Below are 72,089 nucleotides of genomic sequence, written 5' to 3'. Positions count from 1 at the left end.
AAAGTAGGATCAAATAATCTTCAGCAAGGGGTTTAAAAACCACAAACACTGTAAAACAATCAGGAACATGTCAACACAAATCAATATCCACAATGGCTATTACTGTTGTGCTCTCTGGCTGTGCTCTCTGTTATTAACTTATTTGTATGTGCAAGTGAAATGACCCAATTTCTTGAATGTAGAAAACAGAGAGAATAAGGGATAGACAGAAGTATCACATGAGGAGGGTTTGGTGTCATTGGAACACCCTGAACAGACGGACAGGAGGTTCGAGGTTATAGGGAAGGCCTGCGTTCACTCAGCTTCTTCTGCCTGTTACACTCAACATGTGCAATGTTTCTGTTGTTTCTGTGTTTGATGCTTCTTGTTCCAATGAGGAGGAAGAATAATGCAGAATGAGAGAACCACAAAAAAGAGAGAGACACTATAGGAGATTGACGTCCTGAAAAGAGAGAGAAGGGGATACTGCTGCGTGATCAACAATAAGTGTTAGGAATTTAGTCCAAAAAAAGGAAAACCCTGAATGACACAGAATGATGCTAAATTAAAAGAGGTATGATCTGGTGGGAGATATATAATACCTCCACAATCATTTTCTACTCTTCTTTAAGTATCCTTCCTCGCTACCCTAGAGGGGGACGTAACACTCGCCTAATGTCTTGTTCTTGTTCTAACCTCTCCTCTCTTGCCATGCAGTGTTTTAGTACAGAGGCTTCAGAGCAGTGGATGTGGCCCCTGGGGGCTCCTGGTAAATCACAACTCTAAACAGGCAGTGCTGTATGGTATTCAGACAACACAATTCTAAACTTCTCGCCACCGTGGCAACTGTCAAGCAGCTGTAGGCTTTTGAGAAGGTTTAATGGGAGAAAAAAACAAAGAGACAGTAACATAGAAAAAATGGACACAGCAATTAGAGAAGTAACAGAAGGAGATAGATATCAAAACCATGCAGAAAGAGGTCTAGAAGAGTCTGCGTTGAGATGGAGAACGGAGAGGCTTGTTTTTATTAAAGGGACCGAGAGATGAGAAAGACACTCGCTAACACATGAGCCCCCTCTAGTTCTGTTCAATGAAGTTTCTCCCCCTTTAAAGCATATTGAAGTATGTTGTGAAGCCAGAGGCTGCAGGGAGCGGTGGAGAAATTGAGTGAAGGATGCTTTAGGAAGGGAGGAATAAGTGGAACGTCTGTACAGAAAAAAGTCCAGGTGTAAAGAATCAGAGGAGATGGCACATCAGGCTCGGTGCTCCGCATCTTTCCTGTGGCAGGAAATGCTCTACATAGCATCCTGTGAGCTGACCAGAGGGAAACTTAAGAGAGGAAGCAACGAGGAGACCAAACCAAGTGGGAGGAGAAGAACAGAAGAGGGTACATGTAGAAAATGTTAAGCAACATCCTGCAGAGAAGAGGGAGATTAGAGACAGACACAAAGATAAGGACATGGGAAGTAATAGGAGAATGGGAGGACCAAAGGAAGAACGAGGGAGAGAGAGCAGAGCAGGGAAGAAATCAGAGAGGACCCATCGTCAACCCCCCTTGAGATAAGATGGCCCTTAAAGGCTGGAAAATAGGAGGATAGGAGAGGTGAATTATAAATTGTGCGTTAGTGTTTACACAGGGGAGTAATACAAAGCGGGAAGGAAGTCAAACTAAGCGTGAAGAAGAAGAAAATGAATTAAGGGCAGAAAAAACACTTAAGAGTGTAGAGTAGGGCTGCACGATCTGGTGAAAAAGTCATATTGCGATTATTGTGGACAATATTGCGATTTGCGATTTAATCAACAAAAGGTAATATGTACTTGCTTGGTCAGGGAAAGGAAAGAGCACAGACAAATTATCATTTTGAAATCTGTACTTCTCAAAGAATCATAAATAAATACAATAACAAAAATATCTTAAGTAGTAGGCTACTGTTTTGATAATAACTTATAATTTGACAACTTTAAAGTAAATACCAAGTAATATCTTCTTTACTATACAGTAAATATAAGAAAACATACACATTTTCATGAAATAAGACATCTGAATGCCCAAACAAGTGAGGATGTAGCAGAAAAAAAGCAAGTTACAAAATAGGGCATATTTTGTGTAACCTCTACAATTGGAACAACATACTGTATATGTTGAATAAAAGTGATTCCCAAAGTATCGCCATATTACAGATGTAGCATTTGTTTTGGCCACCAATGAACCTGAAAAGTATATTGCATTGTTTTTGTTACTTTCATTGCTATTTTGAAGGTGACTTTGCGCTATTAACAGGAAGCTACTGTTCCCAAAGGATTAGGGTTAGGGTTGATGGAGATGAACGGGCATAAAGTAAATACATTAAAGAAGACATTTAAATATGTCGATATCAAAAGAAAAACATTACATTAAAGTATTAGCACCCCCCCAAAGAGGCACAAGGTTAGTGTTAACTGTAATATAAAAATGTGTCCTGATTTGTTTATTCTGTTTTATAACCTTGCTAACTATTTGCAGTTCACTTGTTTAATGGTATGCTAAAGTGATTCTAATATGGATGAAGCTTTAATGTGTTTGTTGTTTTGTGTCTTTGTGTAGCTCTTACATAGATTTTTTGAGTTTTAAAATAAATTCAAAATCATCAGTCAAGTGTACGACCATCTTTCGGAGGGATATGCTACACTTGGTGTTCCGGTTTCCTGTTGTTAGCATTCCAGCTTCACAGTAGCATGCAGCTAGTACATTATTGAGTGTGTAGTTAAATGGAAAATAAAGTGTGGAGTTCCATATTTTACACACCGCCTCCGACTCCCATTCATCGGCTCTACACCACGCAAATGTTTTAATTAAATTAAATTGCAGCCTATTGCGGTTATCTAATCACACAAGCTGATATCGCGATTGCGATTCGATTAATCAAGCAGCCCTAGTGTAGAGTATAATATTTGTGACATGAATCCGTGACCATAGGTTTGGGAGCATGAACCCCCCACCACAGCCCTCATCACATGCTCAGATATGTTGACCTGGTCAAAAGATCCAGTCTTGTTAGTCTCCGATTTAACGACACATCCTCCCTTTTCATTCATCCATTCCCCTACCTACCCTATCTTTACCAACATCCATTCATCCTTCTCTCCTGCAGTAATTTGTCCCCGATCCTTCCCTCCCTTCATCCCTTTGACCCTCATCCTTCCCTTCCTTCAACCATCCATTCAACCCCCCTTGGACCCTTCATCACTGATTCATTGCATCCCTCCTTCCCCTCTCCCCTTATTTATAATTATTTAATCTGGTGCATACTTTCTGCCTCATTCTAGGTACTATGGACAGGTTAAATGATGGATAGATAAACAGGTTTAATACAAAAACCACAGGCAGCTGAGCACAGTGGCGTTGTGTGTGGTTAAAAACATGTGTGGGATCTACTTAATGTGCGTTTGCAGAGCGTATGTGAGAGCGTGTGTGTGCGTCTCTGTAATCTGACATGTCAGGTTGTGATGTGAGCCTCTCTTCTCCCCAAACATGTGTCTGTCAGCTGGGTCTCTCAGCCTTCAAACATGGCTTCTGCTTCTTACAAAAAAAATGTAAGCTTTAAAATGCTAATAACATCAGTCCATTACCAGGCAGCACGTAATGTGAGGCCTTAAAAAAACTCCTTTCAAAGCCTTTCGAATGCTTTTTCAGTTGTTAGAACAAGGGATTGAAAAATATCAAGGCGGACAGTGATGCTTTAAACACTCGTATTTCAGCCTAAATATGGAGCAAAGCATATTCGCTATTTTGCATGTGTGTGATGATAAAGTGACAGGGGTGGGTGCTGTTTGGAGGGCTGTGTGTGGGGGGTAAGTTATGGAGAGATGAAAGGGGACCACCACAGTAGAGTGTACATGTTGGCTTCGTATCTCCCTCTGTGGTTCTCTCTAACCTGTAATGCATGCACGCATACACACACCACACACACTATCATCCATGCAAAACTTCACACTGAAGGTAGTGTGAAGGAGTGTGGTACTCAAACTACATAAACCCTTACATAGCTATACCTAGATACCAGTGGCGAACCATGTCTATCTGTCACAACTGGACCTTCTGTATACACGCACACACACCCCCCCCTTCCGTTATAATGTCCGTCTTTTCACTGAATTGTCGTCTTGAAAAGGGTACTGACAACAATTCCGCAACAACATCATCTTCACCTGTTGCCATTTCAACGTTAAAAACAATAAAACGGCAAATTAATTGCTACGTGGCATTTAACTGGATCCTCTTTCTCGAGCCAGTGAACTAAAGGGACTTCTAGAGCAGTGGTTCTCAACTGGTCAGGCCTCGGGACCCACTTTTTCCTTTGTCAATAAATCGCGACCCGAAATTTGAACCACTCAAATCTATTCAACAAAAAATCGTGCTGTAATATATATACGCTTTTCAGCATACAATATTAATTAAAGTGAAGTACATTGCATAAATCCCTTATATCCCTTCACAGAACTAAAGTATGCTCTAATGAGATGATGGNACTTGGTGTGGAGGTTTCCATGTATGGTGGGGTTTAACAGCAAATTCTCTGTAAAGCAATCGCTGTGGTGGCTGTACGCGGCTTCCAGACCCAGTGCTGACTTCTGCCTTGACCTGGCTGCTTTCGTTGTTTCTCCCCCGCCTGTCTGTGTTGGTGTTCGCTGTGTGCGTGGTGGCCTTGTCAACTCCTGGCTCGCGCGCTTCAACCATGCCCACTCACCTGCTGCAATCAAAGCTGTGCACCCCCCCGACTACACACCTGCCTTTCCATCAAGCCATTTACAACGGCCATATCAACGGAGTTTCCACACCCTTTCTCCGGCCAGCATCGTCAAGTTCAGCCGTTATCTCGCGTCTATCCTCCGGTTACACTAGCCAGCGAGCTCCGTGAGTGTGGAGTTTGCATATAAGGTTAGAGCGCGAGATCACGGCGGAATACTTTGCGCGACTCAAGATATAAGATCGTGTTAATCGGCGGATTCAGTATCAACGTCCTGCCTCAGTAACGTTACGTTCTAGTATATCAACTGGGGTTAGGTTCAGTGTATTTAAGCCACATAGCCTCACTGACCAGGCCGTGGGCTAATGCTCAGGTTATATCACAGCAAGGGGGCCGTGTTCGGGCCCCCGACAGCCGCCAAACAATAAGAGCTGGCCAATATTATACGAAAAAATAACTACACTCATAATTTAAATAGATATATTATTAGGCTTAACGCAATAAATGACTCGTCAAAATGAAATAGTCCCTTCGTGGCCTTCTAGCACGAAAAACAATTACGTGCAAGTGGTTGCGTACGTGGCAATACCAACACTAATCAGCATATGGGCCGAACGATATGTATGACAGAGAGCAGAATTGATCGATATCATTTGGGCGTGAAGTTTGAGTATTTGTTAGCGATTTTATATAGGTGTGTAGAAAATATACATGTGATGATATATTATTGAGCATCCACGAAAATACAGATGCACCAAAAGCTCAGCTAGCCAACTGAGCGTTTACAGTGGATACAACACGATTAATAATGATTGAGGTTAGGTTCCCGAGGCTGGTTGCTTGGCTTTATTTCTGTGCGCGAGAATCATGCTCCACTTTCTCGGGTCCGCTCGCAGATGGGCGTATCCCGCTAGCCCGCTACGGAGAGAGCTTGCGACGTGGAGTCCAACTAAAACGCGTCGATAATTTCTCTGCTTTGCTTCAAGAACCGACCCGCCGATCAGAAGCTAGGTTGAATTGGCTGGCTACTTTCTCCAGTTGGTTTACCTGCTCGTCACGCTAGCTGCTGCCATTGTCGTAGTTTAGGTGCTTTCGTTTTTTCTCTGGGGATAGGCACTGGCTCAATCCACTCCATCCACGTACATAGGTAGACCCCCCCCCGGTGACCGCGTCGAAGGTTTGTGAATCTTAATGTTCGCATTTTATGCTTCTGTAAGTTTGTTTCGTGAACGGAAGAACATTTTAAGCAACCAAATGAGTTATATTATATAAACTGACAGAGTCAAGCAAGCAATCTGACAGGTGCCGTCGATAGCGTTTTTTGCGGACCTCTTTGATTACAGATTTGAAAACATCGTGCCTGCTTAAAAAGTAGCCCACCATGTCATTATGTTAAACCCTTCGAAAGGTATCTGAGATTGATCCCTTGCCCCTAATGCAATAGGAACTGCACACTGAATATGTTTTAGCCGTTTGACATGTCCTATGCAGACCGCATGCGTAAAAAGGAGGGCTTCTGACCCGCTTACTTTTCGCCTGATGCTTATTCTTTGCTCCAGTATGAAAGGCATCAGGTACACCCAACGCGACATTAAGTAACGGGAGCGTAATACTGTTTTTCTCAGAGGCCGGGGAAGGGATACTGACCTTGTTGTGAAAAGTAACTTACAATTCTACCCGTCGGCTATGACGCTCGGAGTAAGTTATTCACGGCATTAAAGCAAGCCCAATTCAGATGCCCTTGATTTGGAAACTTGTCGGTTTAAAAAGCCACTGCGTTAATGATGTGAGTAGCCTAACTTCACTAATGGGTTGTGAATTGTGTGACGGTATAGCTTAACGATTCTGTAGCCGAACGCCCCGGTCACTCACCAAGCATAGCGCCTGACACCAGGTTATCCACTGGTTCTTCCTCACAACCACAGCTCAATTTAGCCTGGACCAATGGGTGCTCTGTATTATATTAACTTCTAAGAATCCTGGGCTGCCTCCTGCGTCTCTGGGACGCCTAGCAGGCTCATAGATTATAAGATTGTCTATGTCAACAGTCAGTATGGCATGTCGAATATTCTGTTCAACTCACTCTCTGGGCTGTCTCTGCTGGTCAAAACTAGCATTGGGATCCAGTGTTTATTAATACGTTACACCGCCGGCGTTTTCACCTTGTTTTAAGCCCCCCCATGTTACTGTCCACGTGGGACGGTCAATGGCGTGCCGAGGCTTTTTTTTGCGGAAGTGAACATCGTTTCTTACAAAACGCTGCCAGCATGTCACTGTAGCTGCTATATTTCTGTATATTTTTTGAAAATCTAGTGTTATTTCATCATTTTATTACACATTTATTCACAGGGTATCTTTAACTGGAAGTTGCCTCTTTAAGTTAATGTGTGTCGAGTCTGAATGGACGCGATTTTGGCATTCACAACGCTGTTAATGAAAAGTTTCTCTGGCGTATAAAATGGTTGCTGAGGGTTAGCATAGCAACCGCCAAAGCTAAACTGGGGACTACTGCCTATTGCTATTCCTATTGTGGCAAAACCGTTTTCCATTACAGGCCATTTTACCGCGTGATTATTTTTAATTATGATCTACTTCTCTACTAAAGTAGAACAGAAATCACACAAAGGCCTGGCGTTAGTGTTGCCTGACTTTTATAAAGTGTTTTTATAAGCACTACTGCTTGTAGCAGGCCCATGACGAGACTCTTCAGTCGACCGCATGTTCAGGGAGCGGGTGGTTAGTTTCCTGCACGCCTCGACGCTCGTAAAAGAGAGGGGAGTGGATGGTAAAAGGCTACGCACGCTCTAGCTCGAAGCTTCTTGCTCTAGTGACCGACACATTTTTTGGAGCTGGAATGAACTGGCATCCGTAGCTAGAGGCGCGCCGCCTCTGCGGGCCGTGTGAACTGTGAACAGGAAAAAAACGGTACTTTTCAGGGTCCAGCTCCGAGCCTGGGAGCTGAAAACGCGGTTGGTGTGAAAAGGGGGCATCATTGATTGTCTACTGCCAAGTCCAGCCACTTTTATCCTACTTCCTGTACGCGGTTTCCTGGTTCTTAACCTTCAGTAGCCTTACCAATTTTTTGTACAAATATATAAATGTGCCAAATATTGGAACATACAGGGTTAATATCACCTTGCTTATTGGTAGCTGAACTGGTCAATACCCAACCATATTCTTAGATATAATCCTAATTTTGAATATTTTAGACACAAGAATAACACTTTATAGTTTAGATAAATCACCATGGTTCTTGTTAAATAAGTGTTATTATTTTTTTTTTTGTTTTTATGGTAGGAATTACTATTCCCTGTTGGTATTACTGGCCTTTATTAGGCCCATATTGAGCAGAGCATATTAAGGCCAAAACTCATGTTACAACAACTTCCTTACTTGCAATTAATAAAGCACTAATTAGAGGGGTTAAATGAGAAAAACTCTTCAACTAATGCATGGCTTATTACTTGTAGAATATGGTCATGCAGAATAAGGCATTAATTAAGTGTTTTATAATGACTAATAAAAGAGACAATATACTGCTAATATGCATGTTAATTAACAACTATTTGATGGTTAATTTGTGTACCTTAATATAAAGCGTTACCGAAAGCAATAAAGCGAATTAAAAGATGTTACCACCAGTCATATTCCGCAAAAACAAGGACGAATGGGGACAGCAAGACTTATATTCATTTAGCCTGTGTTTGACTGTCGTAAAAAATTCAAATCAAGACTCAGAAAGAAATTATTAGCAGACTATTCAAACTAACCAAAAAATGGGTAAACGTAGCTGCTGTTTTTGTTTTGTTAATTTATGCCCTGAAACCTCTGTTGAAAACAACATAATGCCTGTTATCATCTAAATCTTAAATTCCAAGCAGGCCTTTTCCTTGAACTAATCTTCTATTTCAAAACAACACAGTCTAAATATAAGATTGTTAATTTCACAAGGAAGACCTTTAACTTATCAAATTGAGAAGATGCATCTGAAAGTTTTGTTGACTTTGCTGTAGGAAATGTCAGGGTTGAGTGAAGCAGGAAGGACCCAAATGCAGAATAAACAGAAAATACCTTTATTTCAAGGTTTTAAATAGGAACAAACAGAACACTACCCCGTGAACACAGTCATAGACAAACAAGGAACTAACAGTGACAGACAGAAATACCAGAACTCAAATACACACAAGACTAATCAAAGAAACAAGAGACAGGTGAGGAGAAAACACAGGGGCACAAGGTGAACACAATCGGGTAATCAGACAGGAGGGAACACAGACAGAAAGCAACAGGCAAGCCAGGGGGTGAACACTTTTCAAAATAAAACAGGAAACCAAAGACAGAAAAAGACAAGACAAAACAAAACACAGACAGATCGTGAAAGGAAAGACCGATTTCGTCTTCTTCTTCTGAGTCAAGTAGCTACCCCATCAAAAGAGGATTTCTGTTTTGTATCATTTTTATTGAATTATTAAGTTTTATAATTCATGAAGAAAACCACTTAAAATCAATAATTGTAATTAATGAAAATGTCACTGATAGATTTACTCACATGAATGTTGAATGACAGAGGCTCACATCGTAAATTTGATGACTTCAGACTTGAGAAAAACAAAAAAGTTGTGATTTTTATTGCGCTACATTATTTCAGGTTTCTGGAGTCTAGAAAGAAATGCATTACCATGATCATAGCTTGAATTAACAGCTTTGTATAACATTCACTTACTGTCATAGGAAAACAGATCTGTGGTACTTGCTTTGATTTCTTAGTCTTTCTTACATGTTTTATGTAATCCTAATCAGTGACCTAGTGGCTAGTGGCACATCCAGCTGCAGCCCTGCAGTATGTGCATCATATGATTGCAATTACTGAGTTCTTCTAAGAAAAGAGAGAATAAATTGCGGTGTTTACTGTCAATGTTGTTATTAAGTTTACATCTTGACCTTAAAGAGAGTTGACTCGGGGCCACTCGATAAGACATGTTGACTGGAGAAAAATAACAAATAAAACAAATACAATGTACTTTAATAATTCCTACCACTTTATTCACATGTGAGATGCAGTAAATTAACAAATAAAGACACAAAGGTAAAAAGATTATTTCTGACAAAACAAGTAACAGAACATGATTCTGCTGAATGATCCAGATAAACATCACTCATCATGAGCATAAGACTCCATGTTCCAGCACATTTTCCTCTCCTTTCCTTTCTCCCTTTTTCCTCACAAATGCCTCTTTGTACCCTGCCAGGCACCTGCACCAAGTCATGCAGTGGCTTCAATCAAAAATGCCAGAACTGTTTAAATGGGAAACAGCTCAAGTGGATTATAGATTTTTTTTTTTAAATCGCTCTGACTCCCATTCCTGTGAAAATATGCACTTATATGTGGGTGAGTAAGCATACATTACTGTTTCCGTGAGTAGTAACACTTACCCAAAGTCATCCTCTCTCTTTTTCCCTAACACACACACACTCGCACACACACAGGCTAAGTGCTTACTCAATAAGGGAGATTTCTGTTGTTTTTGTCCGTTGTTGCTGATTTACCCAATGAATCAGAACTATGTCTCATTTGGGATTACAGCTCGAAAATCTGTCCTAACTAGGAATGTTGATTCACCTTCTCTGTGCTTATTTCCCTACGTCTTCATGGAAATTGGCATTATTATTTGTGTTGTAAGGGGTTTAAGACTCCGAGGACTTGAGCTTTGTACTCATGGATTTTGGTATCTTGTGATTTTTGGTGGCTGAGGAATTTAAACATTATAATATTTCTCTCATGATAATATGGGCCTCTATTGTTTACCATGAACTGCGATAAATGCACATTACTCTGTAACCACCAACTGCATTATTATATGCACTTAACAATTTACCACATTATTTTCCTTGTTGTGATTTTCCCATAATCAGTTTTTGTCTTCAAAGGCAGTTAGAGAGAATACATATTACACAAGCAGGTTTAGCAGATATGATTCACAATAACGGCACAATGACTTCTCAGGTATTTTCTCTACCTGTTAAGGTGGGAGTATTCACTACAATAGCAACTCCAGTGCCAGATGGATTAAAGGGAAATACGATTTCAGTTAATGTCAGTTAATAAAAACATCTTCAATAAAATGAAATATGAATTGAGAGAGTATAAAGAACATGCTACAACATATTTGTGGGTATGTGTTGCAACATACATTGCCTCCCTGTTCAGACACACAGACAGACCCCTTTATATTTCTGTACATTACTCTCATTACATGCAGTATTATATAATTTCAAGACATTGCGTCATAACTGAACTGTAAATCCCCACACTCTGAAGGAATTCATAAGGTAGTGAAAAATATCAGGATAAACATGAGTAGCTTAACAGAAAAAATAACATCCCCTGATCTCCAAAAGTTTACCAGACTTTAACTTAGACCTTTTTCTGTGAACTGTTTATATTTTGAGCTAAAAGGAGGCTCATGTGGACAGAAAGGGACAAAGCCACTCCTTGAAACACACACACATGAAGGTAATTAAACTTTATTTGACACTTACTTTTATTAGCAGGCAGACACAGGGAAATAAATGGTCCGGGGCAAAACTAACAAGCCAATGTGTGTTTCACTGGAAAAGGAGCCCAATAAACCTGAAACCATGCCCAAGGTTTACATGCATATTTCATTATTTCAGTTTCAGGCTGGTCAAGTTGCCCTCAACCAACCTTTTGTACAATGTTCTCTGGGGAACCCCTTTTTTTAGCAAGTGCAGAGTGATGTTTGGTCAGTCTGTTTGTTGATTGTGCACTCTTACCCCACAATGCTTTGCTAAAGGCCAGAGGTCTCCCAGGTTGGGCTGCTGAGAGTGACCGCTGGCCGGGACCCTAGGCCCCAAAATACAGCGGTACAACGGCTGCCTTGTTACTGCGGTGGTACACTGAAAGTAGACCCAGCAGGCTGGAGCATGACGCGCCGCAGCACAGCCTGGTAGTCTTCACCCCCAGACCAGAGCAAATAAACACGACCAGCTACACAAACACTTTGGCTGGGGCTGGGAAAGCCCACGCACAGCCTGCTACCAAAGGAGGGCGTCTAAGTATAGAGGGCTTGTTGGAGCTGATGTTGCAACAATGTTTTCAGAGAAAGTTGTATCCAGGTCCTTTTAGAGATGAGTAAGAAGTTATGTTTTGCCAAGAAAAACGGTCTTATCATGAAAACCATTTCAAACCTGCTGTAATTCAGCAGTTTCTGCAGAGTTGTATAATGTTTCCCTAAATTAAATTATAATATTTCGAAATTGTACCTGCTTTTTTTCTCCCCTTATGAAATGCAGCAGAAAATAAAAATCTATTTAAATATTTTATTACTGTGTGTCAACCCACATCTATATTGAGCTGTTTTCCATCTCCTCCATCTTATCTGAGGCTTGCATGGAATTGTTTTCGTCAGAGAGACCTTGTGAGTCGGCAACCGGACATTACGTAACTCTATGATTCAATGATTAGTCTTTGTGTCAGGGGAATAATACGGCAAAGCTATTTTGTAGTGCCATTTCTCAAACAGTCATGTGTTTCTTTGAGGGGAAGAAACGGCAATATATAAAAGAAAAACATGAATATGAAGGTGACCTGTTAGATTAAGAGATGAGGTAAAGATAATTGTTCTTAAATGAACCGAAATGTTTTCATTTTCTCCTTTACTTTCTTTTACTGCCATTGTCCACAACTGAAGTACTGTAACGTGACATTGAGGGTAAGTGTGGATTGTGTTGTGCTAATTTAATCTGGATTAAAGCACAATGAACAAGCAGTTCATTTTTGATAGAAAATGGGGGAAATGCAACAAAATACTCCAAATGAACTTTAATCAATGACTTTAATATGACATAATCTCAAACCCACAAGGCCAGGCTGTTCCACAGAGAAACTTTCCTAAACTAATAAAGATCTGCACCGAAAGCTAATCACTTGTTTTGTGTTCTAAATTGTCATTGTATTTCAGTAGAAATCAGGCCAGAAAACCTTCTTTAACACTTTCAAAAAGGAAATAAAAAAAAGAAACTTAGGTTGGTCGAACCATGGGCCAACACAACATTGTGACCTATTTATTTTTCTTTGTGACAATCTGTCCTGCTGTCGAGCACAAGCCTTTGATGGCTTTTATTGAGGCAGTTACCTCAAGTCATCATTCATTGCTAATGAGTCACCGTCAGGAATAAAGTCACTGATACAGTGTGTGGTAATTCAGGTATGATCTAAAAGTGCCAATGTATTTTAAATGTATTTATTTATTATTATTATTATTATTATTATTATTATTATTAGTATATTATGATTTAAATACATTTCCATAAAAAAAGACTATCGATTTTACTCATGGTAGGGAGTCCACATAATTGAAAGACACCTTACATGCTAAAGTCCCATATGAGTCATCACAGTCATAAAGTAGAGTACATGAATACCAGATCCATTAGCTTGTAGATGACACATGAAACAATTGAATGAAGGTTTAGTATTCATACTGCTTGAGTCTTTGAAGCAAGTCCAATCAAAGCTGCGGTGATATACTCTAGAAAAAAACTAGATCACATATGTTTCTCAAGAACACATTCATTTCTTAGTATAATATTTCATTTATGTCTATACGGAACAAGAAAATGCAGTCCACATTATTAGTTAATGCTGACAATATCAAACAAAATGCAGGAGTGTATTAATCTTAATGATTGCATGTGTTGTGCTTGATACTTTACCCTTGGGGGTCACCATAGTCATGGGCCATATGCTAGAGGCATTTCCTGTTTCCTGGATGTGACTGGATATGAAAAAGAAACCAGCAAAATTCTATGTTGTTCTGGAAATTCTGTCTATATTACTAGCTGCTTTGTCAGAGGGCAAGTCTGTGCTAAACCAGGGTTTTTGGTTATGATATTACTATTATAATCAAAGGTGTGAGGCTGAGTTATTTCGGGGGCTTACAATGATTTGCTAGGGTTATTGCTAGTTTTGTCAGGCTCTCACACAAGAGAAGTCTGCTTTGACCTGGCCGATAATAATTCATTTATATTCGTCTAGGGTAATATTTGATGCTGACTTTTAATTTAATGATCAAGTAAAAGATGTTCAGTTATGGTTGATCTACCAAAAGTTGTACATGCTTTTATTTTTCACTACTCACTTTAATCGCCGTGAATGGCCTTGCTACTAAGTAGATCTTCGATTTATTGACCTGCTATGTGGCCTCTTCACCATTAAGATTGGATTGAGAACGGCTGGTTCCTCCAAGGTCCAATTTCGAGACAAAAGCTGATTGGGCTTCTGCTGAGAGCTCAAACTCTATGGAACTCTTTTGTGTACGAGATTCAGAAACATATATATATGTATATATATTTATTTTGTTTTATTTGTTTACCTAGGAGAAGAAGATATTAGTATTTTATCATTTCAATTATTACATTCCTCAAGAGTATAGTCATCACTGTCATATTTGTTCAGCAACATTATGCCAAGTAAGCTATAAGAGAGTCTGAATAGGATACGCAGTTTCCTGGAGATAAGTGAATACTTCAAAAACAAGAACGATTCCTGTTATAACTCATATAACAACATTTTAAATTGCATATATAATTGTGAGGTTATCCAAATATATAATCTCCAAATTATAAGACATAGCCTTTAAACTCATATTCTGGTTTTAAAAACAACTTTATTTAGAACAATTCAGTGTACTGATTTCCTAGGATTATTAGTTTGTATTCCAAAAATATAAACAGATAAAAAGAACAACATAAAAAGTATTACACTGCAATATTAATATGAACTGATATTTATAAATAAAAATGATTTATTTTTGTTTAAATTGCCATATTCACTATTGTGGCATATTTTGATAATTTATTTGAACAACCTGGTTTGTGATATTTAACTTAATTAGAAGATATTTCTTTAATTAGTTTATAAACCGGTTAAGTGAGAGATTCTTCCTTTTCTATCTAGCCTTCATGAATAATGTGCTATTCTTAACCAATAATTATCACGTTATTGACGATACCATTTACTTATTCGGAGAAGAGAAACATCTTAATAGTTTTTTTTCCTAATACCTATCAAATTCTTCACATTTTGCCAAATTTATAACAAGATTTGATATAAATAAAAAAAAACATCTGTTCTCTTTTTTGCTTCTACCGGTGGGTGGGACGTGAACCGGAAGTGACGAATGTGACGAATAGTTTTTAAGCCACGTAAAACTACTTTTTATTTTTAAAAATTGTTCTCAGTCTCACAATTTCACAACATGTATATACGATAACAGTTTGAGCCGTCGTTGATTTGTAAATACATGTTTTTAAGAAAATTGAAAACTAGTTTGACCTCAATACCCAGAATGCATTGCGCTCTTGCCATCTTGTCGAGTGGTTGGGTTAGAAGAGCGGCAGGCAGCAGTTAGCTACCAATTAGCTTAGTTCTCCACTGGCTGTGGTAAAGTGGTTATCTGTCAGCTAGCTGCCACTAGCAGCTGCCAAAAGTGAGCTGTCCACACAGAGAGAGGCGACACTTCAGCGACTTTGAGACGTTTTCTCTGTCTCCTGCTGGAGTTTATGTTCTTTTTGGACAGACAATGGATTTGTTTACATCATGATGTCGCACATGCTGGTACCGGAGTAGGGGAAACTAGCTAACGTCAGCTAACTCTGCTAGTCTACACTTATAGCTGAGAGAGAACACCGGGCCCGCCTCAGACTAAAGTACCGGTGGCAGCTGCTGAACAAGAACTTCAACAAAGGCCTGCTTTCAACTTCGCTGCCGGGACACAGGGGAGGCCGACGAGGTGTCAGAGAGGCCGGGGTAGGAGCAGCAGTCGCCGCGGAAGATTTGGGGAGTTTCGCAGGGTCTGTCCCCGGTTGTGACACTTTTCTCCGACAAGGGAGAGGAAGAGAAACGTTATGGAAATGTCCTGTGACGGTACGTGTCTGTGTCACATCCCTCAACTGTGAGTTACTTCGCAAGACATTAGTCCAGCACTTTATTTAACCGGGAGCTGACAGACCCGAGACAAATAGTCAACATGTCGAAAATGCCGGCGAAGAAGAAAAGTTGTTTTCAGATCACGAGTGTAACGCAGGCTCAGGTGGCGGCCAGCAGCATCACGGACGATACTGAGAGCCTGGACGACGAGTCCCGCACAGAGGACGTGTCGTCGGAAATATTTGACGTTTGTCGGGCAGACCTTGGGGTGTGTGAGAGGAGCTCTTCAGAGGAAACCTTAAACAGCGTTACGTTAGGGGAGCCTCCGGACGGCCAGACGCCCACCACGGGTCCTGTCAACGGGGGACTCTGTTATAAAAGTATAGGCACTAGTCGTGTCACCCCACATAATGTAGCAGGAAGTGTGCCTGTGGCAGCTACAACTCAGCCTTTTGTTCCGAGCCCAGCCACCCATCCGCCAGTCACCAGTACAGTCCCTGCTGCCAGTGTGGCTCACACAGCTCCTGGGAACACAACCAGCTGCAGTTCCCGTTTCAGGGTCATTAAACTTGACCATGGCACTGGTGAGCCCTTCAGACGGGGCAGGTGGACATGCACTGAGTTCTATGAGAGAGATTCAGATTCAAATCGGACTGTGGATAGCATAAAGCCAGCTGTGACCCTTGATCACAGTACGGACAGGGACAGTGGGCTAGGGGCCACCTGTAACTCTGTGGTTATTAGCTGTACTTTTTCTGCACAGGCTTTGGAGAACACCTCTGACAGTGGCTACTCTGTTGCCCATCCCGCTCACTCCAACCATTCAGAGCCTCTGCAGCAAGGCTACAGCTTGTCTCCTCAGATAGGGAACGGAGCAAGTGCCTTTCACCCCACAGGGTATCCACCTCCAGCATCCCAACAGGCCCAGACCTTCCTCTCTAACAGCCTCAATGGTGTGCACCATGGTGGTCCTATTATGCCTCCTGCCATGCAGGCCCAACAGTTTGCCTATTCTACTCCTCCTCCTGGCCACTCATCTGGCCAGCAGGACTATCGTCAGCAGCACTTTGTCTCAAGCACTCAAAACCTTCCCATATCTGCCCTCTCTATGGGGCCTCTAACCAGCCAGGTATCATCGCCTCTAATCCCCCCTGCTGGTGCTGGGGCCCAAGTGCCAGGCGGAGAGGCAGCCTCAGCCCAGGGGCTTCTGATGCAAGCAGGCAATACAGGAAGTGGCCAACAACAGTATGTCAGCCAGACTCAGCCTTCAGGAGGGTTAGGCATTGCCCCTGCACCTTCTGTCCTCACCTCCTCCTACAACAGTGTCCAGAACGCACCTTCCACAGTGCCCAATGCAAACCACAACAACAACCCTCCGGGAGCTCCAAGTCAGGGGCCCAGCACAGGAGGGCTTGTAAAGCCCCAAGGAGTCCACAGAGGAGCAACAACAGGCCTTCCCTCCATCTTCAGCAACCATGTAGAAGATAGCAGGCAGAAGTCTGATGGACTCCCTCAGCGCAGCGCCATTGTGATGCCAGGGAAAGATGGTGTAATACCTTTCCTCACCGATGGCTTCAACCTTCCCAATCCTGCTGTCAACAGTCTGTTTGGCATCCACATAACCATGGATGTGGATGAGGACAGGTAAGAAGGCTTAACATTTAAAAATAGGCTTTGTGAAATAAGTCCACTTCCTTTAACCTTTTTGTTCGGCTGTGAACAATGCAATATTATAGCGTTGACATCGGTTTTTCTACGAGTCTCTTAACCTGGAATAGCACTGATAAATTGTTTGAGGTACTAAATGTTTCTAGAAGTTTTCCCTCATATTGAAAATTATTTTTGCATTCTAATGCAGTATGGTTGTGCTCCACACTGTGGAGGAAGCTTCTCCCTTCATAGGCACACTATAACAGTTTGGTTGTATTTAAGGAACAAAAAAGTTCTTATAAGTTTATGTTGCTAAGTCTAAAGTTGTAAAGAGAGAATGTGGGGTTAGACAGGTAGTGAGTGAGCAAATTAAAACTGGCAGAGACAAGAGGAATATAAGACACAAAACATTGGATAGTAACTTGCCTCTTTACACACCCATAGCCCCCTCCCTCTAGCCTCTATTCAATCATATAGGCTCTTTGGGTTTAGGGGGGCGTTACAAGCATCTGGATAAGTTACAACACAGGCAGTAGCTGTGTTTTGTAGCTGAGAAGGGAATAACTCTCCAAACGTAGGCGGTTGTTTTTATTCTCCTGTCTGTCTAGGAGAGACAGTTGGCACACTTACCCTGGGCTATTATCCCAGCCTCACAACTTAATACTTTGTAAATAAAAAGTCTTACTTTGCTTTCATTGCTCTCCTAATGTACACACTGCAGCTATTTTTGGGGTCTGTCCGATGGTCTTCACACAGCTTGAGCTGAAGTGTTGCCACTCTTGGCCATTGCAGCAAGAGTAGGATAAGCATTGTTTGAGCCAAGAATGACCTAAATGGGATTGACACACACACACACACACACACACACACACACACACACACACACACACACAGTATTTATATTATTCATATCTCCCTCAGACTTTATCAATTTGGCTCTCTTCTTATTTCAGTGCTTATTATGAATATTTAAAGCCTCAGAAAGAGGTGTTTGTGTGCATTTGGAGGTTGAGGCCAGATTTATTTGATCACTTATTTCAGATTTTCCAGAAGCGAATCATTGTTTACTGAGAGAGAGTCAGTATCAAACATGTGATGACGCTGTGCAGAGGGCAGAAACATTGTGTATCGTCCCTGATTTAATGAGGAACAGCCAGTGCCCGTTTCCTAGTAATCTCGGTGTGTGTGTGTGTGTGTGTGTGTGTGTGTGTGTGTGTGTGTGTGTGTGTGTGTGTGTGTGTGTGTGTGTGTGTGTGTGTGGCTGATGACACCAGTGGCTGTCTGCGTAGCTATGGTGACGCTGGCAGCAGGACAGGACAGGACGTGTCAGGAGGTGGAGAGGACAGACGCACACCTGTTGCAATGATAGTAGGCATGTAAGCCACCTGACAGAGCCAGGCTGAATCAGCAGGACGCTGTGTGCGTGCTGCTCTGAGTCCTTAGGCGCTTTCACACCGGAGTACTTTTCCCGTTTGGTTCCGTTAGTGCCTGGAATTTTGCATTCACACAAAAAAGAGAACTTAGTTCAGAGAACTTTTACCCCAATTTTTAGTGCCTGCTAGAGAGATGGGACTATCCTGGGGAGAAAAAAAGTACCCATTTCTATTGGCTGGGCGAATTGCAAATCACGGCCCGTAAAGCTCTGAAACGTTTTTTTGAAGCCGCCATTGTATTTGCTGGCATTAGAATGTTTAGCATTAGCCCCGCGCACCAACGGAGAGAGAATAACTTATGGCAACACAAAAAAAACCATTGGAATGATAAGGAGGTGTCGGCGTTCTGGCGATTTAATCGGAAGGCTTCAGTAGAAGCTGCTGGCAGTCCCAGCAGTCCCCAGCTCTGGGGACTTCCGGCCGGGGACTTCGGGTGGCAGTATATGCCGTGAAGTTGTTTGCGGCCTGCCAGTAAACCCAAAGAAGAAGAAGTGACTTCAGCGGCTTCATTTGCGTAATCTTCCCTCGGGAACTTGTTCCGGTGTAAACGCGATCGGCTCTTATACCTTATTCACACTTAACGCAACTCCGGTTCAAGCTCCATGCTAGAGCTTTTCAGGTTCAGAACCGGTTCTTCGGTTTAGCTCCGGCTCTTTTCACACTGCCCAGAGTCCGACTGGTGCTGCGTCATTGCGTCATCGTTTGCGTCATGACTTAACCGTTTGCGTGCCTGCTTCATAAAGCCGAACCGCGTGGAAACCCCTCACAGCTGACACCGACAACAACAACAATGGCCGATTGTGCTCCAGCTTCCTCTATGCCTCTTCAGAAGACCAGATTCCCAGTAGGTAGCTGGTCTCTTCAGTGGACCACTGCTGCTTGTTAAGTTTCTCCATCGTTGTGTACAAACTGGATAAAACGCCGGCTTTTTGTTGTTGTTCAGGAGTTGATCCCGCCCCTGCCCCCCCCCGCCTCGACGTAAGCGTGACGTATGTGGTGCTTTTGCTCTGGCCGGAACAATTTTTTGGTGCTCGAAATGAACCGGATTCCGGAGCTAAGAGGCTGCTCCGCTGCGGTGTGAAGAGGAAAACCCGGTGCTTTTCAAGCTCCAGCTCCGAACCGGCCCTGAAACACCGTTGGTGTGAATGAGGTATTAGTTCCATAGGGGTACTAAGTGCTGGCACTAAGTACGGCAAAGTACTTGGTGTGAAAGTGGCTCTTGTTAGGCCGTCCATGTCCATGTTGACACATCAGCCTAATGAAGTGTTGACTCGTTGCTGACCAGTTAAGCATTTAAGCTACGCCTTTTTCTTCAATGCACACTTCTTCATTTTCCTGTCAGATTGGAAGTCATAGATACTTAAAACTGCAGACTGGTCTTACAATACTTTGTTAAATAGGGTCCAAAACTAGAGCAGCTATAATTAAAGTGTTTATTTTACGCCTTTTTTAAATCTAATTGAACATCCTTGGTCTAGTCAGTAAGTCAGCATAAATGTTCCAGAGCTTATTTTAATTTACTAAAAATGGTTTTCCTCAAAGTGTAGTACAATTTGCAACACACTTCCTTGTTGATCACAGTGCACCAAACGTTTGTACAATGCATCAGCAGGCTTGGTCCTATATTAGCTTGTTGGACATTAACATTATGGACACTATGAAAAAAGGTTTATATTAAGACTGGATAAGCCCACACTTTTTAACACGTTTAAATGTATCCTAATTTGAATTTATCAGTTTTAATTACATGCCTTTCTTGTAAATCTCATCGAGCACGAAAATAAAACACCTTGACATATTTCATGGAACACACACAAATATAAAGGGACACAGATTTTGTAACTCTTCTCGTCAGAGGTGCATTGTTATGTATACGAGTAAAATAATCTGTTTCATTGTTTGGTTCTGTTCTGAGTTAGAGTCCATCACAAAAGTGGAACAAAGCATTGTGGGTGTGGAGTGGTGAGATTACAATGATTTCCCCTCAGCTTGTAATGGTTAGCATCTCTGCTCCGCTGCGTCTCTGCCAATAAAGTGATGAAACTGCCTCTGGGAAAAATGAGTTTCCCTCAATGGGAGCATTCGGCCGTTAACTCAATTATTCCTCACAGGACAGACAAACTTCCCCTTCCCTTGTGTTATCTTAATTAAGAGTAATTATTAATTCATCATGTTTACTTTTCTTGGGCTAAAGAACACTTGTATTTAAATTGTACAGTGGGGAGGAATGCAGTCTGAAGTGAATTCCGGCATAAAAATGTGCTTTTTATCATAAAATTGTATTCAAAGGAGCAAAACAAGCTGTAATCCAAATGGATTTTTCAAAGTGAAAATATGAAATACATCATTGATTAATGTTAATTTTCGAGGATTGATTTGTACGGTGATAAGAACCTCCCTTCAGCCACCATGCCTCCACATTTTAAAATACTGTCTTGCTTTTATGAGACTTTTACTCTTCTATCTGAAAGGGCTAGACGCAGGCACACCATCCCTTCCTCTCCCTCTCCCACACAAACAGCCTGACACTGTTGGTTGCTGTTTTTCTTGAGGCACGATAGTATTGTTGTAGCAAGGGCATGTCTTGGATGATGAGAAGGTGGTTTGAATGATTATAGTACGTTTGCACCTCAAGGCTTTTTGAAAATGACCCTGCCTCATCTCTGTGCTCACATTCATACTTGAAACCCAGTTTAGCCACAGTCCTCTGTGAGCTTCTGACGAGTATGAAATACAAGCCTGGGTGAAGGTTATTGTTCCTTGTCATCATAGGGATTCAAACCTTTTAACCATCTAGTCCCAAGTGGGGTTTTATAAACTTGAGTTTGTTTCCGCCGGAATTAAAGACTGCCGTTTATATCAGCAAACAAAACCATGAACTTGGGCCAACAAAAGGAAAGTAAACTAGCTGCTATGTTTACAAACCTGCTCAACTAGCCTGATAGCCGACATATGATGTCACACTGCAATTGTGGAAACTCAAACACCTACAAGATTAATTTCTCCTCACACACATTGAATGTCACACAACATTGCAATATGATTTGAAGCTTTCTGAAAGGTCAGCTGTGAGTCTATATTGGTCGAATTGTGAGCCATCCATCTCCAACTATGGTGACTGCAGAGGCGCCTGCACTTTGGATTAACAATGGTTCAATTGGTTGAGTCATCTTGGGAAGAAACACTTGAAGTTTCTCTTTTGCGAAGCTGGACAAGCATAAGTGTTGAATGTTGGTGAGATGAGCAGAGTTGTAATACTCACTTCAGCAGATGACTTTAAAAACTCTGAAATCACTTGTTTTGCCTGCTTGAAATCACATTTTCAAGTGTTTTTATTGACTAACGTTAAAACACAAGTTATTATATTAAAAAAAAGCTAAATGTTGCCAGCTCTTTCCCAATGGATTTAGCTAGTAGCACTAGCTCCAAAAGTCACTAAATCTATTATCTAATTTAATTTATTAATCTATCTAATTCTCTTAAGTTTGCAACGCTGACGTTCTGTCCCTTCAGTCCTCTTTTCAAAACCACTCCCCCAAAATGATCATTATGAACGTTAACAACGGAGATGGCTATTGTTAGTCAGTGTTCATTTAAATGAACTCCCATGACATACATTGTAAACCAAATAATAATCACAAAGGGCTTTCATTTCAATGTAACATTTTTAAACAAAAAACACTTGTATTGCTTGTCTACAACATTTGCTTAAACTACATCCCCAGAATCGTAAGAAAATTAGATTTCTTCTTTCATATGTCAATTTAATTGAGTTGTCTTCATTGTTTGTCTAAATATGCATTAATACTTGTACTGTAGCGACTCTGAACATTTCCCCTCTTGGCAGTTTGACAGTTTAACACAAAGGGGGAGGGAGTGAGGACAGGGTGGGATGGAGAGTCAGGTGTGTGTGCGTGAATGTGTGTGTTGTAGTTTGTTTGCTGCAGTGCCTGGAAACAAGGGAGCAGCTTATTTTCCACAGATAGCTGACCTGCCTGAACTTCCAGGGGACACATTCCAGGATCCCTGAATGGCTGTGATTGTGGGATGCCCTGGGCTGAGCAGACGGCGGGGCAGTTTACACACACGCGGCTGCTACATGCAGCAACACACGGCGGGGATGGCGGAGAGAAGCGCTCCAAGGTGTGGTTAAATGTTACCCGTCTTGAGGTGGACAATGCTCGTTGCCAATAGTATTTAGCATGTAAGGGCGGTAACACGAGCAATTTGTCTAAAATTTAGCAAAAGTGCACCACATTCAGACGGAGGAATGCACCGGGTTTGACATGTCTTTCTAGTAGCTATTTATCCCCATCCACGCATAACTTTTCCACGTCAGCAACACACGCAGTTAACACAATTATACAAACATGGGTTAATGATTAGAGGTAACTGAGTTATTTATTTTGTTAAAGTTTCAGTTATTCTGTTATCACATTATTTAATACGATTTGTTAAAATATTGTTGTTTCTTTTGATGTGAACAAAAAAAGCAATGTTAATTTTGTTCAAAATGTGTTTAGTTGATTTAATAATATATGTATTTTTGAATCAAGTATTCATCTCTTTGTCTTATGTCTTATCGTCTTCATTGTTAGTTTCCACATGCCTAAACAACCTCAAGCTAAATCTAAAAGTTGATGGCTAAATCAGAGCTTTTGAGAAATTGTGCAAGGCATAATAGTCCGAATAGTCGATTAATCGCTTCATTAATCGATAGATTAATCGATTATCAAATTAGTCGTTTCTTGCAGCCCTAGATAATAGCAGCTTGAATATTGAGTATATCGGCAATCGCCACTTGGGCTGACACTGGCTGTACTAAAACATTCGGCCAAACCATAAAACACAAATATACAAAGTCACTATCTTCAGAGTAAGCATAGTCAATCATTTGTGGCTTGCTCATAATGTTGTAGAGTGAGTGTAAAGAAAGGAATTAGTTTTAAGAGGCTGCAGTTACCTGTTGAACATCTACAGCAGTGTACTGTGTTCGTCGATTTTGTGTGTGCAAAATAAAATACCCTGATCCACAGCATCTCAGTGCACCATCTCTGAGGGGTTTGAGATTCATCAGTCCACCATGTGTTTTAAATAAATGGCCTTTCTTTACCCAAATTCAACACCAGATAGTCCTTGTTAATATAATCAAGAACTATTGCTTGGATTCTCAGCCCAAACCAGATAAGGCCTGACTTTTGGCCAGGCTGCAATTTCTCAAAATTCCCACAGGCTTGAATGTGGCGGTTTTGCATCGATTTCTCTATGTTTTTGGTTTCTCTCGGCAATGGCATATAGGAGTTGTGCAGTGCTGAACATTCGGTAGGAGAACATGATGCAGGTTGGAGATTGTTTCCAAGTATTTGTTTCCACACTGAAAAGACTTTTTCCTAGAAGCTTCATTGATTCGTTTGATATTCAGAAGCACATACGTTTAAACGGCTATCTGAAATGTTACTATTAGTTTGATCTAGACATCGTCAAAGTCTATCTTTGTGAAACTGGCTAGCTTCGTATATAAATAGTTACGTTGGAAAATTTGGAGACATCATCCTTATTTGAAAGAAAATTGTATAAGGGCCATTTTGAAATAACAGCATGCAACCCTTGAGCTAAACACCTGTAGCCTCTGGCTGTTTCTGGTGACATTGACATATGTGTGTGCTGCTTCTGCTGCAGATCTAAAACAACAGCATGGGACACACCGTCAAGGGTGATATCTTTAAGTACTCTAACACTTGTTTGAACTTTCCAAATAGGTCATTTAAGTAACAAGCCTTGCTTATTTCCGATTTTGTCTCTTACCCGGGTTGGTTTACGGTAAAGTCAGATATTTTGATACAAAGTTGAGGAAGTGAAAGAGAGAAAAACTACCACTGGGCAGAACTGGCCCCATGTCCGCTTGTCTTGCTAATTGTAAGCAATAATATATCTCAATGTGAGACATAGTATATGTTTAGGAGCAAATAAAGCACAAACGGGAATGGGAAGAAAAAAAAAAAATGCAAATGAGTTGGGTTAAATAGAAGTGGTAAGGTGCTTCAGCAGTTCTGGGACAATCCCTTTTTTGGAGGCTTTTAAAGAGCTGACCACAGATCTGAGCCAGAGATGTCTTCAGCTCTAAATAGGCTAACCAGTTGCTGGAGAAAATGTTTCACTGTGTGTCTCAGCCATTCATTTAAGTGGGAAGAAAGGGTTTAACAACAGGGTTTCAGTGCATGCACATACACCCCCCCGAGCCCCGAGATGACTGAATACTGAGTAATGAGGATGTGTGGAAAGCATGGCAGGCAGCTGCATTTGAGTCATCCATCCTCTCTGGGCTCTAGCTCTCTTTCAATGGGTGTCGTCTACTGATCTGGTTCACTGGTGCTAGTGACTGTTCATTTGTTCTGTGTGTGTGTTTGTGTGTGTGTGTGTTTGTTTGTTTGTGTGTGTCCTGGTATGACAGTGTGGGATTGGCAGAGAGAGTAGAAGAGAGGCTCCAAGTTTGAAGAAAGAGTGAATAAGAGATTTTAGGGGGTGTTCATGTTTGGCTTCTTCTCGGCGTCTCCAGGGTCTGGGAGTTTTTTTTCTTCAGTGTTTTTAATTTACCCTTCACTGCCTGCTTTGTTTTTTTTCAGTCCATCTCAACCTTCTTCAGAAGGGGTTTTCTAAGGGTAGTAAAGTAGGGATAGAACATGGTCCTTGAATCCACGTGTGACTGGTTTGAATGTTTCGATACCACACTTCTCCATTTCTTTCCACAGAAGTGATGGGGAGTATCTTGTGAAACTAAGGCCAGACGTGAGCTAGATTTGAGTCAAAGTTCTTTGTCAATATCTGAGGGATTTAAATCAAAGGAGTAACATTTTTTTTCTTCTCAAGGATCCCTTGAGTTGGATATCGAAAAGTATTACCAAGAAGGAAAAGCAAATGGTCGATTTATTAAGAAGTGAGATTGCATAAATTAAAGCTGCAATGATTTATCTTGCCATTATTAGTTTAATTATTCGATTGTTTGTTTTCTAGATTTCTACCTCAAGCCCCTCAAAATCCAGAAGTGATTTATTGGCCTCGTCTATCATACAGGCTTCCTGCCCTGAAGGCCAACTAAGGTCATATCTGTTCTACAAGTTCAATCAAACAGTGATGCAGGAAATGCAAATCTGTCAGGGTGCTTTTTTTCTTTCTTCAGCTGAGTAAAGCGCATGTTTTGCAAGAACCTCCGTTTCCTGCTTCGCTTTGATGTCCGTTTTCGTATTCTGTCAAGCACTTCCTCTGTTGTCTTCTTCCTCTTCTTTTTCTCAACTCAACTGGGTTGTCTCGAGCACGTTCTTGCAAGGAAATGGATGTGAGTCATTGTTGCTGGTTAGAGTGACAGTTTATTTGCTCATTTTATTCGGTGGTGCCAAACAGAATTAGCTGTGATTCAGGTTTGATTTGTTATAAGTGCCTGAACTCGTCCTCCTTTTCACCCGGTGAAGCCACCCATATATTTTATCGCTAATCTTTCAACAAATGACTTCCTTTTAATTATGTGGTTTTAAGTGTGTGTGTCAAACTATTGCCACTTCGGATATGACAATTATTTTCATAACTCTTTGTTGAACCTATTGTGTCATGCTGTCGTGAATCAGATTCTGCTCACTTGATTTCTTTGGCCAAACATGCTGAAGTTGTCATTGTGATCATCAGAAGCCTTTTTTGAATTGGTTACTCAAACACTGCAAGTCTTTTTAAGCCGTATGAAAACCTCCATTAGGCATGTTGACCTCCTAGTTAGCATCAGGGTGAGGTGTGAAGACTTGTCTTTCTGAACTTTCACACTGTCATGCCTCTGTATTCCTCATCTGAGTCAGACTCTAAGTTTAACCTGTTAAAACATTTCGACCACATTCTTATCTTCCTTACAACTGTGTAACAGGAACACAAGTGAAAGTAACATCACATGTTAGCACTGCACTTAAAACCCTGTGAGGTTATTTTTGTTTTAAAAAAAACAACCACATTTTTATTGATGTTTATACCATAAATGTTAATCAAACACCGCTTTGCTCTCTTCTCACCCTGCCTCCGTGCACGGCTCTGGCTTAAATTAGGGCATCCAAAAAGACGTGTTCCTTTTGATTTCAGGGAAAGCACTACAACTGAAAGGTCAGTGCATTTTATCATTGAAGTAGGTGGAAACATGTTTGTCAGTGTGAAAGTCCCTGGGATGTCCATTTCATGGGTATGAGAGGCCTTCAAAGACACTAGGCCTGCTGGAAAATGTAATATTTGATAGGATACCTCTCTTCAGTCAGCAGAAATTACTTTTATCCACTGTTGTGTGGATGCTGAAAGACCACATACAACTACTAAGTAGAGTCAGCTAGTAAACGCATTGCTCTGCAGAACCATTGATAGCCAAAAACTCCTCAGTATGACTGTAGTGTGGTTAAGTTAAAGCAGGAAAACACAGGACAGAAAAGGTGCGATACAAGAATGAAAGGATTTGTTGGGCTCAAAGACAGAATTTCTGTCAAAAATGACAGGTTTTTTTAAAGCATTACCCATTTTTAACAAACAAAAACCTCCAAATAACCTTGGCACTGTACACTTCCTGTACTAGAGTCCGCTTTAGATCTAGGAAAGTTTACCTTAGGGCAGTCACTGTAATGCCAACAAGACACACCCAGGGTACGGTATATGTAAGAGAAGTTGTTTGTAAACTTTAACAAGAATCTGCTGAGACATCAATACCCAGGCAACCATCAGTACAACAGCTGAAAGGAACTTTGATCAAAGCCAAAGTATTGTATTGAACAGTTGCAATAACCCTAACATGGCTATAAATATGGCTTCTGGGACCATGTATAACAGACTAAAGGAGGCTATGGTAATGTTTTTTTGAATCAATAACTCCATACAGATGGATGGAACATTTCAGCCCTAATAGTGTTGTCATTACAGTGATCACATGTAACACATCTTCCAACCTAATTAAATACATTTGATGCTGTGTTCAAGACTTAATGTTGTCTAATTGCTTATAGCCCAAACTTGATAATAAAGTTAGATTTTTACATTTACCCGGAATCAGCAGTATGTCTAATCAATCACTGGCCTTCCCGCTCGACCCCATGCAAAGTCACTGAATAGTGACAGTCCAGTTTCATTACACAGCAGCTGACAAGCTGAGGCAGAAACAGACCTCAGGGCCAGTATGGCAGAGTTCACTTGGCCAGCGGCACACTTCAGAAACCAATTCTACACTTTGTTTAACCGGCGGAGTCAATGAACTTGAGCCTGGCTCAGTGAAATTGAGCATATAGGGTGGCTTTGTTGCTCCAGGCTGATGCTATCAGCGGCCTACCATCTGAATGAGAACCCCTCGACCCTGAATTATACTGACTCATCTTTACTCATAGTAACAATTATGTGTAACCAGAGCAGAAATGAACACCCTCTGCTTACGAGAATGCTCATACCAGTGTGACATAGTTTCTCTCGTCTTTCCCTGACTTTACATGTTTGCTTGTCTTTGCTGAGGTGTTGGAGCCTGCTCTAACATTGCTAATGCTTGAGCTGCGATCTTATATACTGAGATTTTTGAAGATGACTCATAAATAACCCAACAGCCCTTTCTGCTCTGTCCTTCGGGCTGTAGCCTCTCACACGAGAGTGGACAGGGATGTGTTGTCAGAGGTTGTTAGCTGCACAGCTGGAGTCTGCCTGACTCGCTATGGCTGCAGGCCCCATGCAGGGGGTCAGGTCCTTTCTGCCATTGAGCCTCTTCCTCTCTCTCCCACGGCATCTCCTAATCACAACATTATGAACTTCAACTGCTGGTCACATTTCAATCCTCCCCCTGCATCGCTCCAGACAAAACATATACTTATGTGATGTGACCAAGGAAAGTTTGGTCTGCATGACATGAACATGCAAATATATATGACACATGTAGTAGTATTTTCACGATATGTAAATTATTCTTGCTAATACATGACTATAATATCTTAATACTATTACTGAGACTTCGGCAAAAACCTTTAGGAAAAGTAATTGAATAATACATGACAGAAAACTTGACTTTTTTCATTCACAAAATAGAAAAATATATTTTTAGACAATGTCAATGCTGGGCAGTCTGGGATGTAAAAAGAAGCGTTGGCATGGGTTAACGCATTTCAATACAACACTGTCTTTCATACACTACCAATACTCATAAAAATGTAGTATTGTACAGTTTTAACAGCAGGGTATCGTGATACCTTTTTAAGTGTGTTTACAGTGTGACACTAGTCACATGTGTGAAGGGATAAAGTCTGCTCAACTCATGCACATTCTACATCTTCAAAGAGGTGGTTGCAGTAAAAACACTTATTTTAAAGGGAGGGGAAGAAAGAAAATTTAATTTGTGTGCTTTCCACTGAAAGCAGAGGCTTTCTTCAAGTGAAGCGAGGGAGTGTGTGCTCACTCAGGTCCATGCAGCAGTTTAAAGATTGAACGGGGTTTACTGGCAAAATCCTGCTTGCGATTCACTCTATTCTTCATCCTGTGAATGTTGAGCCTTGATTGTTAACCTGTCAGAGCACAGGGATTTTTATGGATACACTTGTTGTTATAAGTTCCTGTTACACAGCAGGGAACATCATCAAACCAATATGGTTACATCACTGTTGTTATATCACCTTTTTAATAGAATAATGTTCTTATTGTCTTTTCTGTTTTGCCAACATTTGTCATCACTATTCCAATTAATGTGATATTCTTAACCTTGGATACTATTGCAAATAGTTCTGCATGTTTGACTTGACAGGTGCTTTATGTGTGATAAAGTGTTGCGACACGAACACAGTTTCTCTATTGACAAAAGTTCTGGCTGCTAAATCCCTTGTCAAGCAAACATCACGAGACCAGGGAACGGCCCCTCAGATCTGACAGTTCTGTGTGACTTTCCTTCAGTCGACTGGCCCAACATGAGATCCAGCTTTTCTGTGGCATGTATTTGCAGGGTATTGCTCAATGTGTGAGGTAGTCTGGCACAAAGTAGTATTTTGGTTTTTAAAAATCCAAACTAGGTCACTGTACAATGGCTACATTTAAGGATCTGCTCACCCGTGCCATGCAGTGTTTTAGCTCTGCTGTAGGAAAGCGAAACGCCTTCAGGTGCAAAACATCTATCCACAAAAATGTATTTAAAATAGAATAACAAAAAATAAAACTACACATTAAAAGTGCACTAAACTCTGTAAACGGTGCTTTTGTAATACTGAATAAATTAAAACAGGTTATCAACTATGATATTAAAAAGGAAGCCTAAACTTTTAATAACTAATGTAATAATATTATAAATTTTTATGATTTTCAATTTAAATGGAACCTGTGATTGTTTCAGTCAAATATGACACTTAAAGTGTTTATTTATTTTGGACCCATGAACTTGCTTGGCATACATTTTACTGACCTTTTTATGTGTTTTAATATGATTAATAGGCAGGTATAAAGAAGTATCATATTTTTTTATTACAAACTTTATTATACAGCATTGTTCTGACATCCAAGCAAACTTAATCAACAGCATGATAACATTTGGCTGTGACGCACATTTTAAGGGGAACAGTTTCCACATATCTAGGCAGGTCAATTGACCAAGATAGTATATTAACTTAAAGAGCAACTTCCAGGTTAAAGACACCTGTGAATATATGTGTAGGAAAATGATGTATACACTAGATTTTCAAAAACATATACATAAATATACACTACAGTGACATCTGGCGTCGTTTTTGTAAGACATTTTTACTTCCGCATCAAAAAACCTTCCCCGCGTGACCTCCCGCATGTGATGTAACAAAGGGGAAACAAGGGGGAGAGCGGCGTATTAATAAACATGGATCCCAATGCTAGTTTCGACACAGAAGACACAGAAGAAGTTGAACATGAATATTCGAATGCATATGACGGACCACAACCTTATAATTATTAGCCTGCTAGGCGTCCAAGAGACCAGGAGCAGCCAAGGATTAGAAGAAATAACAGCCATCGGAGAGAAATTGAGCTGTGGTGTGAGGAGAACCAGTGGAGAACTGGGCAGCTCTCTTGGTGAGTGATCGGCGTTAGCTAAAGTCACATCACAACATTGTAAAGTTAGCTATCATATATCAGGCTATAACTAAACTAGCATTGATAATATAGTAACGTTACTGGCAGGACTGTTGATACTGATCCATAACAGAAACGAATGCGCAAGTATCAGCCGTATCTCGCGTTACCTAATGCAAATCCACACTACGGTGCTGTACCGGAGGGGAGAGAGAGAGCAGCGAAGGGGGGGAGAGAGATGTAATACGGTTTCCTGATAAACGTTACCTAATGCAACTCCACACTACCTTCGGAGCTGTACCGGAGGGGAGAGAGAGAGCAAGGAAGGGGCAGCTATCTTGGTGAGTGATCGGCGTTAGCTACAGAATGTTAGCTAACGTCACATCACAACATTGTAAAGTTAGCTATCATATATCAGGCTATAACTAAAGTAGCATTGATAATATAGTAACGTTACTGGCAGGACTGTTGATGAGCTACACATATCAGAGCAGGGAAGGAGGGGGTCTCTTTGTCTGCACAAAACGAACCCAGGACCGAAAGCTAACTAGCTTTCTTTTCCTGTTAGGGAAATAGTGGACTCGATGTCCTGACAGGCTGGTATTTGTGCAACCTGCACAAACACAATACTGCACCATGATTACAAATGGTGAAATACAATGTAAAACTACCGAAAAATACCAGCTCACTAAAACACAACCGCTCAACACAACTGCTCAACGCAACTACTAACTATTCCCGCGGTCAGAGAGCGGTGATGTGTCCCCTTTGTGATGTAATATGACGCGTTTGACGTATGACCTTAAAAAAAAGCCGTTTTTAAGAGCAGAGCTCAAAATTGCTCCTTTCCCTCTGAATTCCTGCCCTTATGTCTCGTAAAACATATCAAATCCTGCATTCACTTTTTTAATTGTAATTTTCAAGCAAGTTTAAGTGCAAATGTAGAAAAAAAACAAAAACCTGCAAGTTGCTCTTTAAGCTTTCGTGGGTTATATCAGAAGTGACCTGAAACGCCCACCTCACATATTTGAGATTTGGTTGGAGTCACGCAAATTGTTAACAAGCTGTGGCCTGAGATAGAGGCTCCTCTGGTCTTCTTTCAACAACAGGAACACCAAGTCAATTCTGACTCTGGTGCGCAGAGACTCACCTTAAGGTCAAGTACCGTCATGAACACATCAGTCCCATTGGTAACGGATAAGTGCCCTCTCAAATGCCTGAGCGGTACACATGAGTTCCCATCACGTATTCTGCTCAATCTTCCTTGGGGCTGTGGGTCAGTGAGAAGGTTTATACATTTGCATTTCACTTTTAACACACTAAGAAGTTAATTTGACTGTCAAATATTTGTTTTCAGCAAAAATGCAAGTTCCAACAGCTCAACTCGGCCGAATCTGTAAAGAATGCAACTTTACACAGAGAATCAGCTGTTCTGCGTAAATACTGCTTTAATATTCAAGAGTCTGGATTATGAGTGACGAGGGCTGCAAATAACAGTTATTATTTATTTTTCATCTGCAGATTATTTTCACAATAATTGTTGTTCCAGGAAATGAAGAAAACAATTTCCAAAATGATATTGCCAAAGCCGTTGGTGACAAAATTATTGTGTAGTCCAACCATTATCCAAGATATTTCGATCACTATTATATTCGACAAAGAGAAGCACTTAATCCTCACATTTGGAAAGCTGGAAACAAATTGAAAAAACGACAACTTTCCAAATGTTTCCTTCTCTGTTTATACTTGCACTGTTTGCTGTTACTTATTTTATTATCAGTGCTTCTACACGTTTCTTTCCTTTGCTCATTACATATGACTGCAGTACAAAGCATCTATTAACACTTTTTTTATATAATCTAAAAGTTTTAATAACATAATTGTTTGTCGAGCTGTAGGCTCTGTTAAATGATTTTTAATGCACGGTACGTACTCCTGGAAGTGTTTACAGAGGAAAGTCTGCAGCTGCTATTGTTGTGATGCTGCAGTGTTGTTGTGCTTTGGCTGTGTTGCCGTTATAGACAACATGTTTGTTTTGTAACCTCTTAAAATGAAGTGATACCGAATGCCTACAATGATTTGGTCTTACAACCTGCTGTAAAACAAATCATACCTAGCTGTGTATTCAATACTGGGCTGTGTGCAGTACTTATTATATGACATAGGCCAAACAAATACATTTGATGGGCCGAAGTACCCTTCTCTACGTCAATCTGACAATCCCCGCCCCTCCTGTTAATGTGCGGTGACCAGTGTTGGTTACTGTAACGCAACTACTTTTTGCGGTAACTAATAGCGTTACTAGTTACCTATTCCCATTAAGTAACGCCGTTATAGTTACTGTGATTTAAATGGGTGCGTTACTGCGTTACATCCGGTGATGGAACTGAACCGAATCTCCCTGCGGATGTAACTTACAGGCGAATACAGCGATGTCCTCTCACAGCACCATGGAAAAGTGAAAGTAACCAGAGAGGAGTGATGATTTGTTAACGCGGGGTAACATTTCAGGGTAAGCCAATCAGAGACAGAGTTTGGCGGGTCTTGCCTTATGAGGAAAATACACACACACGAACACTTGCAAATGCTAACACACACATACATGGCAACGCCCACCACCAGCACACACACACACACACACACACACACACACACACACACACACACACACACACACACACACACACACACACACACAATATGGCAGATGCAAGTATCAGCGAGAGCAGCAGCGCATTTGCAACTTGGAAATATAACCACTATTTTCAATTTGTGGGGATAAAGGACGCAAAAAATCTTACGGTAAAATGTAAACTGTGTGCAGGACAGAAAGCATTGTCCACATCGAAAAACAGCAATGCCAATCTCCTGAAGCACCCAACTAATGTAACATGGGGCTATAAAACTAGTCGCCAAAGACCCCACCGTCTCAACTACCGGCAGTGACCCAGATGGAGCAACACCATCTAAACAGCCAAAAAACGATTTTTTTAAATCGCCACATGTCACCCAGAGTCAACTAAACAGATTGATTGCCAGGTATGTTGTTGAGGACATGCTGCCCATCGCAACGGTCGAGTCTGTTGCACCTTCAGAAAACTAGTCAGCAAAAAACAACAAAAAAATTTGTATTTTTATTGTTATTATTTTTAAAGTAAAGTAACTTGTTACTTTTATAATTTAGCAACTAATAAAGTAACTAGTTACTTTTTTGAGAGCAGTAACTATAACTATTACTAGTTACTTTTTAAAAGTAACTTGCCCAACACTGGATCCAAATATGGTCATTTCCTTTGCATCAGCAACCAATCGTGAAAGTACAAAGGGGCGGTGACACACCAAGCCTTTTGCTTGTCTCCATTTCCATTATTTTAAATTGCTGCTTTTCTCTCAACCTCTCTTCAGATATTTAGTTTGTCTCCTCTCTGCCTGATGAACTCATCATGCATAGAATATTCTTCTCCTGTCCCAATAACACCAGGTATTTTGGCTCGCTCGAGAGCTGACAGCTGCTGTGTTGAAGATAAAGTTGTTGTGAGCTCTTTAAACTTACAGCAGTTTCTAAATACCTCACCAGTGCACGAGCAAACGGACAGCTCCGAGCTGCTGAGGTGGGGAGTGGCGCTGATAAATCTTTCAAAGGCTCCGATATGGAATCTGCGCTGTAAATCACTCGCGACAGTCACCAATACAGTAGTGGATGGTTAAACCTGCTTTTCTAGTCTTGTAAATTCCTTTAGCCCGCTTTTGTTTATCAGTCCTGCAGGGCCTCTTATAAAGTGTAACTGTCCACTTAACTGTTTTGTAGACCACCCCTGCTCTTATAGTAGGACAAGCCTTTCATACACAGTTTAACAGTTAGGGTGCAGAGCAGACAGACGGGCTACTGACATGAACTTGAACCCACCAGGAGCGTGCATTGGTCCAATGTGTTAGCTGTTACATGATTCCTCAAACTGTTGCCCTGTTTGTTGTGTGTTGCCATTGGAGTGACCATAAAGTTGTGTGCTCTATTTTTCAGTCGAATGAAAAGCTTTTAGTCTAATTTAGTCTAATCAAAGCATTAAAAGGCGAGTGGTTCAAATGTCATTACTTATTTTCATGGCTTCAAGATGCTCGCAGTAATACATGCTGAAAATATCTGAAATCTAACTTCTTGCAGGCGCTTAAACTTAAATTGTGCACCAAAACTGAGTTAATACCATATATTTATATAATGTGTTCCCTTATTCGATCTGAAGTGTTTAAAAACTATACACTTAGTGAAATACTGCTATTTTGTAACAAATGAATAAAAAAGAGATCTTAAAAATGAAGAAGAAGAATACTTCTGTTTGAACAATGCTGCGGTGGGTGTAGTTGAAGAGACAGCGTAACTAGAATTATCCAAACCATACTGTACCAACATATTCGCTTAAAACAAACAGAGCTGTATTTTTCTAGTCATGCTCATTGGACTGTTCATAAACACGGATATCCAGGACTGAGATTTGTTGCCAGGTTATATCATTAACATCCTGTGCTAGCAATTACCTGAATGCTAATAAATATTTGATGTGGTTCGTAATTGTATCTCCCCCCAGTATAACCGCCACTGTCTGGAGTTCACTTTCTATTCTACAAATCAGTCTGACCAAGTACCGGTAGTTGAAGAGTAGTAGTACATTCATGAATGTTAATAGCGGATAGGGAATGTTAGGTTTGTAAAATCAGTTAAATGTGTAGGCAGTTTGCGGAGACAAGTGATTTCAACACGTTTTTTGTAATACCATTTCAAACGACAATAAACAGGATGAATTTGAAAGTGACAGTAATAAAACTACTCAGAGATTCTGTATGATAATGTTTTAAGACTTGGAAAAATATTCCCTTATTTGCATGGAATTGCTTCATTGTGTAATTTTTCTGCAAAGAGCCGGCCAATCTGTATCATCATTTCCTCTGACCTCGGAGCGGTTCAGCATCCTCCTCTTCTCTCACTCACATCTCTTTTTCTGTCAAACACGCCTCTCTCCCTCATGTGTCTCTCTCCTCGCGTACTTGTTTTCCTACCTTTACTCATGTTTCTCTTGTCTCTGTTTCCTCCCCCATTGAAATGCAGGAACCCGTCCACTGCTTTCTACCAGGCTTTCCGGCCTAACAGATTACGAGGGTCAAAGCCTGTCAACGATAGGTATGAGCTCGGGTGTGTTTACGTGTGTGTGTGTGGCCTAGCCTGCCTGGCTAAACCAGACCTGCACCCCTTGAACCTTGAACCCTGATCCCTGTGCACCTTGCAACAAAATGTCTATGTTGACTGAGCTGTTTATGTAGTTTTGGAATGTCATTTTCTGAAAACCCATCAGTAACCACTGTCAAAAGGGTGAGACATCCATTTCCTGACTAGTTGGATTTGTTTCACATTTTTGTTTTATACAAGTGATGTTGTAACTCGACCTGTTTTGACACCTCGTGTTCCAAGTTCCAACCTGATTGCAGTTGAATTCTTCAGAGCCACATTTTTTTGTATACTCACTTGACACATTTGATTTGATTAAGAACAGTACACTTCATTTCAAGTTTAGGATTTTGATTTCCCTTTGTGATGGACAGGCCTTAGATAAGGAAACACTAAATGTCAATGGAAAATAAGTGATAGACTTTGTTAAAGTAATAAAAAGTGTAAAAAAAACAGAAGTGTTTCATTATATTCTAATGTGTACGTCATGCTAATTTCAAGGATAAAATGCCAGAGGAAAAAATGTGCTATAAAACTTATCACATGAAGACTAGGTAATGGAAAAACATTCTGATGTCAGCAGCTTCATTGTTGCATTCAAAACAAATGAATAATGATATCTCTTATATGTGAAATGCATGGTTAGAGTATGGCACTGTCGGAAGCGTCCGGCCACAGTCTCTGTGACACTTTGAGCGCGTGGCCCGTCACGAGGATTCGGTGCTCGGGTTTCTCGTGCCCCGATGACGTGTGCAGCGCAGCGCCAAGGGGATTTCAGTGCTGCAAATAGCATATCACAGTGAGAGAACATGACAGAGGTTGTGTTGTATTACGTCATATTCTCTGAAGTCCGTTTTTATTCTCCGATGATAAGCTAGTCAGTAATAACTTTATTGAGTCAGGGAACTGGAATACTATTTGTCAAGTAAACGTAACGTGATGATAAATCTGAAACAATTGGTCAAAAAGTTATTTAAAGATTTAAGAAATTATCGTATGCATTTTTCCTTTTTGTATGATCAGTAATGTATAAAGAACTTCAAATACATACTTTGGTTCTTCGTAAACGTACTTCTCAGTACTACCCACTGCCATCCAGGCTTTTGAAGAACAGAATTTCTTTATTTTTAAGTGCTCTGTTAGTCTTCTTTGACATCCTTCCTGCTAAGAAATATGGAGCACTTTTTTGACATGTCTGAGTTTGCTTTTAACACAGATCATACTGTGTACTTTGGGACAAAAAAAAACAACCAAAGTTTCCTAATCTCATAGACATTAAGTTGCGTTACTAATGGATTGTTCATTATTCTAAAACATGTGATAACCTGTTGAGTAGCGACAGTACCATAGGGTAACACCCCGTTGGTTTTTCACTTGAAAGTAAATATGTCCATGATTAACGTGTGGTTTGCATTAGTCACTACCACGTTTGATTCCCATGTAATTTCTCATGGAGGCTGATTGGAGTCCTAACTCTCTACCATGGATATTTAATTGGCAACCAACAAACAGAGGCAAACAAACTCATGATTTATGGTGGCATTTTAGGTTTTTATCTAGAACATGTTGTTGGCCTGTCAAGTCATGAACTTGTATACAGTGGGGCAAAAAAGTATTTAGTCAGCCACCAATTGTGCAAGTTCTCCCACTTAAAAAGATGAGAGGCCTGTAATTTTCATCCTAGGTATATCTCAACTATGAGAGACAAAATGAGAAAAAGAAATCCAGAAAATCACATTGTCTGATTTTTAAAGAATTTATTTGCAAATTATGGTGGAAAATAAATATTTGGTCACCTACAAACAAACAAGATTTCTGGCTCTCACAGACCTGTAACTTCTTCTTTAAGAGCCTCCTCTGTCCTCCACTTGTTAACTGTATTTAATGGCACCTGTTTGAACTCGTTATCAGTATAAAAGACACCTGTCCACAACCTCAAACAGTCACACTCCAAACTCCACTATGGCCAAGACCAAAGAGCTGTCAAAGGACACCAGAAACAAAATTGTAGACCTGCACCAGGCTGGGAAGACTGAATCTGCAATAGGTAAGCAGCTTGGTGTGAAGAAATCAACTGTGGGAGCAATTATTAGAAAATGGAAGACATACAAGACCACTGATAATCTCCCTCGATCTGGGGCTGCACGCAAGATCTCACCCCGTGGGGTCAAAATGATCACAAGAACGGTGAGCAAAAATCCCAGAACCACACGGGGGGATCTAGTCAATGACCTGCAGAGATCTAGTCACCAAAGTAACAAAGGCTACCATCAGTAACACACTACGCTGCCAGGGACTCAAATCCTGCAGTGCCAGACGTGTCCCCCTGCTTAAGCCAGCACATGTCCAGGCCCGTCTGAAGTTTGCTAGAGAGCATTTAGATGATCCAGAAGAGGATTGGGAGAATGTCATATGGTCAGATGAAACCAAAATATAACTTTTTTGTAAAAACTCAACTAGACGTGTTTGGAGGAGAAAGAATGCTGAGTTGCATCCAAAGAACACCATACCTACTGTGAAACATGGGGGTGGAAACATCATGCTTTGGGGCTGTTTTTCTGCAAAGGGACCAGGACGACTGACCCTTGTAAAGGAAAGAATGAATGGGGCCATGTATCGTGAGATCGACTGACAACCTCCTTCCATCAGCAAGGCATTGAAGATGAAACGTGACTGGGATCATTGTCATGCTGAAAGACCCAAACACACCGCCCGGGAAACGAAGGAGTGGCTTCGTAAGAAGCATTTCAAGGTCCTGGAGTGGCCTAGCCAGTCTCCAGATCTCAACCCCATAGAAAATCTTTGTAGGGAGTTGAAATTCTGTGTTGCCCAGCGACAGCCCCAAAACATCACTGCTCTAGAGGAGATCTGCATGGAGGAATGGGCCAAAATACCAGCAACAGTGTGTGAAAACCTTGTGAAGACTTAGAAAAAACGTTTGACCTCTGTCATTGCCAACAAAGGGTATATAACAAAGTATTGAGATGAACTTTCGTTATTGACCAAATACTTATTTTCCACCATAATTTGCAAATAAATTCTTTAAAAATCAGACAATGTGATTTTCCGGATTTTTTTTCTTCTCATTTTGACTCTCATAGTTGAGGTATACCTAGGATGAAAATTGCAGGCCTCATCTTTTTAAGTGGGAGAACTTGCACAATTGGTGGATGACTAAATACTTTTTTGCCCCACTGTAAGTATGCCCAATCAAAAAACGCTATGGCAACAATTTTCAGGTCAACTCCAAGGACTATGATTCTTACGGTCATATTTCCCAAAAATTAGCATTTGTATTTGACTAATAAGTCACTTTTGAGCCCCTGATACTTCCTTTGACTAAACTGATCTCATCTAAATAGTATGATCAAATGTTATGTTTGGCATGGCTTCAAATAACTAACACTGTCAAAAGGTACTGATGCTAATGTATTTTAAATTTGTTTCAGTGGTTTATATTGGGTTAAGCAGCAGTACAGTTTCTTTTTTGGGATTGTTTTATTTCACAGTTGTGATCAAATAGAAATAAGCATTTATATAATTGATATATTACCGTACACTGCGTGATAAGAGACCATGGGAATATCCTAGTTTATCTAATGTCTCCTGGTTTATGACAGCGGTTTTTAACTAAACAAATATAATTAAATGAATGAGATGTAACTGTCATGAGTCAGTTGATGTGGTTTCAAAAGCACTTTCATGGCATTGTGTTGAACCAACGTCCAAATGACTCTTTCAAAGTGAGCCGGTCTATATGAGAGGTGAACATGAAAACAACAGTAGCAGTTGAGCAACTTTGTGGTGCCGCGGCTGGCAAAAGATTGAACGCTTTTGTTTGTTTCCCATCCAACTCATGTTTGCCTGCGGGCTCTGTGACTAACTGCAGCTTTATTCAAAACGTTCAACTAATCACACGTAAAGCTGACGAGTCGCCTCATTCCACCACCCTTTGTCATGCGCCAGCTTTACTGCAAGGTTAGACTTGTTGGAAGTGAAGAAAGGATTGCACAAACAGTTTGAGGGGATACAGGAGCATTCCTGGAAATGATTGCTTTGTGAAAAATGTAAAACCTCAACTGGGCAGCTTGCCATCACTTCACTTCTTTTTGCCATCAGTGGGAAAGTTTCTACCAAGTTATCATCAAAACACAACTCTTTATCTTTACAATTCCACATGCCTCTTGTAAATTGCTCCACAAGCAATGGATTAAGTATATCAGCCCTAACTGAATTTTAAGTTACACTCTGCATTTGTAAACATTCCAGGAAAGCAATTTGTTGTCTGCTGAATGAAATCACTGTGATTCTGTGATTGGCCCAAACTAAAGCAGCAGCAGCCCTTTTCCTGCCCTCGGCCCATAATCTACTTTATGATTACGGAGAATAAAGAAAAGGCAGATTTATATTCCGACTGAGCACACTTGATCAGTGGCCCCAAGCTCAACTTCGGAGAGTTATTTGATCCAGGCCAGGTACACGGCCACTATTTACGACAGGGAAGCAAGCATGGCATTATTGGGACGAGGAGGCGGAAAGCTGATCGTGGGAAAGCTGCAGATTCACTGATAGAAAAGTACTCGAGTGAACTTGGTTTTTCAAATGAAGCTGCTTTCAGAACAATGTGTTTATTCAACGTCTGTTAATGAATATGAACCTAATATGGGTATTTTGCTTGTGATAAACTCAATTAGAGTCACCTTTCCTCAATACCAATGGAAAACAGACTCACAAAAACATTCTGTAATGGCTAACAGGCCTAGGGTCATAACCTCAGAGAACCTAAACCAATTCAATTTTTGGGTCTTTCTTAAAAGCACACACAACAGTAAGTACATTTTTTTGAACGGATTACTCAGCGGTTATACGGGAGGCCCACTCCCCCCACCCCCCCTCTGGCAAAATCACTAACTGCTGAGCTTTAAAGGACATGATGTGACTTGACATTATGCAAAGCTCTGACCGACTTAAGGAGGCTTTTCTTTTAAATTCAGGGAGAAATTGATAAATTACATCATATCATATTTTTACCGCTTACGTGACAGACATGTGTCACGTAATCGGTAAAAATATGATGTAACATGCATCCTGTCAATTCATCTTCAGAAACTTTGCCGACTTTGTACCTTTTTTATATAACCAGGAAAGGTTTGCTGAGCACACATGCCTCTTTCAGCATCCTCTTGCTTCACTCTCAGTTAGTTAGAGGAATTCACACCTGGGAGATACCTAATATACCCACAGGCATCTACTGTTCGCCATTAACATCCCCTCCGGCCTGCAGTCAAACGCTGCACTATTACGCACATGCATAGTTGATGAAGAAGGGGAGCCAGTTTCGCATGGCACCTCCAGCTCCATTTCAATTTCAAAAAGTTGACCTTCTGCTCTCAAACCCTATTTGTATCTTTATGATAACTTCCCAGCTGCGTCTGTGTGTAATGTAAAGTCGAGCTTTGCAATAGCCAGAAAGTGTGAAAGACAACGACTCAGTCATGCTTTAGGCCTAGTGTTTTTGCAGCATAGTGCCTAATGACATTAGTCTGACCCAGACGCTTCACTTCAGAGAAGAAGCCCAAATGAGGCTAAGTCCTTGATCCTGTGATAAATGCTCTGCTGAATACAGAGGCTCGTTAACAGAGAGGTGCCAGGATTTTCCCATTAAAGCCTCAGCAGTTACACTATTACTTTTAACACATTCCAGTGGGGGTCTTAATCTACATTAAGCCAAACAAGTTGCCAAGGCCCAAATCACTCTGGGAGGGGAAGGAAAAAGTAGTGAAATGTGATATGGAGGCACATGGTGCATGCTGATGATCTGGTTTTAGGCGGTGATTATTTAAGGCATGTGGACCCTTGCCCTGGATCCCCCACTGGGTTTGCAGATGTAGTTTGATGGTCCCATTACTGTGAGACTTTGGGATTTATCATTTTTTCGGGTGCTGTAAGGGTGGCTCGGCAACAACTAACAAACATCCCTGCTGGCAGAAATTTGAGCCTCCTTAAAAAAGCTGAAATATTGAAGCCTTCCATGAGACATTTTAAATGAACGACGATGATCCGCTGTGTCATGATTTCAGATCTTATCGTTGCCTTTATTAAACCCCTGAGGGTTTTGATTCTTTCTCATGCTCTCTGACGTCCGGTTCATCCACTTCATGGTTTCCTATAAATGTCCATGTCTCGAAGAAGGACAGGCTGGTGGGCTTTGAGTGCGGTCCGTAGGGTCTGGGATTGCGTAACAGTCAAGGAGCCGCGTGGGACAGTTCCTCTGGTTTGTTTACCAGGAAGCTTGGTGGCAGCAGACACACCTATTCATGGCTCTGAGTTAGTGCTGGACAAATACAACCTCAATCTCCAGACAAGAGGTCTCAAAGGTCTGACATATTTTGTTTAGTCTCAATTGTGTCACCCTTCATGTAGAGGACACGTCCCGACAATACAGCATCTGAAAAATGTTCAGAAGCACATATTAATATACCTCCAGCATCCTGCAATTGTCACCATTGTTTGAAGCTTTCCAGTTCACATAATTTGTTAAAAGTTCAAATGCTTTGTGTTGTGACTATTTCAGCGCAACATGCAAATTTCGCTCTGTACGGGGAATTTAAAGTATTCCTCATGTCAGCGTTTCCGCAAGGGGGCCGTCTTGCCGTCATTTGACGCCCTTATTCAGCCCTGAACGCGAGTCAAGGGCGTCCAAAAAATATTAATAATTCGAGAGAAGATCGAGAGTTTTTATCGCTTGAAATGACGAAAAGGAAAAAGGACAAGGACATCCCTCTGTTGGAGGGGCAAACGAGTCTGGTGGGATTATTTTCGGAGTATCGAAGCACCAGAGCCTCGCAGCGGTGAAACTGAGGCTCCGTGGTTAACTGTGGTAACATGAAGAGCCGTTTGGGAGCCGAAACAGCCGGCGCTTTAAGAGAGCCGAGCCAAAGGATCCGGCTCACTAACGTAAAAAGACAGTAGGCCTATCTATAAGGGACGGCTCAAGTCAAAATTCAAAACACCCCCCCCACCCTAGATCAGTGGTACACCCTAGATCAGTGGTTCTCAAACCAAAAGAAACCAAAAGAATTCAGCCAAGTACCCCCTGATCAGCGCAAAAACAATTTGTTAGGGAAAATATGCCTAGAGGTACAGTAAAGTGCTGCACCATCTGTGTCTGATTGATTAAAACAACAACATTGTAACTGAGAAACACTTAAATGATACATTTCAAATGTTTACAATCCATCACTAAATTCATGGCAAACCAATTTTAACATCATGCAATAACACTAAGACGACATTAGTTGCCTTGAATTGATCTTTTTAATAAGTTGTACTTACAATGTAGTGGGAAACATGGGCTTGAGCTTCACTGAGGACCTTTGTCATTCCGACAGGGAGGCAACTGCAGTTATTACACTTCGCCTTTTGAAATATGTAATTCTGTTAATATAAAACCCACACTGCTCAAATTTCGTTACTTTTCCTAAAATGTGTATATTTATTTATTTTGGGGGCGTGGGGAATGAAGAGAAAAAAATATATGAGCATGGGATTTTGACCCCTCATATAAACATATGCATAATGCTGCGCTATACTTTGCAGCCACAAGGCGTTGCCAAGCAATGCTTATTGCTTAGGTCCTTTGATAAGCAGGCGGTCATATATAATTAACTAGAACTAGCTAGATCTGATAGATTTGGACATAAACGCGAGTGAAGTATAACCGGACGCGAGAGAGATCAGAGATCAGATCAGCTGCTGCTAACGGAGAACACGCAGCTCTTCCGGATCAAAGATCCCCCGCTGTGACGGACCGTTGAGCGGAGCAAAATGCACTAAGAGTTAGACCTAACACACTTGGCTAGTTCATCTACTATGGAACTAGCTAAACTAGAAATATATGTATTCTTTTCTGTTGGGTCACTTATTACAGGTTCAGCGAGCTGCACGAGACTGACGGGCTGTCAGGAGAGGGAGAGGAAAAGAGAGCACCCAGTTTACTTTTCCCATTTTATTATCCAGAATGACTAAACTTTTGAATAAAGTAGTTAATCTACTATTAGTAGTTTGTTTAAATGCATTACTTATGTTGTTTTTTCTCTATTAACATAAAATAAATCTCACGTACCCCCTGCAGTACCCCAACGTACCCCTAGGGGTCCGCGTACCCCCATTTGAGAACCACTGCCCTAGATGTTAAGTTTTTGATTGAAAAAAAAATAGCACTGAACAGAGTTATATTTCTAAAGGGAACACTTCACTAGAAATGTTAGATTTTTAGCTAAAATCCATCAATGTTTTTTTGTGTTTTGTTTTTTACAGTGAGCTTTTCATGGAAAAACGAAATCAAGTGCTGTCATGATCTAATTTATTTAACTAGGTGGGTAAACACGATGGGCTCTGCCCTGTAGAGAACGCCCTCCTGAAAAAATACAGATTTTGTTATCAGAGAACGCTCTCTCTGATCATTATTTGTGTGCAGTGGTTTTAACCTCTACAGTAAGTCTAACAGAAAGCCCACTTTCAGTTCTCTCAAACTTTTTACAAAACATGTCACATTTCTTTTTATATGTAAAGCATTACTCCTGACCCTGCAGAATAAAAATATAAATTTTCACTTTCTACATCCACAACTATAAACGGTCAATCAAACAAGGGTCATACAGACTGTATGCCTGTGGACATTTAATGACTCTCTTTAACAGATATAACGAAAGGACAGCTTTGTAAAATGTCCTCCCAAAAAATAAGCTTGTTGTTTATTTCTCCCATGACAATTACTTGTTTGAGATAATCTAGGATAAACATGATTTAACATGATTCTCTTGCCTGAAGCTGCTCTCTGCTTTTTCAATTAAGCTTTGTTTCCGAGCTAGTTGGAGCCTCTACTGACCTCATCTGGCGTAGCCGCTGAACTGCTTTGTTTAAAACAAATGGCATGAGCTAGGCTACAAAGCAGCTCTCTGCGTCTGAAAGTGAGTGCAATTCTCTGTTGTTACAGCCCCCCCCCCCTCCAGCCATTGTTATGAAATACAATTACCAAGGCAGTGAGGGATGTGGGGGTTATCACTGAAGGGCTGAGGTCTAATTTACTCAGCTGTCCCACCTACAGTGAGTGTGACAAAGCATACCAGTGCTTTGTCACAGGGACGTGTGCCGGTGCATCTGTGCCTCAGTGGAGAACACATCAGATTTCAGATTTTTTAAGACATCTTGTGAGGCACCCAGAGTCATGGAGGAGACAATATTTTGATACATAGAATAGATAAAGATTCATAAATGACGTTTTCTCTCTCAACAGTTGCATTTTGTGTGTACAGAATTCACGGCTCATTGTCAAACAGGGAACATGCCGGTGTCGGAAAGGGTCACTTCAGTCTGTGTAAAACCAAAAAACGGGACTGTTTTGAAAGCAGTGAAGAACTTGACTGAGTGTTCACAGCGTGATGGTGACTATGACACAGATGTCTCGGTTTAGAGGCGCTGCCCCCGGGGCCGGAGGTGTCCACAGTTGGAATTTGCTGCCTTGTGGTTCTGGAGACTTTGTTTGGGGGTGTGTGAGTGCATGTGTCTCTGCTGCAGTCTGCGGGGAAGGCCCATGTTGAGGTTAACACAGCAAGCAGTCCTTATATAAACCACCACATGTCTTCCTTTTTGAATAAGATGTACAGTTGGCTTTATTTTTCTTGGACACTGACTGACAACATATTTGTTTCTTGTCCCGCAAACACTGCTCGTAACTCCTTCAGGCCAGATCTCGAGTCACTTTACAAGCTACTTTGATCCGACCTGTAAGTCCCTCCCTGTTCTGTTATTGACAAAAACGCATTCCAGCTAATGCTTGTGAAATCCTCTCTTTCAGTGTCCCGGATGTTTAACCTGTTAAGCCCCATAGCCTGCTTTTTTTCCACAAAACTGTGTCTCAGGGCTTCTTAACATTTAACAACCTATAATGTGTCATACCCACTTAACAGGAAGAAACTCAGCTATCAGACGATATGAACCATTTTTACCGAAACAAAACACAACTCTAACGCCGAGCGTCTGAATTAGCACTTAGCACATAACTCACGCTAGAAATATTGTATACTTCATCGAATCTGCACAAACATGATAACAGTTATCATATGAAAGCTGAGATTCCACAGATTCCAATGGTGTAAGTATCAGAGGTGGGAGTAAGTCCTACATGTGCATGTCATGAGCAAGTCTCAAGTCTTGACCTACAAGTATCAAGCAAGTCCCAAGTCACTGTGGTGAGAGTCAACTCAAGTCATTGCTCAGGTCAAGCAAGTCAAGTCATACGAAATTCTGATGAATAAGCCCAGTTTCCGCATTTAAATCAGTTAAAAGACAGTGGTTATGAAAATGGATTCAACCCACACTATGATTTTCATTACATACACAGTTAATAATTTGAAATCTAATTTAGACCGATGACCTCTCTTCTCTCCTGAAGTGGGTTAGTATCAGGGTTAGTCAAAATGAATCCCTTGGCGGTTCTAGTGTTAATTTACCGTTTTGTCTTCTCTTTGCTTAATCGATTTGAAACCAAGTCTAACGTAGCTTAAATGTAACGTTAGCTTTCTAGCTAACACAACACAGTCACGTAGCCTACCTTTCTCTGTGGGTTTTTTTGGGAGTGACGAATGAAGTTGGATGTTGTGGTGGTCCTGTCACTGATCTTTATGCTGCAGACCCTGCATACCGCTGTTCTCTTCTTATTAGCGTCATCGACAAAATAATCCTTGAATCCAAACTTAACTATTTTTGGGGTAAAGCTAGCCGCTGCCATGTTAACTGACACTCCTGCCGTCTAGTGGGTTGCCAGGTTTGCGCGCATGGCATTATAATCACGTTTTTCGAAAAAAACAAACGTAATATCCCACTACAAAAACAAACGCAAATATTTAATTTTAAACAGTCAAGTCCTTTCAAGTCATCTGTCTCAAGCTTAAGTCAAGTCTCAAGTCATGAATACCAAGTCCAAGTCAAGTCTTTTATCAATGTTAGTCAAGCAAGTCTCAAGTCAAAAAATATGGGACTCGAGTCTGACTCGAGTCAAGTCATGTGACTCGAGTCCCCACCTCTTGTAAGTATCATCACTGTGCGACCAAAACTCGCGGCAGCGAAGGCAAAACCAGACAACACACAACTTGTCTTTACGGAGCCAAAATGGCAAATACGTCTTACCTTTGCTCTTTTCTGTTCAAAATTTTAGAAACTTCCCCTCGATTCTATTGGCTCTGACGGTTCAAAAGTGGTGTCAATCACCAAAATCGACCGATGGGTTCCAGAGACATGGCAAATACACCCAAATGACCCCAGAAGTGGGTTTTTTCTTCTAAACCTCTCTAAAAAGGTCAAATTTCACTTGTTTTGCATCAATCTTGATACATGGTACTTATTATATGTTATAGTTTAGATTCCTAAAGCTTTTTGTCTACTATCCCATCATTTAATGGTGGTTTTCACTATAAGTAATTGTTTTCTTTTGGACCGATCAATTTACCCCTTTTTGTGTCATGCTATACATTCACATCTAAATGTAGATGCCAGTTTTAAAACAATAGAAATTCAGTAGACAAACCAGCTGATATTTTTGGAATCTTATTTGCCTCATGTTTCATTCTTTGCTTCTTATCGAGAGAGAAAGAAGACTATAGAAATCATCGCAATCTGTTGTTCCTGTTTGAAAAATACACTTTGATTTAATGATTGCAAACAAACAGGTTAGTACGGTTGAAACTGCCTCATGCATGACTGGCAAGCAAAAAACAAATAAAGACAATAACAATTCAACAGTTTAATAGAACATATTTAAACCCTTTAAACATTATAAATACTAAAACAGCGTATATTATAAAGAACATAATAAATAGCAATAACATAGAATACAATTATAGAACTTAAATACAATAAAATAGGATGATAGTTTTAATTACGATTTTAAATGAATAAAGAAAACATGTAAAGGCCGGGCTTCAATGCTTCCAGCAGCTCTGAGCATTAAAACTAAAAGCTGACTGGCCAACATTTTTAAGTCTTGCACTTTGGAATAAGTGACATACTGGTGCCAGAAGACCTGAGGGGCCGCACAGGACCAAACACTGTAAGCATGTGAGACTTACAAGCCGCTTTAACAACCAGACCTTTGAAAACCAGTTTCAAAGATTTCAAAAAACGACATGGAAACTGACAGGAAACCAATCTATGGACTTCAAAACAGGAGTGGGTCTGTTTTAGGTAGACCAGATAGAGAGCAGTACAGGAATCCAGCCAGCTCAATATAAAAGAGTGCATTAATCCCTCTGTTTCAATCACAGAGTGAAATGGTTGAACTTTAGCAACATTTTCAGGTGATAAAACGCAGATTTCGTAAGATGCATGAGCCTAAATCTTAAGATCCAAGTCAAAGACCACACTGAAGCTTTTTGCTTGTTAGCTTTGTCCAAGGGAATTTGGTGTTGCATCTAGTTTTTTCTCTACACACTATTGAACCTATGACTTAAATTGGTGGGTTTATCCAGGTTAGGCTGTAAAACTCATGTGACATGCATTTTAAAAAAGGGAATAAATTAGTCTATATAACCATGGAAAGAGATGCATTACAAGTGCACTGAACAGTCAACATGTAGAAAAACATTATTGAAATAAAAGGCTAGTGAGATTAAGTTTTTTTTTTTTAATTGCTCATTTGTTTGCAAATGCTTCCAACTCTGGTTTGACATGTTTCAACTTTAACATAAACAAACAAACAAACAAACAGGAACAAACTTACTTCTTCCAGTGTAAACTAAACACACTCCTTTTTAACTAACGTTTTTCCTTTGAATAAAGTCTCATGTGTGTCTGGGCTTGCACTGTATATTTGCTGGCAGACAGAATCATTGAATACCGTCATTAGTTTAGAGTCTTCCATCAGTAAAGTAAAGTAAAGTGAGTAATTGTAAGGAGGGAGGCTGGACTCCGCCCCTTTTGCGTTCGCGCCATGTGACTGGCCAGAGTTGTAATACACTCCGCTCAATGCAAACAAGAAGCACTCGTGTGTTGACACTCAGTGGAGTTGTATAGCAGTTTTACAGAAAGTTTGGGAAAACATGAGCTGCATAATGAACTACCGACTACCCTGCTCTCCGGTAACTTCACCGACATATTCAGGGCGGTTCGTGCCTTACCGAGCAAGGAGCGCCAGGTAACTGACTTTATAGAAGTTGTGTACTATCGCTTTAGTTTACTGTCATCTCCTAGTAACAGTCTTTTTGTACTTCTTATGGTCTCTGCGTTTGCTTATGTTTATCCTTAAATATCTGAGTATGTTATTTAGATGTCTGAGCAATATAATAGTTATTCAATCTGAAAACGTTGTGGAAAACTCCCCCTGTACCAATGTAACTGACATGGTTGTAATCTAATCTGCTCTCGCTTTATGCCCCGGTTGTTTGGAGTGTTTTGCTATCATCTGTTCGGCATGCAGGTCTACCCCCGAGTGAGTTATATATACATTTATAATATTATTCAATTAAATAGGTGAACATTGTTCCCAAAACATCACAAGGAGCTCCAAAACAGACTCCAGCGTGCATGATGAGGTGCACGTAGGCTTACAAGCGCGTCGTGGGCAGCGGGCCCCCCCCCCCCCCCCCGGGCTGCCCACGAGTCCATTTTGGAGCTCCTTGTGATGTTCACCTATTTAATGGAATAATATTATACATGTATATATAACTCTCTTGGGTTACTTAATGGTTTTGACGAATTTCCCAGTTGGGTGTTTTTATCATTTTAAAGCTCTACCCATCTCTTACGTTACATATTAATGTCACAAAAAGTGAATATTTAGCCTACTTTCCCTGTCAGCTTCCATGACGTTTGTGGATAAAGGATGTTTGGACACGGAGACATGCTTTCTCCATATTCATAGTACCCAGTTATACCGTCTGTGAGTATAGGATAGCTTGATTTAAGGAAACAGGTTTTCTGCATTTTGACTAGTTATAGAAAAAATGCGGTTATTTCTCTTTGGTATACCATGGGTTTATCACAAATAAACTCAGTTTTCACATGATGTTCCCTGTGGTGTCCCAGCCTCGTTCAGAGCTCCGTCTAGCGGAGTGATCGCGTCAGTCTCCGGGTTTCCTCCCATCGAAACAGCAGATGTTTACCACAGCCTTATCTGTAGAGAAGGATAAACAGAGTTTGGGTTTGCTGTCTCCCCGGGAGGTTAAAGGTGAAACTGTGCATCGCTTTTGTTGTACGCTAATCTTTGGCTTGGCAGTAAGTTGACAATCTTTAGTTTTTTTCTGAAGTAGTGCGTTTTGTCTTTGTTGCTCTCGCTATAGGGGGAGGGGCTGGACAATGTTGCGCTGCTCTGAAGTGTGTTTTAGGAAACGTTCTAACGGAGCGGGATACAGCGGCGTAGAGGCTTAACATTTTTGCTAAACCACGATAAAATGTGTTTGTTGACCGGAGAAAAATGAGATTTAAGAGACAAACGGGTCGCTGGCTGGAGACAGCAGCCGCACCCGAAACACACGTCCTGCAGGAGACGAGACACACTGCCTGTCTGGGATCTGCTTTCACTGCGGAGGAGTCCTGCACAGATGCAAGTTGATACCACCGCTTACCGCTGAAATGTCAATAGTCAATATTTAAACAATCTCCAGCGGCATTGTTATCAGGCTCTGTTTCTAAACGGAAGTATTTTTGTTAAAGGTGTGGATTTAATTTCTTCCAATGTGCGATTACACTGATTCATACATGACACACTCTTGACTGCATGAGTTGAACACCTGTTTTTATTGAAGAAAGGTGACATGGGAGGTACCAAAATCTTAATGGAAATGTACACCTTGTCCAATGAGTGTGTTTCCAATTGACTCACAACTACACATTGGTCAGATAACAGGTGGGATTCTTTGTTGTCGACAACAATATCCGTATTCTCGTGTCAGGGTGAAGGCTAAATGCAGACATTTCAGTACGGAAATAGTTGGGCGGGAGGTCCCAAGTTGGGAAGCAGTATTTAAATGTAATTATTTTTTTATTTTTAGCCAATTTTAAGAACTTTGTTCAGACCACACAGAGGTCTCTAAATCTGGGTTATTCTTTTTCTAAAGTGCACAAAAAATAGTATGACTTTTTTTTGATCTCTTGGTTTAATCTCATATCTGTTCCTCATTCTCTGGAAAAATGTGATGGTTGATTCATTCATCAGGAAATGTGATTTGTTTCCTTCTGAAGTCCCAGTGAAATCCTCTGAGGTAACCTTTGGCCCTCAATGGAACAGATAATGTCTGTCGGTGGATGTGAAAGATACCTGATGCCTATCTAAAGTTTGTGATAGACATGAGATTGGTATCTTGTAACAACTGTCGTTCTTTCTCTCTACAGTGCATCCGGTGCCAGCGTTGTTGCCATCGATAACAAGATTGAACAAGCAATGGTGAGTTTTACACAGCTGTAAAAGTTACAACACATGTGGTTAAGTGACGCACTGTGTCTGACAGCTTGAACAGTGACCTGTTTCACTTGATTGGTTTCTGTGCCAATCTCTAGATGACTCATTAAACGATACGCATAAAACTCATCTGTGGCACATTTATTGTTATAGCAGGTATTAGGTTCCTAATGCTTCCGTAATTACTGTTATGAACAACCAGCTTTCTGCAGTCTAGAAAAACACAATACATTACTTGGAATTCACCACCAGTTTGATTGACAGGTGATTTCCCCCCCCACACACACGTAACAAAGATATTTTAGCACTGCAGATGTTGCCAAAAAGAGATCACACTTTTCCACTTTAATTTATGATATGTCATTGTTAGAGGATGAACTCTGCATGATTGTGTGCTAAATGTAGTTCTCCTTTTATCCTCCCTCTCCCTTTCAGGACTTGGTGAAGAGCCACCTGATGTATGCTGTTCGCGAGGAGGTGGAGGTGTTGAAGGAGCAGATCAAGGAGCTGTACGAGAGGAACTCGATGTTGGAGCGGGAGAACGCCGTGCTGAAGTCGCTGGCCAACACGGATCAGCTGGGCCAGCTCTCCAGTCAGCTCAACACGTCCGGCAGCACGTCGCCGCCCCTGCAGCAGCAACACCCGCTCGTCAACAAGAACAACAACAACAACCCCTTAGCGCACCACGATGCAAGTCAGAGCATCCCTCAGCAGCCCAACATCACCTCGGCGTGATCCAATCTCCCCTAGTTAACACACCTCCCATGGACAGGAGTGGAAGATCCTGTTAGAAATGACAACAACTGCTACCGTCCCCTTAGCTTCATTAAGGCAAAAGTCTCGTCTCTGTGTTCAATATGCTCCATTTGAGTAAAAATCAACAACAGCAACATCTTTTATTTGCCACCAAGAGCCATGCTTCAATGTGTGCACCTTGCCGTCACTGGGCTTCCTGTTATTAAGACATTAACCACCCCTTAAAGTCTTATTCTATCCCTGCAAAGCTGTAGAAGAAGAAGAAGAAGCAGGGGAGGCGGTGCACACCATAAAACTGCATACTGTTCTTGGGCAAGAGGATGGGGTCAAACGGCACGGGGAGAGATTTGTTGGGGCAACAAGTGATAGAAGAGGGCGGGGCAGCGCAGTGATGAGGCTCCAGCAGGGACTGTCCTTCCAGTATCCCCAACCAAACATCACTCATGCGCTGGAAGAGGCCACAGAGCCGACGGAGAAGCGGGGGAGACGATTCGTCCTCCCTGAGCGGGGGGGGAAGCCGGCGTGTGCTTCGGCTTCAGTGGGTCGAGTCGAGAGCCTTGGCTTCTTATATGCTGCAACAAAAGCTTGTGTTGCTTTCTCAGAGCCACCATACTTTGACATGAATCATTATACTTTTTCCATAGTTCAGTTTTAGTATTTGCATTTATTTATTTCAGGGCTGCTATTTTCATAATGTAAATGGACAATGTCTTGGAGATACTTATTAACAAACAAAAAAAACCTTTCTTTTTGGTATTTTAGAATCTGTCAGGTATTGAATTGGGTAGCCTTTTGCAAAATGTAGATCTCAATAAGTAGGCAATAATTTCCATCATAGAACATTTCTCATGAAATAATGCTAACACTAAAGCCGAGCTTACATTAGGTGAAATCCAGGTTTGAATGTATATTTTGTAAAGTATAAAGTATTAAGAGCAAGGAGGGTTTGTACAGGAGAACACCTGTTGTTAAGATGTGATGGGATGTTTCGATAAAGAAAACTATTAATTTACTTTTTTTCTAGACTTTGTCAAAACTAAAAATAATTTGAGGGTTTGGTTGGGTATAAAAAGCTGTGAAAAAAATTGTTCGACCTACTTTATAACCAAAGACGCAAAGCTGTGCAAGTCTTTTTTCTTTTCTTTTTTTCTTTTATATATATATATAAATGCACACTTTTTTTTTCCTACACTCTCCTTCCCTCTATTTGTTTTGCTGCCGTTCTGCATGTTCTGCATGATCTATAATCAAACCACTTTCTTACCTCGTGTTTTATCCAGCACTCTTATTTTATGTCAAGCTGTCAGTCTGTGAACGATTGTGGAAGGATTTATGAAAGAGAAAGGGAACAATGGGTGGAGTAAGTCAGTGAGGGAAAGAAAAAATGATGGCAAGGTGTTTGTCAGGGCCTTGTGCACAAAACAGTAGTCAGAAAAGGAGCCTTTTTTTTTTTTTTTTTCGTGTTAATGCTGTTATGCAGACGCAGAGAAAAGGTTTTGTTACATTGCAGATTTTAATGTATTAAATGAATGCAGCATTTAGATCTCGATTGTAGTGTGCACTTTGCTTACAAAGATTTAAAAAATAGCAACAATATCCGCAAAAAAATAGCAACAATGGAAACTATTGAGCATTTCACACTTTAAAGCTGGAACGCAGTTGATTGTGTGTGAGCATATTATGGGATGTCCTGTACGTGTCACGTCTTTTGTGCCTCCTGTGCCGTCGCCTGCTGTCGTCAGGCGAGTCGGTTTCTTTCTCTGTGGCTTAGAACCAAACCAAAATGCTTGGTAATTGTACAATCAGTCATCTTTCTATGGGACGTGCTCTTTGATTTCCTTTAGTTTTTTTTGCAAACAGGCTTATTTCTTTTCTCTTTATATATTTTTTCCTTTCATTTGAAGGAGATGCAGTGTACATGCCAAGTGTACTGTATGAAAGTGATCACTGAGCCTTGGAGAAAATATCTTAACAATGCCCTTGTAATGTGCTGTTCAAACAATTTTAGTTTTCAGTCAAAAATAAATTACTGTTTTATTAAGAGAATGTCTTCATGCTTCTTTTATTCGCCTACCAGGTAAAACCTTCAAACACATGCAAAGAATACGATTACAGACATAGGCTTACAAAATACTGAAAATGTTCCTTTTATTCAAAGATAATTATCTTTCGCTTTCACAAACATTTAATTTTTTTTACATGGTAAACCATCAATAAGTAAAATAAATACATTTGCTGGAGAAAGTGACATCAAAAATATACAGTGCAATACTTATCATTATATACAATTACATAGCAAATAAAATTCAAATTTCTACAATTAAAACATTCAATCGAGTGTATACAGTAATCCTTTGTGCAAAGACTTTTTTTAGACATTGATATGATGAAAAACGAAATGTTTAAATAAATAAAAATCCTAATAAAAAGTATTGTACTGGTGGTTTAATCACAATCTATGAACAACAAATTGAGCAGAAAGCTTTAAATTCAGCTCAAATGTGAAACAACAATCTGAAGAAATGTCTAAATATCAAGTTTTATTTACCTTTAGTAATGATTTAATCAGTTATTAGGTATACGAAACATCTATAAATCTATCGCTTGGAAGATACATAAAACCTGTAGAAACAAAGCTGAAAACTGGTACAGAGGAACGTGTAAAATCTGAAAGGATTTATCCTTAGTCACTCATCACCTATCTATCATGTCAGACATCAATTATCACTTCATACTTGGAAGAAAGGTTGTAATTTTCAAAGCAATGCCGTTATGTGAAATTATATCACCCCGAAGCTGGCAGCCACTGCACCCGTTGTTCATTTTAAAGCATGTCAACTCAAAAATAGTCATTAAATTGTCAGTGTATACTTTAAACATCAAAGAAGCTTAATTAGTGATTCCTTTATGGTGCCAAATAGTTAATTAGTCAGAGCTTGTGTTTTCCGTAACTGTGTTGAAGGTTACATTTTTTCCAGGTACTTACTCAGTGTTGTGTTTAAGCAGAGACTGTCACGTCAAGTCAAACTGTGAACCTCATACTCGCTTTTCAACAAAGAAAAAATGTGTGCTATAATAAATCACTTGCGTAAGTGGGCCTGGTATTCAGTTTCATCACAGTTGCATGCAAATCATCGGTCTTACATGCCTCCCCCATGGCTCACGGTCTGGTCTGAAGTGGGGAAGACGATGTTGCTTCAGTTAGTGTGCAGAATCTCACTTCAGGGAGGATAATTAAATGATCTCTCAACTAAACCAGTGACCGGGACAAAAAATGCAACAATACTGCTAATCTTATTATTTCCCACCCTTTGTTCCTTTAAATGACAGTGGCCTGTGGACTCAAAACTAATTGAATCATTTTTAACTGGTAGGAGCGTTATATTTCTAAACAGAAAGCACGTGGTTTAAGAGCAAGAAATATCAGGGTTTTTCCAGAATAATCGAGTCACAATCCTGTCCCCTTCTTAGTAGCAAAGGTTGACCTCTGACCCTTTTAAATAGGCTTGGTTTCTCTCCAAAGCTCCTATCTTCATAACCTGCATCATTTGTATACTCCTCAATTACACATTGTGCATTACTTACCATTTACCTACAACATACTAATTGCTGTAAAATACAAAAAGGGAATATCCTTTTGACATACATTTAATTTGTGTATCCTTGTTTTATCGTGTTAAAAATCTTGTTAGAACCTTGTTTAATTCAGTTGAACATAACTCTACCGGCCTAAGAGTGACATAAGGAAAGATGAGGATTGTGTTGTACAACATGAACATTAGATCATTCAATTACATAAAGAAACTCAAAGACAGATTTATGCTAAACCCTCTGAATGTAGTTTTGTATGTCGCCATTTAAGAGCATGAAAAAAATGAAAAAGGCAACATTTGGACCTAACCGGCACATTATTGCAAAACTAAGATAACTGGATGAACCAGGCTCTGTCACAGTGTGATCTCCTCCTCACATACTCATCATCTGTGTTCATGCTGCAGCGGTTAGCAGCTCTGAGTCACAGCTGCTCACAAACACTCGTGGTAAAGCAAGGTGTGTTTCCGCGTAACTGTGAGCAAATGCAGGCTCAGGACTTTATCATCAAGTTGTTCTGACATGTCCTGAATGTCACATATGGACCTTAAGCAGAATGTGTCAATTATGCAAAAAGTTACATTTTGAGGTACTTGTTTCTTGTGTACTTTGAATGTTTTCAGATTTACATATTTGCTCCACTCGATTTAGTTTTACCCATACATTTACAATTGAACTTTTCCATATTTACATTTTTCCGTAAAATATGTAAAAATATTTTTTCATTAATGGGAAAAGCAAGATATTTTAATTAAAAAAGAACACTTAATACTGCTGAAAAGTTAATGTGCTTTATACTGAATTGCATGACATCCGCCTGAAAATCAAAATGCTGTTTACATGTTTATGCATCAAGACCAATCATTCAATAATTACATAGAAAAACAAACACTCTGAAAGGGCCAATTCTGCACAATCGTACATATTTACATGACAATACTGCAGGACATGTGTAAAAAAGTCTTGGCATTGCATATTACTAGTCTAAAGTATACTTTCTGAATACTGCCTATACACATATATTTGGAGCTTGGAATGATATATAAAACATGTAAATAAAGAAATTAAAAGCTGCTATAAGGATTTAAGTACTTTAGAAATGTATCCCTATTTTAACTTGTTTCTGTTGCGTTTGCACAGTGTGAAGCTGCACCCACAGGGGTTTTAACAGATTTCCAAAGAGGTCATGTATTTTTAGAGGGCAATATACAAGTGAATATTTTGCATTTCTCTTGTCTCAGCCTCACTTAACATTGCTACAGAATCCCGATTGTCATTTTGTCACTTAACACAGAGGAAGAAGTCGTGATTTATGCTTTGCGGGAATGTGTTTGTTGTATGCAAGATCAATTACTCACCATTGAGTCAACTACATCCACACCCAGCAGTTATTGGTGATGAGAGTGACGGTTACAGTGATCACTATCTTCAAGTGATTAAATGTGAGCACATGGTAATAACAATGAACAGACTTTGGTGCCATCATGTGGGTATCATATGAAACTAAAGTGGAAGAAATAGCAAGTCATAGCTTATATTTAGAGGTGGAAGACACTCAGATCTTGTAACTAATTAAGTACCAGAGTGTATACTCTGTTAAAGTGCACCTATCATGCTATTTCTAGGCAATAGCACAGGTCTCAGATATATAAAAAAATATAAAAAACATGTCTATGAAGTGTTTTGCTCAAAATACCAAACAGATCACCCATTCTAGCCATGCGTCATATCCCTCTATTTCATTTCCTGTTTCAAAAGTGCTGACTTTGGGTATAAAGGTTTAAAAAAAAAAANTGTTCAGTACTACATGAGTTTTACCTTTACCCATGGATGCACAATAAGAACGGATTATATGATTATATGAATACTTTCGTGACGTTTCGCTCTCAAAAATTGGGCCATTTTGTCTTCATGCGCCAATGAGCAACTCTCATAGGAATAAACGAGGCCCCGCCTCCCACGCTGTATCCAGTTCTTATTATACATCCATGGGCTGAGCTCATGCGGGACCCGGCAGCTACTGCCTAAACTAAATACTGCCGTGATGAAACGCCATATCATGGATTATCAAGGATTATCTCTGAAACAGTATGGAGCTCAAAGGCTTTCTCTCTTGCCGGTACCACAAGGTGAGTTCCTTTTTATATCCAGCTTTTTCACACACATGCTCTCTCCAGTAGGCAGGTTAGCTCTGAGTGTTAGCGATGCTAATGTAAACACCGACCATATTACGTCCAAAACAGTCGGGCATTGTTTCTGATAGCAACTTTCTGATAGTGCCGTGGGTCCACATTTCCGATATTACGTCATATCGGACGCAAATCTGGATCAGCTCCGTTGCACCCCCGTTTTTAGAGATTTGGGTACGGAGGAGAAGAGAGAGGGTTTTATTTTCTGACGCTGTGTGAGTTCCCTGACACACCGGGGACACATATTATAAAAGACATAAAAAAGTGCATTTTGCATGATAGGTCCCCTTTAAGTAAAATACCTGCATTCAAAATGTTAATCAAGTAAAAGTACAAAAGTATTAGCATCAATATATACTTAAGTATCAAAAGTAAAAGGGCTCATTATGCAGATCGGTCCATTTCAGAATAATATATTATATGTTTTGATTATAATTATTGATGCATTAGTGTTATCAAAGCTAGTGAAGGTGCAGCCAACTGTAATTACTTTGTAAACTGCAGGGTAGCTGTACAATTTGACTTGGGATTTAACTTAAGTTTCATTTAAGTGTTGTTTAAATTTTACATCATTAATCCAAATCTGCAAAGTAACCAAAGGTAATAAATACAGGTAGTGGAGTAAAAGTACACAATTTGCCTCTGAATTGTAGTGAGGTAAAAGTACAAAGTAGCATAACATTGAAATACTTAAGTAAAGTATAAGTCCCTCAAAATGTTATTAAAGTAAAGTAAATCTACTCAGTAACTTTTTTTCAAGATTCAAGGCTTTTATTGTCATTCGTAAATACAGTTTTGTTATGTCGATGAAAATCTTAGGTCCCAGGCTCCTCCAGCAGTGCAACACAATAAAACAGATAAAATAGTGTAAGTAAATAGAAGAAAATAGAATAGTGCCATAAGAATATACAAGTGATACATAATTTGTAAGTAACAAACAGGTGAATGTTATGGATTTACTTTAGCTTACACCACTGTTCGACAGTGAGAAATTAACTCCCATGGAGCAGTCACTGGATGTTGCTGGAAGATCAGACGCTGTTCTACGATATTTGCTTGTGCCAAAAAGAGTAAGACGTGTGAGTTCAAACAGGGGGCAGCAGTCACAAATGGAAATGCATGAAGGGAGGAAAATGTCATTTCTCGGATGAGAATAGGTCATACAGGTCTCAATCATACATTAAGTAGGCCTAGAATAGAAAAGCATCCAACCGAAAGTGTATACACTGTAGCCAGCCAGAAACTGTTGAGCATGTTTTACTGCTTGGCAGGAAATATAGTAGGCTACTCAGATACATTTGCTTTTCCAGACACGGAAGAAAGCAAAATTCCATGACTTGTCGCTATCAGGGCTGTTAGGGAAAACATCAGGCAATATGTATTGTGAGATTATTACGTTTCTCAGAGAAATTGATACATTTAAAATAATCTAGAGTTTTGGTTCTTTGTTTTGTTTTGTTTGTTTTGTTTATTGTTTTCTGCATAGTCTCTTGTCCACACTCCAGTCCAGTTGGTGGCGGTAATGCACCTACAACTTGGTTTGCCAACCGCCAATAAACATGAAAGAAGAAGAAGAAGAAATGCAAATGCACAAACAGCAGGTGGCGGTAATAACCAAGGTGTATTCCGTTCAGATGTCTTGGGTCTATAAATGAAGGTGTTTTCTCTTACCAGTCACTTAAGCATTTGATATACTACCAGTCCTGCAAACGCCAGCATATTTCCTAAACAACAAAGGGGAAAATCATTAACATGGTTTAAAAAGAGGGTCGAGCAGAGGACAACATCCCCGCCCACTTCCTGACAGCAGATCACGCGGCCTCACTGTTTTGGTTCTTAGCTTGGACAGGCGGGGCAGAGATGGCGGAAGACTGGAAGTCCGGTTAGCAACTCCTACCTCCGAGGTAGAGCTTCTTAGTATAACATACCATATTGGAGTTATCGGGAAAGCTGGCAGCTTTCTACGGTACTCTATTCCGTCCGGAGGACATGGAGATATCGGCAGAGGAAGAGGCGGAGGAGCGCAGGTGAGTGACAGCCTGGGGTGGTGACCCGGCTAGCTGTGCTACGAGAGACCATTGATAAAAAGTAAACCAACTAACTGTAATATTTAGAACCAACTTGATGGTTTAGCAAAGACCACATGTGATAGCATTTGAAGCGGCAGCTTACTTTAACTGAAGCACTGTACCAACGTTGGATAGCCAACTCCCAACGGTAGCATGCTAGCTAGCTAGAATACTGGTGGATTAACTGTAATGACGATCGAGTGCTAGTCGCAAAGCTAGGCTAGGCTAACCTGATTACTTTAAGCAAGCGGCATTAAATAGCTGCGAGGCGTGTCAACTTGCCTTGAATCAAAGACTAACTGAAGAATCAAAAAGTGAAAGTTTGGTTGCATTTTGTTCGCTAACATCCAGGGCATTGTAACAGCGCTAACTGAAAGCTAACACCTACTGTAGCTGCTAACAGCTAACCGTAGCTGTCAGATGATGTTGACGCCACGCGAGACGTCGCTGCTTGTGTTGTGCCAGATATTAACTTAATTGATATGTATGATTTCGGCAAATGTATCAAGCTATGTGCTTGTTTTACAGTGAAATAATATATAAATCATGTTAGATGACTATACGATTACTGGAAGAATTTGTTTAAGAGGAAATGCTGGAGATGTTTACTAAATGTCTACAAAGTGGTGCCGAAAGAGACTCTTAAGAGTGAATGATGCAAATACAGTTTAGTTTCTAAAATCCGTATATTTAGTATGGCATAATTTGTATTTTACAACCAAATGCAAACATTAAATGTTACATACAGACAGACAGACCACTATTGTTGGGTAAACCATAGGCTGTATGGATAAACCTATTATGCTCTTTACGAGGAGAATGTTCTCAAACATTCAGCAGCCTTTCTGTTCCCAAGTTACATGATTTGATTTGACTAGTTGGCTAGGTAGCTGAACTCGTGATGCTGCTGCCTAGCCCTGCTCGGTTTTAGAAAATGAATAAGAAACAGTTGGCGTAAGTAAGACTGTGTAGTTTAGAGTAAGTCAGTTAGACTGCATTGTCCAAGTCAATTTAGCATTTTCTCTGTCATGGATTTATTACAGATCTTAATTTTAAATGATCAATTTTTATACAATGATATAGGTATGGGGGGCTGGTTAATTTTTTTAATGAATTCAAACAGACAACACCTGCTCAAGTATTGCGTATGACCTGTTAAGTTATCCTGTCCACAAATAATTCCTCCTCATGTGTTGGTGTACTGACAACAGATTATTTTGCAGTGTTTCCCACAGAATTTGATTCTACTTGTGGGGGCACCGCACCCCCCCGCACCCCCGGCAAGAAAAGCCAAAGGCCCCTTAACCTATTCGGGTGGTCATGGCTACTGTAGACAACGATCTTGTTGCTCTGTGTTGCGTTGTTAATGAGTGAAACACACCGGAATTGAAGATCTGTGGGGTTCTCCCAAAAATATCATTTACAATTTACAATTCAGGCATTTAGAAGACTTCTATTCCAAAGCGACATACAATTACCAATTACAGGGACATTCTCCCTGGAGTAACCGAGGGCTAAGTGCCTTACTCAAGGGCACACTAGTAGTGGTGTTCCAGGCAGGATTTGAACTCGCAACCTTCCGATCATCAGCCCACCTCACTATCCATTAGACTACCAAAAATATAAATATATATATATATATATATATCTATATATTTCTATATATATATATATCTATATATATATATATATATATATATATATACATACAGGACTGTCTCAGAAAATTAGAATATTGTGATAAAGTTCTTTATTTTCTGTAATGCAATTTAAAAAAACAAAAATGTCATACATTCTGGATTCATTACAAATCAACTGAAATATTGCAAGCCTTTTATTATTTTAATATTGNGTTGACCAATCACAACAGAGCCAGCCAGCTAACCAATCAGAGCAGATTGGGCCCTGGTTTCAGACAGAGGGTGAAAAGAAGTAGAAAAATAAAGATCTTTTTGAACATTAAAGCATGGAGACATGTTAAAGTAGAGACACTACATACTGATATACACCTGAACATCAGCAGGAGAGGACTCTTTAAAGTAGAGACACTACATACTGATATACACCTGAACATCAGCAGGAGAGGACTCTTTAAAGTAGAGACACTACATACTGATATAAACCTGAACATAATTCCTCAGGATTTTGGTCATATTTCCTACATCAAAGTTTGGTCAGAAGATGAACGTGAGATTATTAAATTGCGCGACATGATGGAGAGTCACTTCAGCAGCAATCTGGAAAGTAATCGGGCCAATTTGTTTCCTAAATGACTCGCGTCCCGTCGGAGGAGAGCTGATCTGAAACCAGCCGAGTGATCCGTCATGCTGACAGGAACAAAAAGGAGGCCAGGCAGCGACTAAACAAGAAATCACAACAACTTCTGACCTGCAGGCAGAGACACACAATCAGAAAGTTTTAAAGTGTTATTTTAAAGAGCAGAGAGCCAATCAGCATGTGTAGAACCAACCCAGTCTCACATCTAAACGTTGGTCCACAACTTGGGACGTGGTATTTCTACAAAAAGGCATCTGAAATTGTAGGATCCCTACGTTTTTTTTCACCATTCATTTCCAATGGCTGTGATCACTATGCCACGTGATCTTCAAATGTCTTCCCGCAGAAAAAAACAAACATGGCCGACCTTTGTTTTATTCTCGGTGGAAAATGCCTATTTCAAGGTTAGTTATTCCGAGTGTNACTGATGATAACCGACATCAGCGAGAGGGCCTTTAAAGTTGAGACGATTACATACTGAGAGTTATTATCACCTGAATATCAGCAGGAGACGACTCTTTAACAGTAGAGACACTACATACTGATATACACCCGACATCAGCAGGGAGAGGAACTCTTTAAAAGCAGACGACACTCATAGCTGGATATACACCTTGACATCAGCAGGAGAGGACTCTTTAAGTAGAGACCTACTACTGAATCCACCAGCTGAACATCAGGCAGGAGAGGACTCTTAAAGTAGAGACATAATAGTGAGTATCACCTGAACATCAGCAGAGAGGCTCTTAAAGTAGAGCAGCTACTACCTGGATAGTTACCCGGAACTCAGCAGGAGAGGACTCTTTAAAGTAGAGACACTACTATCTGATATACCACTGAAATCAGCAGGAGAAGGACTCTTAAGTGGAGACATTACATACTGTTTCCACCTAGAATATCAGCAGGGAGAGGACTCTTTAAAACAGTAGAGACATACATACTGATTATAACCTGAAATCAGCAGGAAAGAGGGCTCTTTAAAGCAGACCACTACCATTCTGAATTACCTCTGACACAACAGGAGAGGGACTCTTAAGTTAGAGAACTACAATACTTGATATACCCTGACCATCAGCATGGAGAGGACTCTCTTTTAAAGTAGAGACACTACGTACTGGATTACACCTGAACATAGCAGAGCGGCTCTTTAAAGTAGAGACACATACATCATCTGTATAACCCTGAACGAATTCAGAGCGGAGAAGGACTCTTTAGTAGGCTTATCTACTTATCATTACACCTGAATATCAGCTAGGGAAGGCTCTTTAAAGTAGAGGATCATACTGATATAACTCTCTAGCAGGAGAGGACTCTTTAAAGCAGACACACTCATCTGATATACACGCTGACATCTGAGAGGACTCTTTTAAAGCTAGAGACACTACATTACTTGATATACACCTGAACATCAGCAGGAGAGGACTCTTTAAAGTAGAGACACTACATACTGATATACACCTGAACATCAGCAGGAGAGGACTCTTTAAAGTAGAGACACTACATACTGATATACACCTGAACATCAGCAGGAGAGGACTCTTTAAAGTAGAGACACTACATACTGATATACACCTGAACATCAGCAGGAGAGGACTCTTTAAAACAATTGAAGGGCTTGAGACTCCAACATTCCCCCTGGATACATCCATTCAATTCACAGACACCTCACTGTTTGTTAATCCAAATGACTGTCAGATGATCAATGGCATGCCAGCGTCCCAGAAACCCCCTTTTCTCCGAAGAGGCCCAACTGCCAATGTCCCAGATGGCTTAACAAGTCCAGTTCATTAAAAACAAAATGATCCGAGCCCTCCCATCCAAACCCCAGAATACAGAGCGAACACCAGATGAGATAAGCGGTGGCTTATTTCCCTTCGACAGCTGTCCCACTCCCTCCTCAGACCCAACAGAAAGTCATTAACTGATTAGACTTTGTGTTAGTTTAGATTAAGAAAGTTCAGGATTCCAGCGGGGGGATGCATTGTTGACGCATCTGCATGCGAGATAAACACGGCAGCTTCAGGACTTCAGGTGTGTTTCGGCTCTGTTGTGAAAAGGTCAAAAGGAATGAGAAGCCATTTTTTTTCTCCAGTTGTTCTCTCGGGACAATGACGGAGCTGAAACAGAACCAAATCAGAGTCTTAACCTTTAATACGGACATTGGTACATTGCATTTAAATGTCAGGATTTTGCTGAATATAGTCATGTTGCATGAGGTCACTAACATACACAACAGAGCACCATATGGCACCATACATGCTTTTTTAACTGTAGGGCTGGGTGCAAATATAAAGTTTACTGTTGTTGAAAAATACTGACAGTGATGCTTTCAACCTTTTTAATATTGTAATATGTACAGAAATGTATACATTGATATACCTTCATTACTTATTTTGGTTGATACAAACATATGTTCTCTGATATGTAAGCCAGACTTCTTATTTGTATAACTTTTAAATGTAATTTTAACAACTAAGATTGTAATTATTTAAAATAGGCTCTATTTCATGAATCTTATGGAGCATTCAAAGCCAACTTGTAATACTTAACATACCCATGTCCTTTGTTGTCACCCACATCAGTACAAGGGCAGAAATGTACTGCATTTGTAACATTGAACTTGTTTCGGTTAACCAACATTGATGTGGTATTTAATGGGGTTTTATTGAACCCTCAGACATAGCTTATGATCTTATAAATCTGTCTGTAAACTGGTGTGTCAATGTTTTAAAAAATAACGCCAATCTTTGTCTGACGGATCTTTTCCTGACTCAGCATTCCTCTCCTTTTGTTAGAGGGGTTGAAAGAGGGTTATTTAAGTGGTTTTTAAAACACCTTTGCTGAGCCACATCCCTTTGTGAAGTGTCTCTTCTCTGGAAAATGACTCAAGGCGACGACAGTGCAGACGAACTGGTTGTTCAGCTGCTGTCAGCCAGTGGAGGTTGTTGTTGTGTGTTACGTTGTGTCAGTGATGACATGTTGTCTCTGTTCAGTGCTCTGCTCACAGTCTCTGTTTTCTAAATGCTGTAATGAAAGTGCAATCACTTCTTTATTCCTGAGTTTGCTTTGGCCTGCAGTTCCTCACGGCAGCTCTGTTCCTTTTAAGGCAGTGAGGCTTTCTGTGGATGATATGAAATTCACCAGGAGCCTGCATGGTTTGCCTTGGCTTGTAGTAGAAGTGTTATCTTTGGTTTCAGCGTGTATGAGTGGTCTTGCGGAGGCTCTTGTTTTGCATGCATCATCATCACACTCTGCTGGCTGCCTGCTTTAGCTAAGTACCCAGGTTGTCAATAAATGATTTATCTTCCTTCCACACAAGAATATAACGCTCTCTCAATGTTCTTCGATGTCTGAACGTAGGACTCTTTAACAGCTGTTTTGTTTTTGCATGACCAAACTTCCTTCAAGCCTGTTAGTTTACTCTGAATATCTCTGACATTTCTAGGGATTGTTTTTCATGGATTTGTCTCTTGCGGCGATGCCACTAAAACTTAATCTGTTTGTTCAATTTTCTGTCCTCCTTGGCAGGGGAAAAGCATCCAAATCATGGCATATGAAGCTAATCCATCAGGTGTATTGTCCTCATATATATATCGCCTAAGGCTGGCCGCATAAGCTGTTGTAATTCTCAAAGCAAACAGCAGCAGACGCCCGCCCACTCCTCTCCATTTATTGCGATCATCGCTTGACCTCATTGCTAAATGCAGCTCTCTCCCATGCATTTAAATGAAGCGGACCATTATCAATATTGATGACCGTTCATGCCTCTGTTGACTTCATTTGCTGCCCCCACTTAAAAACCATGAGGCCCGCGTCTCATTGGCAAGCAGCACAGTACATACAATAGGGACATAAGGACTACTGTAGAGGAGAGCGAGCCTAAATAAGTCTGCAGTCATTAAGTGAGTTTGTTTCTCTTCACTCGGATATCAGAGATTTGGAAATTATCTTTTGTGTACAATTTCAATATTCCCACGTATTAAACTTGAAATATTTGCACTGAAATATTGTACAAGTCTATCTAAACTGAAAGTATTGTTTAGGAGCCAAATCATTAATGGTTATGAACAGGACCTGTAAAATCCCATTTGTTATTTCTTGTAAGTGTAAAAGTAATTTCTTTCTGATTGTTTTGTAAAAAACAAACAAATTAACAAAACAGACATGTCGCTGAGGACGATGACCTAATATTTTATTTAAAAGGAAAATGTATGCTAGAGGGGGAAGGACCGGAAAAGTTTTTTTTAAGCTTCTTCTTGCCCCTGTTGAACATGACAGACTATTTGAGAATTATTTGTATTTCTTTTTTTGTACTTTGTTATAATTATTATTATGAGTGCGAAAAAAAAAAAAGAATATATTTATTATTATTATTATTGTTGTATGTTTTGTTTCTGACACGTTCAATGAATTGACTTAAAAAAAAAAAAAAACGTACTTCCTTTTTTTTAGTAGAGTTGTTCTCAGGACCATTCATTGGAAATGACAGTGTGTGACTTTGAATCAATGCAGGTGTCTCCACATCTGTGTGTGAGCTGGTTTTGTTTTGTATCTTTTTCTGNCGCTCACACTCGCTGCGTTGCCGTCTTTGCCGCCCCCTTCGCCCCGCCGCGCGACACCTAAAACCAACCCGCGCACCCTCGCCACACGACGCCGACATGACGGTCGACCGCCAGTGGCTACGATACCGACGCGTTCGAATGCGTAAATCTCGAGTTCGCTTTTGCTCGTTAATTCAAACTCTACTCTACCGGACGGATGGCATCACGTCTAGTACGCGGGAGAAAAAGCCGACCGCTATATACAGTGATAGAAGCGTTGACTGGTCCAAAACGTCAGTCTTAGAGCGCAGTTACACAGCGTCGCCCTGCTAGCGGCCGCTGCTGACAGTTGTGGGGCAGAGACGCTGAATGCATGGAGATCATAATCACTAGATGACGGTGAACAAAAGTCATTACTTTGTTGCTTGGCTTTGTTTTCATCGCTGAAATTAGGTCAAAATGTGATAAAACTGCTGTGCTTATATCCTACAGTTATTAGTTAGTATGCCTATACAGTTCATTAAAAAGTGTGTGAGCATTGGGGAACATTGATCCTACAGACCTCTGTGTTATAGCCTAATTATAGCAGCAGTATGTGCCGCAGCAGCCGTTTTATTTTGCGGCGAGTTCCGCTGCCATAGTAATTTCATCTATAGGGCATATTAGTTATGAAAACACACCTGCAGTAGCCTGTAGGCTATCCTGATCAATTTTCATGTATGAATCCTTGTGTTGCAGCCTATAGCTATACATTACATTTGTAGTTATTTTTTGGCACCCCCAACCTTAAAGTTCAAACTTCGCCCATGAAGAAAGGGTTCTACATCAGAGGTGCACTGGATGTGGGGTCGACTCAATCTTAACTACAACCAGTTTAACAGATTAAAATTAGTTAGTGGGATCTATTGATCGTTGGTTTGGGTCTTCAAGAGGTTTGGAAAAAAAATTAAATATGGGGGGATGCCCTGCAGTACATGGTGCTGCACATATTTTGTATGTTTGATACTTTTTGGGGGAAACACAAGACAATCTGTCCAAATATTACTATCAATAAGCTCAGTCAGGAGGTTGATACGTCCCTTCATAGTGTTTGATACCTAATAATACTGTTCCTACTGTACATACTGTATTTAGAATACTTTTAATATACACATCACTGCACTTTACTGCTTTTCTAACACTTCTGGTTTGATGCTAACTGCATTTCGTTGTGCCGGTACTTTTACTGAATGACATTAAAGACCGAGGACTAGTCATCATTTCCTGAGCCGTATATAAAACTCCTTTTGTCTCCGATTGGAGAGCCAGCGCCTCCGGGATGCGAAGAACATCTCCGGCGTGACTTTGTGAAGGTTTGACACGATTCAGCTGAGTCAGCATTATGGAAATGGGCCCCGCCTCGTCTACGCTCCATTTGGTTTACTAATAATTACTTATGTTATGGCCACCGAAGCCCAGGGAGATCAGCGAAGAGAGGAGAATGTGATGAGGGTAAAAGATGAAGAGACAGTTTGAAATGAGTGGAAGAATGGACTTGAGATGAATAAGAAGAAGGCACACCTATTCTAAGAGTCATTTAGCGGAGTAAAAAGCATTATATTGGTTCAGTCTTCAGTGATTTCCCACTCTGTTCCTGCTGTCACGCTGGAGGTGGCAGAGGCTTGAGTACACGGCGAAAAAAGACTTTGTCTACAAACATTCAATCACCAAACTCTCATTTAACGTAACGGAGAAAATATGAACTGTTCCCATTTCTCGGTGCCACAGGTTTACACCCAGATCAATACTTCAGATCTCCCTCACATGGGGAGGGGGTCTGATCAGAATGCATATCCGTGTGTAGCACTCATCTAAATACGAGGAAACAACAGTCCGCGGCCTCGGAGGGCTTTTATTTCAGTGCAATCGTGTTTGACAAATGAGATTCAGATGGGAAGGAGCGTGGCACTGCAGAAGCCACGAGAGCCCCGCTGCACTTGTATTGGATATACGTCTGAAGAGAGATTGCTTGATACTTCAACGGAAAGGCAGACAAGGGGAGAAAGGGAAATAATGACATACAAACATTACAAGAGATTTCCCGTGAAAACACACGGGGGTTCCGAAAAACAAGTCTCAGGATCTCTGCCTTATATCAGACCTTACCTTTGAACAGGTGAAGGTGTTTACATAATATCAGTTTTAGCAAAACCCCACATTCAGTTATGTGAAATATGTTTGCTTACATCGTCAAATATCAACTGAATGACCACAGATTCCTAAAACCTATTTTAACATTATTTACATTAAAAAAATCCAGGAAATCTTGGTAATTATTTTTAATCTTTTCTGGTTACTCATTTAGAGATTATTGGTATTGATTCTGAATGTTGCTGAAATGTTGTAGTTAGAGTAAGATCTCTTCCTGGTTGTGAGTTTGTAAGATTGAGAAAATGAACAGAAAGCAAATGTAAAAAATAACATTCAGTTCCTGTTGTTTTAGCGTCAAATTGTATCAATTTCTAAAGGTTAACAGAACCCTGACTACACGTTGACATATACCAGTCTGTGATAATCAATCAAGGTACGTTCCTCTGATATTAACTAAAGTCAAAAGCAATTTTTTTAAATTTAAAAATAAGAGGATATTTGTGTAAATGAGGTGTATTGACCATAATGCCAAAAGTAAAAGAGTACATGAGGTAATGAGTTGGAATGAAGTTAGCTTTAAATGCGATACCATCCTCTGTGATTGATTTGAGTATTGACTGGTGAACAAAGTAGTGCATGTGAAACACTTATTAGAGTGATCTTTTATACCACATGCTAAATATGCTAAATGCTAAACAGTAAAAGTCCTCTGCAGCTCATCCAGAATGCAGCGGCTCGTCTGGTCTTCAACCTTCCTAAATGTTCCCACACCACGCCGCTCCTCCGCTCCCTTCACTGGCTTCCAGTAACTGCTAGAATCCACTTCAAGACACTGGTACTTGCGTACCATGCTGCGAATGGATCTGGCCCTTCCTACATCCAGGACATGGTTAAACCGTACACCCCAGCACGTGCACTCCGCTCTGCATCGGCCAAACAGCTCGCTGCACCAGCACTGCGAGGGGGACCCAAGTTCCCATCAGCAAAAACTTGTGGGTTTGCTATCCTGGCTCCAAAATGGTGGAATGAGCTCCCCATTGAAATCAGGACAGCAGATAGCTTGCACATCTTCCGGCGCAGACTGAAATCTCTTTCGACTCCACTTCGAGCGATAGAATTACTAACAAAGCACTTATATAATAATAAAGGGCTGGCTTATCTAAAGCCAGTTGAGTAGCACTTGAAATGTTTGGCTCTATGAAACCTGATGTACTTATATGATTCTGTTTTCTTCAAGGTTGTATCTTCCTGGTCGAATGCACTTGTTGTAAGTCGCTTTGGATAAAAGCGTCATGCAATGTAATGTAAGAGGCAGATTTTTTCCGGTTGTGTATTTTCAAATTCTGGCGCACTCGAGCTGGTTTCTCCATTCTTACCTAATACCTACCCTACCTTTAAGTGGGACCTGAGTTGAAAAAGGTTGGGAACCGCTGACCTAGAGCAGTGCTTCTAAAAGTGTGGTCCGTGACCGCCCCCTAGTGGTCTGTGAGTATATTGGTAACATTTCACATTTGAAATAAATAAATAAATGTAAGTTTTCCGCACTCTCGCGGGAATATCTCCGCAATGGAGCGAGCTTAGGTTTCACTTTCGATTGCATAATATAGCCCAGCGCAACACCTTCATCATACATGTTGCCATTTGTTTGTACCAGGCGATTTGTAATCTGTTCTAGAAAAACGATGTGATTTTGGATATTTGTGGAGTTAGGTGGTCCGCGAGTGTGTTTTTATTGGTTAAGTGGTCCTTGGTATGAAAAAGTTTGAGAAACACTGACCAAGAGGGTTAAACGCCTGGTTGAGAAAATGATTACACATAGTAGCAGCTTATATTGTAATAAACTGTGACAATAAATTAATTGAGTTTATGGATCTTGCAAAAGCCTGTTGAGATCATATGAAGTTTTGACTATATATTTTAACAATAAATATGTGTCTCTGTGACTTTGTAGCCATCTGGTGTCATACCAAAAACAGTTTTGAGTTTTGAGGTTTTGACCCATACTGGTGGCTGTGTGAGACTTCACTTAGTCTCAGTGCTGCTTTGAGCTCATTGCTAACATGTGCATACAATAACAACATGATGTTTAGCAGGTGTGACGTTTACCATGTTCACAATGTTAGTTCAGCGTATTAGCATGCTAACATTTGTCCATCAACACCTTCTTATTATACATCCATGATCAGCACTAAACATACTGCAGCTGAGGCCGACGGAAATGTCACAAGTTTAGTTTCATTCACTTGCTATTACAAATTATCATAAAGGTAGATGATGTACAGGCTTGAGAACTTTATCATTGTTAAAAGTTTTTATTTAGATACTCACCGACTAACTTGGTGGTAATAAGGCTATAGCTGTTTTTAATTGTTTCTGAAATCATTAATGTGTACTTGGGTTTGCCTTTTATTATAACCTATTGTATACTACAAATCATCATCATTTACAAGGTATATGTTATGTAAACTAAAAAGGTTTTGCATACAGCAGGCAGGGATTTTCCTCCATTTTGTCTACTATATCAGTTCAAGATAATTAAGAGTAATTTCTTTTTTGTATTGCATCTTTTCACTGCATACTGTCATGTTCTAAATAAACAATAAGGACTAAACTAAATAATTTTATTTTTCAGTGATATTCAAGAGTTTGCTTATTTTCATTTTTTTACTTTTTTTCTTTTATCCATTCCTCTTTTGGACTCAAAAGTCAAATTTGGCTCTGATTAAAAATAAATGTTAGTTGCCTCCCTTCTTCAGTTTAATGATATTAGCTTATTCTTGTTAAATAAACAACAACCCGCATCAACAGTCCGGCCATTCTTTTATTGTGAACATATTTACAGAACAAAAAGACAAATGAACACAAATCATATTTATATTAACAATAATTAACAATTTGAATAATGGACACTTTAATCTGTAGTGCACATTAAACCTCCCCACACCTCCATTTAAATGCGGTCCAAGAGTAAAAACCATCTGCTGAGTCGACGCTTCTCAGTGGAGCTGTTCATGAGCCGCGAGCTGAAGAGTTCAGTGTTCAGTGTTTCCTTTCA

General features: G+C 40.3%; 2 protein-coding genes across 3 annotated transcripts in view; one reads left to right on the top strand and one right to left on the bottom strand.

The window, feature by feature from the left end:
- Positions 1 to 15,095: 15,095 nt before the first annotated feature.
- tsc22d2 (TSC22 domain family 2) lies at positions 15,096 to 54,280 on the top strand. Of its 2 annotated transcripts, XM_010778665.1 has the most exons (4): positions 15,096 to 17,301; positions 35,911 to 35,982; positions 51,415 to 51,466; positions 51,917 to 54,280. In XM_010778665.1, the coding sequence occupies exons 1-4, from the start codon at positions 15,758 to 15,760 to the stop codon at positions 52,214 to 52,216; spliced, it is 1,968 nt and encodes a 655-aa protein (XP_010776967.1). In that variant the 5' UTR covers positions 15,096 to 15,757; the 3' UTR covers positions 52,217 to 54,280. The 2 variants fall into 2 exon arrangements, with proteins under 2 accessions (XP_010776967.1, XP_010776968.1); XM_010778666.1 differs by lacking the exon at positions 35,911 to 35,982.
- Positions 54,281 to 71,837: 17,557 nt separating this feature from the next.
- Positions 71,838 to 72,089, bottom strand: part of rubcn (rubicon autophagy regulator) — a 20,115-nt gene continuing 19,863 nt past the window's right edge. Inside the window, exon 20 of the mRNA XM_010778664.1 lies at positions 71,838 to 72,089. This exon is cut by the window's right edge and continues 2,343 nt beyond it. The gene's annotated coding sequence lies outside the window, so the exon portion shown is untranslated.

Source organism: Notothenia coriiceps, unplaced genomic scaffold, assembly GCF_000735185.1.
Source record: "Notothenia coriiceps isolate Sejong01 unplaced genomic scaffold, NC01 NC01_scaffold00019353, whole genome shotgun sequence".
NCBI lineage: Eukaryota > Metazoa > Chordata > Actinopteri > Perciformes > Nototheniidae > Notothenia > Notothenia coriiceps.
The sequence above is the reverse complement of the archived record's forward strand: the minus strand, read 5'-3'. Positions and strand labels throughout refer to the sequence as shown.

Bases quoted from the DNA above. Each gene is read 5' to 3' on its own strand.
- tsc22d2 (XM_010778665.1), top strand. From the start codon at position 15,758: ATGTCGAAAATGCCGGCGAAGAAGAAAAGTTGTTTTCAGATCACGAGT. The intron at 17,302-35,910 runs GTAAGAAGGCTT...ATTGAAATGCAG, and splicing joins ATGGATGTGGATGAGGACAG to GAACCCGTCCACTGCTTTCT. The intron at 35,983-51,414 runs GTATGAGCTCGG...TTCTCTCTACAG, and splicing joins TCAAAGCCTGTCAACGATAG to TGCATCCGGTGCCAGCGTTG.